At 43.9% G+C, this 67,163-nt stretch overlaps 4 protein-coding genes across 7 annotated transcripts in view; all 4 read left to right on the top strand.

The window, feature by feature from the left end:
• Nucleotides 1-8,149, top strand: part of LOC115137408 (zinc finger and BTB domain-containing protein 18-like) — a 16,802-nt gene extending 8,653 nt beyond the window's left edge. The window contains exons 5-6 of one of the 3 annotated variants that reach the window (XM_065024855.1): nt 7,690-7,800; nt 8,047-8,149. In XM_065024855.1, the coding sequence (XP_064880927.1) occupies nt 7,690-7,800; nt 8,047-8,058 (123 nt within the window). In that variant the 3' untranslated portion in view covers nt 8,059-8,149. Of the gene's footprint in view, nt 1-7,689; nt 7,844-8,046 lie in introns of those variants that run through there. The other 2 variants (XM_065024856.1, XM_065024854.1) reach the window with 2 other exon arrangements.
• Nucleotides 7,867-13,010, top strand: LOC115137418 (zinc finger and SCAN domain-containing protein 22-like). Its single transcript, XM_065024858.1, has 2 exons — nt 7,867-8,174; nt 11,771-13,010. Exons 1-2 carry the CDS (start codon nt 8,106-8,108, stop codon nt 12,635-12,637), a joined length of 936 nt encoding a protein of 311 aa, XP_064880930.1. The 5' UTR covers nt 7,867-8,105; the 3' UTR covers nt 12,638-13,010.
• Nucleotides 13,011-36,246: 23,236 nt separating this feature from the next.
• Nucleotides 36,247-57,105, top strand: LOC115137412 (uncharacterized). The gene is made up of 7 exons (XM_065024106.1): nt 36,247-36,741; nt 38,072-38,148; nt 38,223-38,390; nt 44,979-45,134; nt 47,092-47,203; nt 54,002-54,111; nt 54,770-57,105. The coding sequence occupies exons 1-7, from the start codon at nt 36,459-36,461 to the stop codon at nt 55,709-55,711; spliced, it is 1,848 nt and encodes a 615-aa protein (XP_064880178.1). The 5' UTR covers nt 36,247-36,458; the 3' UTR covers nt 55,712-57,105.
• Nucleotides 57,106-57,188: 83 nt separating this feature from the next.
• Nucleotides 57,189-65,519, top strand: LOC115137393 (zinc finger protein 271-like). 2 transcript variants are annotated; one of them, XM_029673702.2, is made up of 3 exons: nt 57,189-59,811; nt 60,905-61,035; nt 62,533-65,519. In XM_029673702.2, exons 1-3 carry the CDS (start codon nt 59,772-59,774, stop codon nt 63,826-63,828), a joined length of 1,467 nt encoding a protein of 488 aa, XP_029529562.1. In that variant the 5' UTR covers nt 57,189-59,771; the 3' UTR covers nt 63,829-65,519. The 2 variants fall into 2 exon arrangements, with proteins under 2 accessions (XP_029529562.1, XP_029529563.2); XM_029673703.2 differs by lacking the exon at nt 57,189-59,811 and adding an exon at nt 59,853-60,173.
• Nucleotides 65,520-67,163: the final 1,644 nt, after the last annotated feature.

The following is a 67,163-nucleotide window of genomic DNA, read 5'->3' as shown; positions in this document are numbered from 1 at the left end:
AGCCCTTTTCTGTTTCAGCATGACAATGCCCCCGTGCACAAAGCGAGGTTCATACAGAAAGGGTTTGTTGAGATCGGTGTGGAAGATCTTGACTGGCCTGCACAAAGCCCTGACCTAAACCCCATCAAACACCTTTGGGATGAATTGGAATACCGACTGCAAGCCAGGCCTAGTCGCCCAACATCAGTGCCCAACGTCACTAATGCTCTTGTGGCTGAATGGAAGCAAGTCCCCGCAGCAATGTTCCAACATCTAGTGGAAAGCCTTCCCAGAAGAGTGGAGGCTGTTATAGCAGCAAAGGGGACCAACTCCATATTAATGCCCATGATTTTGGAATGCAATGTTCGACGAGCAGGAGTCCGCTTTTGGTCATGTAGTGTACAGTCGTGGCCTAAAGTTTTGAGAATGACACAAATATTAATTTTTACGAAGTCTGCTGCCTCAGTTTGTATGATGGCAATTTGCATATACTCCAGAATATTATGAGGAGTGATCAGATGAACTGCAATTAATTGCAAAGTCCCTCTTTGCCCTGCAAATTAACTGAATTCCCCCGAAACATTTCCACTGCATTTCAGCCCTGCCATAAAAGGACCAGCTGACATCTTGTCAGTGTTTCTCCTGTTAACACAGGTGTGAGTGTTGATGAGGACAAGGCTGCAGATCACTCTGTCATGCTGATTGAGTTCGAATAACAGACTGGAAGCTTCAAAAGGAGGGTGGTGCTTGGAATCATTGTTCTTCCTCTGTCAATCATGGTTACCTGCAAGGAAACATGTGCCGTCATCATTGCTTTGCACAAAAAGGTCTTCACAGGCAAGGATATTGCTGCCAGTAAGATTGCACCTAAATCAACCATCGATCAGATCATCAAGAACTTCAAGGAGAACGGTTCAATTGTTGTGAAGAAGGCTTCAAGGCGCCCAAGAAAGTCCAGCAAGCAGCAGGACCGTCTCCTAAAGTTGATTCAGCTGCGGGATCGGGGCACCGCCAGTACAGAGCTTGCGCAGGAATGGCAGCAGGCAGGTGTGAGTGCATCTGCACGCACAGTGAGGCGAAGACTTTTGGAGGATGGCCTGATGTCAAGAAGGGCAGCAAAAAAGCCACTTCTCTCCAGGGAAAACATCAGGGACAGACTGATGTTCTGCAAAAGGTACAGAGATTGGACTGCTGAGGACTGGGGTAAAGTAATTTTCTCTGATGAATCCCCTTTCCGATTGTTTGGGGCATCTGGAAAAAGCTTGGCTGGAGAAGACAAGGTGAGCGCTACCATCAGTCCTGTGTCATGCCAACAGTAAAGCATCCTGAGACCATTCATGTACAAGGGAGTGGGTTCAACAATTTTGCCTAAGAACACAGCCATGAATAAAGAATGGTACCAACACATCCTCAGAGAGCAACTTCTCCCAACCATCCAGGAACAGTTTGGTGACGAACAATGCCTTTTCCAGCATGATCGAGCACCTTGCCATAAGGCAAAAGTGATAACTAAGTGGCTCGGAGAACAAAACATCGATATTTTGAGTCCATGGCCAGGAAACTCCCCAGACTTTAATCCCTTTGAGAACTTGTGGTCAATCCTCAAGAGGCGGGTGGACAAACAAAACCCCACAAATTCTGACAAACTCCAAGCATTGATTATGCAAGAATGGGCTGCCATCAGTCAGGATGTGGCCCAGAAGTTAATTGACAGCATGCCAGGGCGGATTACAGAGGTCTTGAAAAAGAAGGGTCATGTAAATGTCAATAAAAGCCTTTGACACTTATGAAATGTGTGTAATTATACTTCAGTATTCCATAGTAATATCTGACAAAAATATTTAAAGACACTGAGGCAGCAAACTTTGTGGAAATTAATATTTGTGTCATTCTCAAAACTTTTGGCCACGACTATGTTGATGGTGGTGCTGGAGATGATGAATATAAAGTTGACCATTTTTTAAATGTCCATTTAAGCAAGGCATCTAGCACATAACAGGTAGTAAATGGTGAAATGAAAACAAAAAGATTCACTAGAAGTTGACTGGTTAACCGTCGAGTTAGCTAGAGTCCGGCAGAGGGAAGAACAGTCGATTGACTGACCAGTGTCAATTAAACCACCGTTTATCTCAAATAATAAGCCTGCCAAGGTAAAATGATGTTTAAAAGCATCACTTATCTCATTCTTATCAGTTCCTTGCATTGGACCGGGCTTGATTTCTCGTCTGAAGGAGCTCAGATAGCTCTGAAAATCTAGCCCTTGGTTTTCTATCTTTGACTCTGAATTGTTTTAAAGGGGCGTGTTTATTTTCCAGAGGAATAAATATGGAGGATGCATTTTCTAAAGCCAACTCAGGGTCAGGAATACAGGAGACAGTGGCTAAATCGGAGTAGAACATGTCATGTAAAAACCCTTAAGGAGGAAACCTTTTAAATGCATTTTTTTTATTAAATGAGGATTAGTATTTTGCTGTTTGGTATCTCTAATACATACATACATACTTACTTACTAACTAACTAACTATGGGACAATGATCACTGAGATCATATGCAAATACTCCACTAGACAAATATTTATGGGGGTTATTAGTAAGACATTTACCTGTGTGGGTTTTGAGATCAGTTGAGCCATGCATATAGTGCATTTGTAAAGTATATGGGGAGTTTCTCCCATTCTCCCATTTTTCCCATTCTTCTATGCAGATCCTCTCAAGCGCTGTCAGGTTGGATGGGAAGCGTTGTTGCACAGCTATTTTCAGGTTTCTCCAGAGATGTTCAATGGGGTTGAAGTCCGGGCTCTGGCTGGGCCACTCAAGGACATTCAGAGACTTGTCCCGAAGCCACTTGTGCATTGTCTTGGCTGTGTGCTTAGGGTCGTTGTCCTGTTGGAAGGTGAACCTTCGCCTGAGGTCCTGAGCACTCTGGAGAAGGTTTTCATCAAGGATCTCTCTGTACTTTGCTCTGTTCATCTTTCCCTCTATCCTGACTAGTCTCCCAGTCCCTGCTGCTGAAAAACATTCCCCACAGCATGATGCTGCCACCACCATGCTTCACTTTAGGAATGGTGCCAGGTTTCCTCCAGACATGACGCTTGGCATTCAGGCCAAAGAGTTCAATCTTGGTTTCATCAGGCCAGAGAATCTTGTTTCTCATTGTCTGAGAGTCCTTTATGTGCCTTTTGGCAAACTCCAAGCAGGCTGTCGTGTCTTTTACTGAGGAGTGTTTCCGTCTGGTCACTCTACCCTAAAGGCCTGATTGGTGGAGTGCTGCATAGATGGTTGTCCTTCTGGAAGGTTCTCTCGGATCCACAGAAAAACTCTAGAGCTCTGTCAGAGTGACCATCGGGTTCTTGGTCACCTCCCTGTCCAAGGCCCTTCTCCCCCGATTGCTCAGTTTGACCAAGGGGCCAGCTTTAGGAAGAGTCTTGGTGGTTCCAAACTTCTTCCATTTAATCATGATGGAGGCCACTGTGTTCTTGGGGACATTCAATGCTGAAGACACCTTTTGGTACCCTTCCCCAGATCTGTACCTCGACACAATCTTGTCTCGAGCTCTACGGACAATTCCGGGGCTTGATTTTTGCTCTGACATGCACTGTCAACTGTGGGACCTTAAATAGACAAGTGTGTGCCTTTCCCAATCATATTCAATCAATTAAATTTACCACCGGTGGACTCCAATCAAGTTGTAGAAACATCTCAAGGATGATCAATGTAAACAGGATGCACCTGAGCTATATTTCAAGTCTCATAGCAAAGGGTCTAAATACTTAGGTATGGTTGAAGTCGGAAATTTACATACACCTTAGCCAAATACATTAGCCAAATTCAGTTTTCACAATTCCTGACATTTAATCCTAGTAAAAATTACCTGTCAGGTTAGTTAGGATCACCACGTTATTTTAATAAGGTGAAATGTCAGAATAATAGTAGAGAGTGATTTATTTGAGCTTTTATTTCTTTCATCACATTTCCAGTGGGTCAGAAGTTTACATACACTCAATTAGTATTTGGTAGCATTGTCTTTAAATTGTTTAACTTGGGTCAAACGTTTCGGGTAGCCTTCCACAAGCTTCCCATGATAAGTTGGGTGCATTTTGGCCCATTCCTCCTGAGAAAGCTGGTGTAACTCAGTCAAGTTTGTAGGCCTTCTTGCTCGCACACGCTTTTTCAGTTCTGCCTGCAAATATTCTATAGGATTGAGGTCAGGGCTTTGTGATGGCCACTCCAATACCTTGACTTTGTTGTCCTTAAGCCATTTTGCCACAACTTTGGAAGTATGCTTGGGGTCATTTTCCATTTGGAACACCGATTTGCGACCAAGCTTTAACTTCCTGACTGATGTCTTGAGATGTTTCTTCAATATATCCACATTCCCCCCCCCCTCATGATGCCATCTATTTTGTGATGGCACCAGTCCCTCCTGCAGCAAAGCATGCCCACAACATGATGCTGCCACCCCCGTGCTTCACGGTTGTAAGCCTTCCCCTTTTTCCTCCATGACGACGGTCATTATGGACAAAAAGTCATGTTTTTGTTTCATCAGACCAGAGGACATTTCTCCAAAAAGTATGATCTTTGTCCCCATGTGCTGCTGCAAACCGTAGTCTGGCTTTTTTATGGCGGGTATGGAGCAGTATCTTCTTCCTTGCTGAGCGGCCTTTCAGGTTATGTCGATAAAGGACTTGTTTTACTGTGGATATAGATACTCTTGTACCTGTTTCCTCCAACATCTTCACAAGGTCCTTTGCTGTTCTGGGATTGATCTGCACTTTTCGCACCAAAGTACGTTCATCTCTAGGAGACAGATCGCGTCTCCTTCCTGAGCGGTATGACGGCTGCATGGTCCCATGGTGTTTATTCTTGCGTACTATTGTTTGTACAGATGAACGTGAGACCTTCAGGCATTTGGAATTTGCTCCCAAGGATGAACCAGACTTGTGGAGGTCTAAACATATTTTTCCTGAGGTCTTGACTGATTTCTTTTGATTTTCCCATGATGTCAAGCAAAGAGGCACTGATTTTGAAGGTAGGCATTGAAATGCATCCACAGGTACACCTCCAATTGACTCAAATGATGTCAATTAGCCTATCAGAAGCTTCTAAAGCCATGAAATCATTTTCTGGAATTTTCCAAGCTGTTTAAAGGCACAGTCAACTTAGTGTATGTAAACTTCTGACCCACTGGAATTGTGATACAGTGAATTATAAGTGAAATAATCTGTCTGTAAACAATTGTTGGAAAAATTACTTGTGTCATGCACAAAGAAGATGTCCTAACCGACCTGCCAAAACTGTAGTTTGTTAGCAAGAAATTTGTGAAGTGGTTGAAAAACGGGTTTTAATGACTCCAACCTAAGTGTATGTAAACTTCCGATTTCTAAAAAACGTTTTTTCTTTGTCATTATGGCGTTTTGTGTGTTGATTGCTGAAATCCGTTTTAGAATAAGGCTTTAACGTAGCAACATGTGGAAAAGGTCAAGGGGTCTGAATACTTTCCAAAGACACTGTATTCTTTAATTGATCTGAGGCCGGGGATAAGGGGTCAACACTCAGATATAGCACCAATAGCATCCTCCATGGCAGCAAGGGGTAAATCACAGCAACAAGTACATTTGTATTCCGGGTTATGGACACAATTACAACCAGGAGTTTACCGTTCTTGGGAACAGAAATATTTTTTAAGTATTCACTCCCCTTTGCTTGTTCAATATTTTGTTGAGTTACAGCATGAATTTAAAATGGATTACATCTAGATTTTTTTTGTCACTGGCCTACCCCATGTCAGTGTAATTATGCTTTTCGAAATGTTTACTAATTCATTAAAAGCTGAAATGTCTTGAGTAAATAAATATTCAACCCCTTTTTATGGCAAGCCTAAATAAGTTCAGGAGTAAAAATGTGCTTAACAAGTCACATAATCTGTATCCCACACATACAATTATCTGTAAGGTCCCTCGGTCACGTTGTGAATTTCAGACACAAAGACCAGGGATGTTTTAACTCTTTCTCTGAAAGATGGGCACCTATATGTAGATGGGTAAAAACAGAAGCAGGTATTCAATATTCATTTGAGCATGGTGAAGTTATTCATTTCACTTTGGATAGTGTATCAATGCACCCAGTCACAACAAAGGTACGGGCGTCCTTCCTAACTCAGTTGCCAGAGAGGAAGGAAACCCCTCAGGGATTTCACTATGAGGCCAATGGTGACTTTAAAACAGTTACAGAGTTTAATGTCTGTGTTAGGAGAAAACTCAGGATGGATCAACAACATTGTAGTTACTCCACAATACTAACCTAATTGACAGAGGGAGAATAAAGAGTCCTGTACCTAATAAAAATAGTCCTAAACATGCATCCTGTTTGTAAAAAGGCACTAAAGTAAAACTGTAAAAAAAGTGGCAAAGCAATTCACTTTTTGTCCTGAATACAAAGTGTTATGTTTGGAGCAAATCCAATACAACACATTATTGAGTACCAATCTCATATTTTCAAGCATAGTGGTGGCTGCATCATGTTATGGGTATGCTTGTAATTGGCAAGGACTGGGGATTTTTTTCAGGATAAAATCAAATGGAATGAAGCTAAGCCCAGGCAAAATCCTAGAGGAAAACCTGGTTCAGTCTGCTTTCCACCAGACACTGGGAGATGAATTCACCTTTCAGCAGGACAATAACCTGAAACACAAGGCCAAATGTACACTGGAGTTGCTTAACAAGAAGACACCGAATGTTCCTGAGTGGCCAAGTTACAGTTTTGACTAATCTACTTAAATATATGTCAAGACCTGAAATTGATTGTCTAGCACAACAACCAATTTGACAGAGCCTGTAGAATTTTGAAAAGAATAATGGGCAAATGTTGCACAATCCAGGTGTGAAAAGCTCTATGAGACTTACCCAGAAAGATTCAGAGCTGTGCTCGATGGTGCTTCTACAAAATTTTGACTCGGTGTGAATACTTATGTAAAGTATATATTTCTGTATTTCATTTTCAATAAATTTGCAACGATTTCTAAAACATGTTTTCCCTTTGTCATTATGGGGTGTGTGTATATGGGTGAAAGACAATCTATTTACTCCATTTTTAATGCAGGCTGAAACGCAGTAAATGTGGAATAAGAGTACTTTCTGTAATCTGTCACATTTTAAGTAAATTATTATAATGTATTTAATCTCTTTTTTAGAGACATAGCCATTTAACCATGTTTCTGAGGGAACCAGAATATCAGGACACTAGTTCTGTATACAAATGTCAATTGTGCCCATAGTTCTGTATACAAATGTCAATTGTGCCCATTTTTAAAATCATACTACGCACATTTAGGTGCATTACCCCCTCTACGAGATTTAGAGGGGGTATTCAGTTCATTTACATAATGGCTAACTGGCATAGGATCATCTGCAGCTATTTGTTGGGTGAGCTGAGACTTTGCCAGGTTCTTGGCCATCCACATGAGAGCAGAGCAGACTGCGCATTCGACAGATCTCCTTCAATTTGCTGGATGCAATGGCTGGAGCAGGAACTGGGTGAGCAGTGTTGGCAGAGCTCAGTCCACCCAGATGAAGCTCTCATAGTATCAAATTAACGAACATGTTTTCAAAGTACTCATAGCAATCCTTCACTGACCCATCAGAATATGCTCCATAGCAGGGTGCTCATATGAGATTGCTTCATCCAACTTCGTCTCATGCTGTATCTCTTATAGTCAGTAGACACGGAGGATGTGAAGCCTGATCTGCTGCTGATCAAAGAAGAGACAATAAAGGACGGACCAGAGAGAATTGACCTGCGGAGTGGACTAAAGATGGGGGAGCAAGTTAAGGGAGAAATACATATAGCCTTCATACAGTAATAGATCTTCAATAGGAATAGTGATGCGCCTGCCTATTATTCTTTCTTAATTTTCTTCATTGATAAAATAAAATCAATACAACTCATGTGTACATACTAAAACACACATTATAATGTGTGAACTTGATCAGGTAATTGACTCAAAGAACTCCATTGGTATATGAGTTCTCTGCCATGTTTGTAAAGTCTATTTTGTAACGTCTTCCTGCAGGTGGTTGGCTAGAGGCAAACAGAGGAGACTGTGCGACCATCTTGGATTCCCAGACCCAGATGGGTGCAGCGAAGGGCCCAGGGGACAACATCACTGAGCAGGCCAGGACCAGAGGCGACATATTGGAGGTCAGTGGATGGGATAGCATCCTCAACTCTGGGCTGGGGAACAACATTGTTAATCACAACCAGAAACAGACAGTCAAACACAAAACAGCAACCAAACTTAGTCTCCATGACAACAGACTGGCTGAGACCAGGGTGAGGCTTAGATTTGGTCTGTGGGGACGGGGAGGTGTCTGTATGAGAACAGACACAGACTCGCCTAGCAGTGCGCCGTCCTGCTCCTCTAGTTGTGATTCAGACAGACTGATGGCACCTCAGATTAACCCCCTAACAGGTGCTGCCTTCAGCCTGCCTTTTACAGGATCTATCAACTGGAACATGGATCTATCAACTGGAACATGGACCCTGCGACAACACAGACACTCCCTGGCCTTTGTCCTCCTCACACTCTCCTAATGTTTAACCAGACCTCAGACAATGCCAATTCCTCAGCACTACATGGCTACACAAGCCCATTCACAAATGACAGTAGTAGTAATGCTATCAGCAGATCTGGTGGCAAAGAGAAGCTCTTACAGTGTTCATTCTGTGGGAAAGCTTTCAGTTTCCCCAAACAGGTGTAGATCCACCAGAGGATGCACACGGGAGAGAAATTGTTGGGCTGCCGCCTGTGCTGGGCCTGTTTTTCCGACTCGTCCCACCTGAAGAGACACCAGATGGTCCACACGGTAGAAACCCTACAGCTGCCCCCAGTATGAGAAGAGGTTCTCCCACCAGTTGAAGATGCACCTGATGATCCACACGGGAGAGAGGCTGTTCACCTGTACACACTGCTGGAAGAGGTTCTCAGAGAGGACCTACCTCAGGATACACCACCAGAAAATGCACACGGCCCATGTATAGTTTAATGTAACATAGTACTAGTTAGTTTGGTTGTAGTTAATTCTGTTGGTTTTGGATGTAGAACTGAGAACTGAGGAAATAATGAATAAGATGAGGAAGAGTAGATGATAGTGTGATGGTGTCTGTAAAAATGCTTCATTATTGAAAAGCATTTTCATGTAATGTTGAACTTTTTCCAAAGTATCTCCCAACCCAACCCGGTCATATCCCCTATACTCCCCCAACCCGGTCATATCCCCTATACTCCCTCAACCCGGTCATATCCCCTATACTCCCTCAACCCGGTCATATCCCCTATACTCCCTCAACCCGGTCATATCCCCTATACTCCCTCAACCCGGTCATATCCCCTATACTCCCCCAACCTGGTCATATCCCCTATACTCCCTCAACCCGGTCATATCCCCAATACTCCCCCAACCTGGTCATATCCCCTATACTCCCCAACCCGGTCATATCCCCTATACTCCCTCAACCTGGTCATATCCCCTATACTCCCCCAACCCGGTCATATCCCCTATACTCCCCAACCCGGTCATATCCCCTATACTCCCTCAACCTGGTCATATCCCCTATACTCCCCAACCCAGTCATATCCTCTATACTCCCTCAACCTGGTCATATCCCCTATACTCCCCCAACCAAGTCATATCCCCTATACTCCCTCAACCCAGTCATATCCCCTATACTCCCCCAACCCGATCATATCCCTTATACTCCCTCAACCCAGTCATATCCCCTATACTCCCCCAACCCGGTCATATCCCCTATACTCCCTCAACCTGGTCATATCCCCTATACTCCCCCAACCTGGCCATATCCCCTATACTCCCCAACCTGGTCATATCCCCTATACTCCCCCAACCAAGTCATATCCCCTATACTCCTCAACCCGGTCATATCCCCTATACTCCCTCAACCCGGTCATATCCCCTATACTCCCCCAACCCGGTCATATCCCCCTATACTCCCCCAACCCGGTCATATCCCCTATACTCCCTCAACCCGGTCATATCCACTATACTCCCCAACCTGGTTATATCCCCTATACTCCCTCAACCCGGTCATATCCCCTATACTCCTCAACCCGGTCATATCCCCTATACTCCCCCAACCTGGTCATATCCCCTATACTCCCTCAACCCGGTCATATCCCCAATACTCCCCCAACCTGGTCATATCCCCTATACCCCCCAACCCGGTCATATCCCCTATACTCCCTCAACCTGGTCATATCCCCCTCCCAACCCGGTCATATCCCCTATACTCCCCAACCCGGTCATATCCCCTATACTCCTCAACCTGGTCATATCCCCCTATACTCCCCCAACCCGGTCATATCCCCTATACTCCCCAACCCGGTCATATCCCCTATACTCCCTCAACCTGGTCATATCCCCTATACTCCCCCAACCCAGTCATATCCTCTATACTCCCTCAACCTGGTCATATCCCCTATACCCCCCAACCAAGTCATATCCCCTATACTCCCTCAACCCAGTCATATCCCCTATACTCCCCCAACCCGGTCATATCCCTTATACTCCCTCAACCCAGTCATATCCCCTATACTCCCCCAACCCGGTCATATCCCCTATACTCCCTCAACCTGGTCATATCCCCTATACCCCCAACCTGGCCATATCCCCTATACTCCCCCAACCTGGTCATATCCCCTATACTCCCCCAACCAAGTCATATCCCCTATACTCCCTCAACCCGGTCATATCCCCCTATACTCCCTCAACCCGGTCATATCCCCTATACTTCCCAACCCGGTCATATCCCCTATACTCCCCAACCCGGTCATATCCCCTATACTCCCTCAACCCGGTCATATCCACTATACTCCCCCAACCTGGTTATATCCCCTATACTCCTCAACCCGGTCATATCCCCTATACTCCCTCAACCCGGTCATATCCCCTATACTCCCCAACCTGGTCATATCCCCTATACTCCCTCAACCCGGTCATATCCCCAATACTCCCCCAACCTGGTCATATCCCCTATACTCCCCAACCCGGTCATATCCCCTATACTCCCTCAACCTGGTCATATCCCCTATACTCCCCCAACCCGGTCATATCCCCCTATACTCCCCCAACCCGGTCATATCCCCTATACTCCTCAACCTGGTCATATCCCCTATACTCCCCAACCCAGTCATATCCTCTATACCCCTCAACCTGGTCATATCCCTATACTCCCCAACCAAGTCATATCCCCTATACCAACCCAGTCATATCCCCTATACTCCCCCAACCCGGTCATATCCCTTATACTCCCTCAACCCAGTCATATCCCTATACTCCCCCAACCCGGTCATATCCCCTATACTCCCTCAACCTGGTCATATCCCCTATACTCCCCCAACCTGGCCATATCCCCTATACTCCCCAACCTGGTCATATCCCCTATACTCCCCCAACCAAGTCATATCCCCTATACTCCCTCAACTCGGTCATATCCCCTATACTCCCTCAACCCGGTCATATCCCCTATACTCCCCAACCCGGTCATATCCCCTATACTCCCCCAACCCGGTCATATCCCCTATACTCCCTCAACCCGGTCATATCCACTATACTCCCCCAACCTGGTTATATCCCCTATACTCCCTCAACCTGGTTATATCCCCCATACCTTCATTGACTGTGGTTAATATTTTAGAATATCTTGTTATGTTTGTGTGTGTACAGCAAAACGTTTCTTATATAAACTTTTATGATTTTCTCTTCCATTTGTGTTTACAGTCTGCAGTCCACGAGGACTTGTTAATATCTAGTGTTGCTGGTGGGAGAGACTGGACCTCTGAGGTGGCTGGTCACAAACCCTGGCCCCGGATCAGGATCATGGATCAGGAGCCGTCGCTCTTTCTTCCTGAGTCGGATCCAGGACCCAACCGTGAGGGACAGAGACTCCACCACCACACAGAACACAACCAGCGGACAGGTGGACTGAACAACCTCAGACATGGTGGTCATCAGAGAGGCTCTAGTCTGCAGCCCAGACCCTTCTCTTCACAGTCTCAGTGCAGGGATGGAGCAGGGCCTGGGGCTGATAGAGATAGACCCTCCTGTTCCTATGATACAAACACCACAGTATCCATGATGAAAAGAGCAAGACACCCTGGGCTTCAGCCTTCCGAGAGAGTGGAGGGAGACTCCCCTGATGGGAATCTAACAGGAAGTTTGTCTTCTCTTTCAGGGTCTCGTCTAATGCCTAGTGACTGGGTTCATAAAAGGCCTGGGCCTGGGTCTAGCCTTCCTCAGCTACTTCATGGTTACCCTACCAACACAGCACACAATCCCAACAACACCCAAACAATGACTAGAGGAGGGAGCTCAAAGACTAACCACCTGAGTGTGGTGGGTCCTGCTTCTACCTCGCCTGGTGTCATTGGGTCACAGCGTGGGAGGCAGAGCATTAGGGGGGATGCCGACAAGCCATACGCCTGCCCCACATGTGGGAAGCGCTTCGCTCAGTCAAATTATGTGAAGATGCATCAGACCGTTCACACCAAGGAGAAGCCCTTCAAGTGCAAACTATGTTACAAGAGCTTCTCCTTCCTGACTAACCTTACCAGACATAAGAGTGTCCACAATGGGGAGAAATTGTAGCACTGTGGCTTGAGTTTTATATAGGGGATATCTGGGAACCATTCTTTAGCTGACATTATATTTATCATGTGAAGTGTCTTGGGGTACGATATATATATATTTTTAAGTACTCTAAGTCCCTCAGTTGAGCATCTGGGTACACTCACATTCTCAAATATACAGACTTGTTGTTTTGGGTGCTGGCATAGCCAAAACACTGTCATGTTATTGAAGAGCAACATTATATTTCCCCTCTCAATTTGGTTTTGCCTATATTCTATTCATAACAAATATAATGTCCCTCGCAACATTATTTAGCATAATCAGGTGGTACCTGTTCCTTTATGTACTATAATTAAGTGATCAAATCTGTTAATAAATTAGAATAAATCTTGTTGATTTTGTATCTGCTTGTTGACCATTTAGATTTCAAATTAGCCTTAGTTTCCTTGGCTTATAGTGCTCTGAGCTTGAAAGATACTGATTGTGAAAAGGAAATTTGATGTGTAATGTAGTAAGCAGTACTGTACTTTAACGCCCCCAAATAGCAGTCTATTTTTAAATCATGTTGTTTATTTCATGAAAATAACTCCAAATATATAATTTATTTCCCTGAACCTCTCTTTGCCATTGAAATGCTCAGGGGAAAATACATTTTTATTAAATTACTGTTGCTGCATCCCTGTTGTTTTAAATAAAACTTTCCATACATGTTTGCCCATGGAAGAAGAGGACAGAAAGTTACTTTTTTGAGCTGAATGACAAGAAATTGTTAATGTACAATCGCTGCAGAACAAACTGTATGAGCTCAGTTCAAGACTATTCTATCAACGGGACCTGAACAACTGTAATATCCTATGTTTCTCTGAGTCCTGGCTGAACAAGGACATGGATAATATGCATCTGGCTGGTTTTCCTATGCATCAGCAGGACAGAACGGCAGTATTGAGTAAGCTCAAGGGGGGTGTTGTGTCTCTTTGTTAACAACAGCTGGTACGTAATCTTTAATATTAATGAAGTCTCAAGGTTCTGCTTGCCTGAGTTAGAATACCTCATAAACTGTAGACCATACTATTTACCATGCTGGCATTAAGACCGGACTCAATGACCTGTGTAGGGCCATAAGTGAAGAAGGAAATACTCATCCAGAGGCGGCGCTCCTAGTGGTCAGTGTTTTTAATGCAGGAAAACTGAAATCCGTTTTACCTCATTTCTACCAGTATGTAACTAGAGGGAACTAGAGGCAAAAACACTAGATCACTTTTTCTCCACAACACAGGCACGCATCCAAAGATCTCCCTCGTCCTCCATTTGGCAAATCTGACCATAACTCTATCCTCCAGATTCCTGCTTACAAGCAAAAACTCAAACAGGAAGTACCAATGGCACGCTCAATACGAGTCACTTGTACTTCCTGTGGATGATAAACTATAGGACTGTTTTGCTAGTACAGACTGGGATATGTTCTGGGACTCATCTTATGGGTTTGAGGAGTTAACCACATCAATCATAAGTGCATTGATGACATTGTGACCTTACGTACATATCTCAACCAGAAGCTATGGATTACAGGCAACATCCGCACGGATGTGGCAGGGCTTGCAAACTATCACAGATTACAAAGGGAAACCCAGCCACAAGCTATCCAGTGAGTCAAGCCTTCCAGATGAGCTAAATGCCTTCTTTGCTCGCTTCGAGGAAAGCAACGATGAACCATACGTGAGAGCACCAGCTATTCCAGATGACTGTGTGATAACGCTCTCTGTAGCTGACGTGAGTAAGACCTTTAAACAGGTTAACATTCACATGGCCGGCAGGGCCATACGGATTACCAGGACGCGTAGTCAGCATACGCTGACCAGCTGGCAAGTGTCCGACATATTCAACCTCTTCCTGGCCCAGTCTGTAATACCTACATATTTCAAGCAGACCACTTTAGTTCCTGTTCCCAAGAATGCCAAGATAACTTGTCTAAATGACTATAGCCCCATAGCACACACCTGTAGCTGTGAAATGCTTTGAAAGGTTGGCCATGGCTCACATCAACACCATCATCGCAGACACCCTGGACCCACTCCAATTCGCATACAGCCCCAACAGATGACGCAATCTCTATTGCACTCCACACTGCCTTTTCCCACTTAGACAATAGGCACACCTACATGAGAATGCTGTCCATTAACTACAGCTCAGCGTTCAACACCATAGTGTCCTCCAAGCTCATCACTAAGCTAAGGACCATGGGATTGAACACTTCCCTCTGCAACTGGATCCTGGACTTCCTGACAGGATGGCCCCAGGTGATGAGGGTAGGCAACAACACATCCACCACGCTGACCCTCAACATGGGGGCCCCTCAGGCATGATTGCCAGGTCGAGCAAACATTTCAAGCCCAGTGACCACTCAAAATCCAGTCAAAGGGCCTGAAAATGTGCCAATTTTTATTTCCCACAGCAAGAGTTGCCCCATTTATACGATAAACAATTTTTCCATTGTTTTCAAGCTAATTAAGAAGGAATATACGTAACTTGTAACTACATTAGAAGCTAAATTAGTTTTTCATCAAAATAATAATTATTGTGAACAAGACATAAACTAATTAAACTTGCCAGATCATTTTCCATCAATGGATGTCGATTTAACTCGTTTGACTGCTATGATTAAGCAATAAAGCATGAGAGGGTATGGTATATGGCCAATATACCACAGCTAAGGGCTGTTCTTAAGCATGACAACATGGAGTGCCTGCATACAGCCGTTAGCCGTGGTATATTGACAACAAACCCCCAGGGTGCCTAATTGTTATTATAAACTGGTTACCACAGACGTTACCAATCACACTGCATTCTGCCCTATCCCATCTGGACAAGAGGAATACCTATGTAAGAACGCTGACTACAGCTCAGCATTCAACACCATAGGACCCTCCAAAACTCATCATTAAGCTTGAGACCCTGGGTCTCGACCCAGCCTTGTGCAACTGGGTCCTGGACTTTCTGACGGCTGCCCCCAGGTGGTGAAGGTAGGAAACAACATCTCCACTCCGCTGATCCTCAACACTGGGGCCCCACAAGGGTGCGTTCTCAGCCCCCTCCTGTACTCGCTGTTCACCCACGACTGTGTGGCCATGCACGCCAACAACTCAATCATCAAGTTTGCAGACTACACAACAGTTGTAGGCTTGATTACCAACAACGACGAGACAGCCTACAGGGAGGAGGTGAGGGCCCTCGGAGTGTGGTGTCAGGAAAATAACCTCTCACTCAATGTCAACAAAACAAAAGAGATGATCGTGGACTTCAGCAAACAGCAAAGGGAGCACCCCCCTATCCACATCAACGGGACAGCAGTGGAGAAGGTGGAAAGTTTTAAGTTCCTCTGTGTACTTATCACAGACAAACTGAAATGGTCCACGCACACAGACAGTGTGATGAAGAAGGTGCAACAGCGCCTCTTCAAGCTCAGGAGGCTGAAAAAATTGGGCTTGTCACCGAAAACCCTCACAAACCTTTACAGGTGCACAATTGAGAGCATTCTGTCGGGCTGTATCACCGCCTGGTACGGCAACTGCACCGCCCACAACCGCAGTGTCTCCAGAGGGTGGTGCGGTCTGCACGACGCATCACCGGGGGAAAACTACCTTCCCTCCAGGACACCTGCAACACCCGATGTCACAGGAAGGCAAAAAGATCATCAAGGACAACCACCACCCGAGCCACTGCCTGTTCACCCCGCTTCCATCCAGAAGGCGAGGTCAGTACAGGTGCATCAAAGCTGGGACAGAGATAGAAGCTGTTTTTCAATCTCAAGGCCATCAGATTGTTAAACAGCCTCCACTAGCACAGAGAGGCGTCTGCCTACCTACGGACTTCATATATCATTGGCCACTTTAATAAATGGAACACTCGTCACTTTAATAATGCCACTTTATTAAGAATGTTTTCATATTTCGCATTACTCATCTCATATGTATATACTGTATCCTTCACAATCCATTCTTTATCTATTGCATCTTAGCTGCTCTGTCACTGCTCATGCATATGTTTTATACTTACAGTTGAAGTTGGAAGTTTACATACACCTTAGCCAAATACATTTAAACTAAGTTTTTCACAATTCCTGACATTTAATCCTAGTAAAGATTCCCTGTCTTCGGTCAGTTGGGATCACCCCTTTATTTTAAGAATGTGAAATGTCAGAATAATAGTAGAGAGAATGTTTTCCTTCAGCTTTTATTTCTTTCATCACATTCCCAGTGGGTCAGAAGTTTACATATACTCAAATAGTATTTGGTAGCATTGCCTTTAAATTGTTTAACTTTGGTCAAACGTTTTGGGTAGCCTTCCGCAAGCTTCCCACAATAAGTTGGGTGAATTTTGGCCCATTCCTCCTGACAGAGCTGGTGTAACTGAATCAGGTTTGTAGGCCTCCTTGCTCGCACACGTTTCTTCAGTTCTGCCCACAAATGTACTATGGGATTGAGGTCAGGGCTTTGTGATGGCTACTCCAATACCTGGACTTTGTTGTCCTTAAGCCATTTTGCTACAACTTTGGAAGTATGCTTGTGGTCATTGTCCATTTGGAAGACCCATTTGCGACCAAGCTTTAACTTGCTGATTGATGTCTTGAGATGTTGCTTCAATATATCCACATCATTTTCTTTTATGAAGTGCACCAGTCCCTCCTGCAGCAAAGCACCCCCACAACATGATGCAGCCCGTGATTCACGGTTGGGATGTTGTTCTTTGGCTTGCAAGCCCCCCTTTTTCCTCCAAACATATCAATGGTCATTATGGCAAAACAGTTCTATTTTTGTTTCATCTGACCAAGGAGGACATTTCTCCAAAAAGTATGATCTTTGTCCCCATGTGCAGTTGCAAACTGTAGTCTGGCTTTTTTATAGCAGTTTTGGAGCAGTGGCTTCTTCCTTGCTGAGCGCCCTTTCAGGTTATGTTGATATATGACTCTTTTTTACTGTGGACATAGATACTTTTGTACCCGTTTCCTCCAGCATCTTCACAAGGTTCTTTGCTGTTGTTCTGGGATTGAGTTGCACTTTTCGCACCAACGTGCGTTCATCTCTAGGAGACAGAACGCGTCTCCTTCCTGAGCGGTATGACGGCTGCGTGGTCCCATGGTGTTTATACTTGACATCAAATGATGTCAATTAGCCTATCAGAAGCTTCTAAAACCATGAAATCATTTTCTGGAATTTTCCAAGCTCTTTAAAGTCACAGTCAACCTAGTGTATGTAAACTGCTGACACTCTGGAATTGTGATACAGTGAATTATAAGTGAAATAATCTGTCTGTAAACAATTGTTGGAAAAATTACTTGTGTCATGCACAAAGTAGATGTCCTAACCAACTTGCCAAAGTATAGTTTGTTAACAAGAAATTTGTGGAGTAGTTGAAAAACGAGTTTTAATGACTCCAACCTAAGTGTATGTAAACTTCTGACTTCGACTGTATATATTCTTATCTCATTCCTTTACTAGATTTTGTTGTGGAATTTGTTCAATATTAGGTTTTGTTGTGGAATTGTTAGATATTACCTGTTAGATACTGTTGCACTGTCGGATCTAGAAGCATAAGCATTTCGCCCCGCTAACCATGTGTATGTGACCACAATTTTTTTATTTGAAGTCACGGTGTGATTTGTTACATTTTTTATTATTATTTTTTTAACCTTTATTTAACCAGATAGGCCAGTTGAGAACAAGTTCTCAGTTACAATTGTGACCTGGCCAAGATAAAGCAAAGCAGTGCGACGAAAACAACACAAACCAACCTACAGTCAATAACACAATAGAAAAATCTGTGTACAGTGTGTGCAAATGTAGAAGAGTAGGGAGATAAGGCAATAAATAGGCCATAGGGGCGAAATGATTACAATTTAGCATTAACACTGGAGTGACAGATGTGCAGATGATGATGCAAGTAGAGATACTGGGGTGCAAAAGAGCAAGAAGATAAGTAACACTATGGGGATGAGGTAGTCGGGTGTGCTATTTACAGAATGGCTGTGTACAGGTACAGTGATCGGTAAGCTGCTCTGACAGCTGATGCTTAAAGTTAGAGAGGGAGATCTAAGACTCCAGCTTCAGTGATTTTTGCAATTCGTTCCAGTCATTGGCAGCAGAGAACTGGAAGGAAAGGCGGCCAAAGTAAGGGTTGGAGTTGGGGATGACCAGTGAAATACACCAGCTGGAGCGCGTGCTACGGGTGGGTGTTGCTATGGTGACCAGAGATAGCTGAGATAAGGCGGGGCTTTACCTAGTTTACCTAGTCGTTGGAATGAGACCAAGGAGCAGCGTGGTGAGCGTACATTTTATTTTATTTTGTTAAAATGTCACCAACAAAACCAGAAATAACAAAAACGACCATGAAGCTTACAAGGGCTATAGTACCCCTAACAAAGACAACTTCCCACAATGACAGAAAGGAAAAAGGCTGCGTAAGTATGATTCCCAATCAGAGACAACGATAGACAGCTGTCCCTGATTGAGAACCAAACCCAGCCAACACATAGAAATACAAAAACATAGAAAAACAGAACATAGAATGCCCACCCAAATCACACCCTGACCAACGAAATAGAGACATAAAAAGGCTCTCTAAGGTCAGGGCGTGACAATATGGGGTTTTGGTGACAAAACGGATGGCACTGTGATAGACTACATCCAATTTGCTGAGTAGAGTGTTGGAGGCTATTTTGTAAATGACATCGCCAAAGTCAAGGATCGGTAGGATAGTCAGTTTTACGAGGGTATGTTTGGCAGCATGAGTAAAGGAGGCTTTGTTGCGAAATAGGAAGCCAGTTCTAGATTTAATTTAGGATTGGAGATGCTTAATGTGAGTTTGGAAGGAGAGTTTACAGTCTAACCAGACACCTAGGTATTTGTAGTTGTCCACATATTCTAAGTCAGAACCTTCCAGAGTAGTAATGCTAGTCGAGAGGGTGCGGGCAGCAATCGGTTGAAGAGCATGCACTTAGTTTTACTAGCATTTAAAAGCAGTTGGAGGCCACGGAAGGAGTGTTGTATGGCGCTGAAGCTCGTTTGGAGCTTTGTTAGCACAGTGTCCAAAGAAGGGCCAGATGTATACAGAATGGTGTAGTCTACGTATAGTTGGATCAGAAAATCGACATCATTGATATATACAGAGAAAATAGTCAGCCCGAGAATTGAACCCTGTGGCACCCCCATAGAGACTGCCAGAGGTCCGGACAACAAGCCCTACGATTTGACACACTGAACTCTATCTGAGAAGTAGTTGGTGAACCAGGCGAGGCAGTCATTTGAGAAGCCAATGCTATTGAGTCTGCCGACAAGGATGCAGTGATTGACAAAGTCGAAGGCCTTGGCCAGGTCAATGAAGAAGGCTGCACAGTACTGTCCTCTATCGATGGCGGTTATGACATAGTTTAGGACCTTGAGCGTGGTTGAAGTACACCCATGACCAGCTCGGAAACCAGATTGCATAGTGGAGAAGGTATGGTGGGATTCGAAATGGTCGGTGATCTGTTTGTTAACTTGGCTTTCAAAGATTTTAGAAAGGCAGGGCAGGATGAATATAGGTCTATAACAGTTTGGGTCTAGAGTGTCTCCCCCTTTGAAGAGGGGGATGACCGTGGCAGCTTTCCAATTTTTGTGGATCTCAGACGATACAAAAGAGAGGTTGAACAGGCTAGTAATAGGGGTTGCAACAATTTCATCAGATAATTTTAGAAAGAGAGATTCCAGATTGTCTAGCCCAGCTGATTTGCAGGGATCCAGATTGTGCCACTCTTTCAGAACATCAGCTATCTGGATTTGGGTGAAGGAGAAGCGGGGAGGGGGGGCTTGGGCAAGTTGCTGCGGGGGGTGCTGAGATGTTGGCCGGGGTAGGGGTAGCCAGGTGGAAAGCATGGCCAGCCGTAGAAAAATGCTTATTAAAATGATTGATTATCGTAGATTTATTTGTGGTGACAGTATTTCCTATCCTCAGTGCAGTGGGAAGCTGGGAGGAGGTGCTCTTATTCTCCATGGACTTTACAGTGTCCCAAAACCTTTTGGAATTAGTGCTAGCCTTAGCTTTCCAAAATGACTGAGTATGTTGGTTTCTGACTTCCCTGGAAAGTTGCATATTGCGGGGGTTATTCGATGCTAATGAAGAACGCCACAGGATGTTTTCGTTCTAGTCAAGGGCAGTCAAGTCTGGGGTGAACCTAGGGCTATATCTGTTCTTAGTTCTACATTTTTTGAACAGGGCATGCTTATTTAAGATAGTGAGGAAAGCACTTTTGAAGAGCAAGCAAGCATCCTCTACTGACGGGATGAGATCAACATCCTTTCAGGATACCCGTGCCAGGTCGATTAGAAAGGCCTGCTCGCTGAAGTGTTTTAGGGATTATTTGACAGTGATGAGGGGTGGTCGTTTGACCGTGGACCCATTACGCACGCAGGCAATGAGGCAGTGATTTCTGCGATCCTGGTTGAAGACAGCAGAGGTATATTTAGAGGGCAAGTTGGTCAGGATGATATCTATGAGGGTGCCCATGGTTATTGATTTAGGGTTGTACCTGGTAGGTTCCTTGATAATTTGTGTGAGATTGAGGGCATCTAGCTTAGATTGTTGGACGGCCAGGGTGTTAAACATGTCCCAGTTTAGGTCACCTAACATTACGAACTCTGAAGATAGATCGGGGGCAATCAATTCACATATGGTGTCCAGGGCACAGCTGGGGGCTGAAGGGGGTCTATAACAAGCAGCAACGGTGAGAGACTTTTTAAAAGTAGAAGCTCGAATTGTTTGGGCACAGACCTGGATAGTATGACAGAACTCTGCAGTCTATCTCTGCAGTAGATTGCCACTCCGCCCCCTTTGGCAGTTCTATCTTGTCGGAAAATGTTATAGTTAGGGACGTAAATTTCAGGATTTTTGGTGGCCTTCCTAAGCCAGGATTCAGACATGGCTAGGACATCCGGGTTGCCGGAGTGTGCTAAAGCAGTGAATAAAGCAAACTTAGGGAGGAGGCTTCTAATGTTAACATTCATGAAACCAAGGCTTTTACTGTTACAGAAGTCAACAAATGAGAGCTCAATGGGAATGGGAGTGATGCTGGGGACTGCAGGGCCTGGGTTAACCTCTACATCACCAAATGTAAACAAAGGAGGAGTATAATAAGGGTACGGCTAAAGGCTATAAAAACTGGTCGTCTAGTGTGTTCGGGAACAGACAGTAAAAGGAGCAGATTTTTGGGCGCAGAAGAATAGATTCAAGGCATAATTTACAGACAAGGGAATGCTAGGATGTGAGTACAGTGGAGGAAAACCCAGGCATTGTGTGACGATGAGAGAGGTTTTGTCTCTAGAGGCACCATTTGAGCCAGGTGAGGTCACCGTATGTGTCGTATGTGGAACAAAAGGGCTAGCTAAGGCATATTGAGCAGGGCTGGAAGCTCTACAGTGAAATAAGACAATAATCACTAACCAAAACAGCAATAGACAAGGCATATTGACATTAGGGAGAGGCATGTGTAGCCAAGTGATCATAGGGTCCAGTGAGTAGCTAGGCGAGCTGGAGACACAGCGATTCAGACTGCTAGCGGGCCGGGGCTAGCGGGCTACCAGAAGGGCCTCCGGGGGACGTCGCAACGGAAGAGCCTGTTGAAACCCCCTCGGACCGTTACATCGGCAGTCCAGTCGTGATGGATCGGCGAGGCTCCGAGTCGGCAGTAAAGGGTCCAGGCCAATTGGCAAAAGAGGTATTGTAGCCCAGGAATTGGCTGATGGACCTCTTCGGCTAGCCGGGAGATGGGCCTAGCTCGAGGCTAGCTCAAGGCTAACTGGTGCTTGCTTCTGGACAGAGATGTTAGCCAGGAGTAGCCAATCGGATAGCAGCTAGCTAGCTGCGATGATCTGGTTTAAAGGTTCAGAGCTTGCGGTAGGAATCCGGAGATGTGGTAGGGAAAAAGCAGTCTGATATGCTCTGGGTTGATATTGCCCTGTGCATACTGGCAGGAATTGACCGGGCTGAGGCTGGCTGATGTCCGAGTTAATGATGATGACCGCTAGTAGCTAGTTAGCTGGCTAGCTTCTGATGGGGGTTCCAGTTCTAAAGTATAAAAAATAGCAGAACCGTACCACATTGGATGAGGCGGGTTGCAGGAGAGTATGTTCAGTCCGTTATTGGAAATTGAGATATTTATTTTTTAATATATACTGAATAGATACGAAGAAAACGATATATACACGGGACAGGACGGGACGAGACAAGACAAAACAGACGTCCGACTGCTACGCCATCTTGGAATTATAATATATATATATATATACACCACAGCTTTCACCCAATCAGTATTCAGGGATCGAACCCGGTTTCTAATTTTAAATAAATCCCTTTTGTGCATGTGCATAACTATAGATGAATCCAACAGGAGAGTTTGAGTGACGAAAGTTAGACAGAGGAACTCGAAATCCCTGAGCAAGAAACACGGACAAACTTTAAAAAATAAATGTTAGGCTAATTTCTGGCAATTATGCCGTTATGTGCCAGATGTTAAGACTTCATACCGTTATACATTGCCCATTTGCCAGATTGACTTGTCATTTCAAATCTGGATTTATGATTGTATTTCAATGTTGCCATGGTTCGCCTAGAAAGATGCAGGTAGCCTATAGCCTCTGATAGGCCTACATCTTCAGAATGTCTAAATTAGCCTATGCAAAACGTAGGCAAGATGTAAACTGAACGATTTAGCAGCTTGCTTAGTTCAAATTAACAGACTAATTTATTTAAAATGAATAGTTTGGCAATTTCGAGGTAAGAAGTGCTTGTGTTTCCCAATAGCCTGCTGGAATAGGCTACTGAGGATGGGGTCGTAATTTCAATCACTGAAAAAAATATTAGTAATATGTAGCCTATACGAAAGGAATATGCTTTTCAGCAAGAGCCAGTGTTAATTTTAATTTTTTTACCTGTAGCCTAAGCTGACTGACTGCTACCGTCAATCTAATGCGTTCTAACAACTGATCGGCAATTGCGATAGAACATTGATGACTTACAATTTAATTAACTAAACATGACCATTAATAATTGCATAATAACACAGGGCTACAACAACAATACACTGAAGTTATAGTCTATTTATTAAATCAGTTTGCCAGCTCCAGGTAGGATACACAAGTGGCACAAATTGATTTGCAATGACTCCAGTGACAGTCATTTCAACATATTTATTGTATCAAATGGCAGGCTACAGTAGCCTACAATGGCATATAAATTAATAGTCTACTTGATGGCCAATAGATGCAAATGTATAATTCTCCACATTTAATGTCAGTTTCATTGAGGACTTTTCCCCATAACAGAAGAACGCAAGGGAGTTCCATCTTCCATTTCTAATTTCCACTGGTGCATAATGACAAAGTTAAATAGCCTACCTACTGGTAAAACCTTGTCACAACGTGCTCCTGCTGCTTTGTCTCCACTCAGTCACATGACTCAGCGAACAGTGGACTAAACTGCATGCTGTAGTGCTCTCTCAACACAGACATACCCCTACAACCCTCAACACCACCCATTTGCTCAGTAACAGGCTGCCTCACTGCCTGATAGTCAGCAGCAGGTCACAATGAAATATTTGTAAAAAAATATGACGTGGTGCAATTTAGACCTTGCACAAAAATCCGCAACACGCAATCAATAAATTTTCACCCTCGACATCGTTTTCAAAGTAACCCAATTTGGCAGGGAAAACACAAACATAGTGTGCAATTTGAGATACTAAACTACAAAAATCAAATCCTCGTCTGATAAAGAAGAAACACTTGTCAGAACAGAAATTACAAGATTGTTATAATACTGTAATTGCATCAGATGTGTAACAGGGTTGGTTATGTTTCCACTTGCCTCTAAAGAAATGTGTATTTAATGTTCAAGCATTCTTATTGGTTGGTTCAATTCTTATGACAATAAGTCGTGTTGTTATTGGCCCCGCTTGCAGATAGGGGGAGATCGTGAACGTTATATTGGAGGTTATATTGTCATCAAGGCTTTATATAGGAAGGGAGAGGAGAGCGTGTTTGAAAAGTTTTATAGCCCATCATGTCCCTTCATAGGGGCGGGCCACTGATTGAACAGAGCCCTACCTTATGAAAACCCAAATCTCACATTCTAGAAGCTAAAATCACATTTCATCCCATCACCAATACTTTCATATTCAAACATTTAAATTGAACAACAATTCCATGTGAATCCGATAACTCTGATGTGTAGACTTTCCACTGTAGAGTTTGTCATCTTATCATTGATGAGAATGTCTCAGATGACAACCGAACTGACATCATTTTCATTAAGTACCACCGCATATGTTCAATTCGTCGGATTACCAGAATATACAGTGCCTTGCGAAAGTATTCGGCCCCCTTGAACTTTGCGACCTTTTGCCACATTTCAGGCTTCAAACATAAAGATATAAAACTGTATTTTTTTGTGAAGAATCAACAACAAGTGGGACACAATCATGAAGTGGAACTTTTTTAACAAATCAAAAACTGAAAAATTGGGCGTGCAAAATTATTCAGCCCCTTTACTTTCAGTGCAGCAAACTCTCTCCAGAAGTTCAGTGAGGATCTCTGAATGATCCAATGTTGACCTAAATGACTAATGATGATAAATACAATCCACCTGTGTGTAATCAAGTCTCCGTATAAATGCACCTGCACTGTGATGGTCTCAGAGGTCCGTTAAAAGCGCAGAGAGCATCATGAAGAACAAGGCACACACCAGGCAGGTCCGACATACTGTTGTGAAGAAGTTTAAAGCCGGATTTGGATACAAAAAGATTTCCCAAGCTTTAAACATCCCAAGGAGCACTGTGCAAGCGATAATATTGAAATGGAAGGAGTATCAGACCACTGCAAATCTACCAAGACCTGGCCGTCCCTCTAAACTTTCAGCTCATACAAGGAGAAGACTGATCAGAGATGCAGCCAAGAGGCCCATGATCACTCTGGATGAACTGCAGAGATCTACAGCTGAGGTGGGAGACTCTGTCCATAGGACAACAATCAGTCGTATATTGCACAAATCTGGCCTTTATGGAAGAGTGGCAAGAAGAAAGCCATTTCTTAAAGATATCCATAAAAAGTGTTGTTTAAAGTTTGCCACAAGCCACCTGGGAGACACACCAAACATGTGGAAGAAGGTGCTCTGGTGAGATGAAACCAAAATTGAACTTTTTGGCAACAATGCAAAACGTTATGTTTGGCGTAAAAGCAACACAGCTCATCACCAAGAACACACCATCCCCACTGTCAAACATGGTGGTGGCAGCATCATGGTTTGGGCCTGCTTTTCTTCAGCAGGGACAGGGAAGATGGTTAAAATTGATGGGAAGATGGATGGAGCCAAATACAGGACCATTCTGGAAGAAAACCTGATGGAGTCTGCAAAAGACCTGAGACTGGGACGGAGATTTGTCTTCCAACAAGACAATGATCCAAAACATAAAGCAAAATCTACAATGGAATGGTTCAAAAATAAACATATCCAGGTGTTAGAATGGCCAAGTCAAAGTCCAGACCTGAATCCAATCGAGAATCTGTGGAAAGAACTGAAAACTGCTGTTCACAAATGCTCTCCATCCAACCTCACTGAGCTCGAGCTGTTTTGCAAGGAGGAATGGGAAAAAATTTCAGTCTCTCGATGTGCAAAACTGATAGAGACATACCCCAAGCGACTTACAGCTGTAATCGCAGCAAAAGGTGGCGCTACAAAGTATTAACTTAAGGGGGCTGAATAATTTTGCACGCCCAATTTTTCAGTTTTTGATTTGTTAAAAAAAGTTAGAAATATCCAATAAATGTCGTTCCACTTCATGATTGTGTCCCACTTGTTGTTGATTCTTCACAAAAAAATACAGTTTTATATCTTTATGTTTGAAGCCTAAAATGTGGCAAAAGGTCGCAAAGTTCAAGGGGGCCGAATACTTTCGCAAGGCACTGTAGTTCATTTCCCCCCACATACTGATGTTCCCAGAATCTCTATGTTAACCAAGGGTATTGAAAATGTAACATCAGTAGGGTAGAGAGAGGAAAAAGGGGGGAAGAGGTATTTATGACTGTCATAAACCTACCCCCAGGCCAACATCATGACACTAGCATGCGCCGATGTAATGCTCACATATGCTCACTGCTAACACAGTTGTTTTCATGCTACAGATTTTACCATGGACAGCCATCAACATCATTAAGCCCTACACAACTAACACTCTGTTTCCTATTTAACTACAGGTATTTACACATGTTATATTTTGTATTGTATTTTTTCATTTTGTTTATGCCCAGTATGAAAATGTGATGCAAGGGATTTTACAATCGACAGTCATCGACATCATTAAGCCCTGCACAACTAACTTGCTGTTTCCTATTTAATTACAGATAATAAATAATGCTCAACTGGGACAACTGGCTGGGTGTGATTTCTTTGAACAAAACAACGCAAGGAGAGTACGATTGATTTCTGTTACAGATGCATGCCAGCAAACCCACAACACATTATTGCACTATAACGGTGACAAACGGTGCCCACACACTGTTAGGGCCTACATAAAGCTGTCCCAACAGCAGAGTCCCAACAGCAGTCCCAACACCTTACCAATGCTACACCTGGCTTTCAGCTGAGTCGTATCTGGCCTTTTAATAAAACATAGCTGATATGGCTGACTTGCTTAACCAAATGTGGTTTCTATTGACAATTGAGATGTACAAACTATGGAAATAGGGGGACGAAGAACAGATAATAGGCAAGCATTTACATTACATTTACATTTAAGTCATTTAGCAGACGCTCTTATCCAGAGCGACTTACAAATTGGTGCTTTCACCTTATGACATCCAGTGGAACAGCCACTTTACAATAGTGCATCTAAGTCTTTTAAGGGGGGGGAGGGGGGTGAGAAGGATTACTTTATCCTATCCTAGGTATTCCTTAAAGAGCTGGGGTTTCAGGTGTCTCCGGAAGGTGGTGATTGACTCCGCTGTCCTGGCGTCGTGAGGGAGTTTGTTCCACCATTGGGGGGCCAGAGCAGCGAACAGTTTTGACTGGGCTGAGCGGGAACTGTACTTCCTCAGTGGTAGGGAGGCGAGCAGGCCAGAGGTGGATGAACGCAGTGCCCTTGTTTGGGTGTAGGGCCTGATCAGAGCCTGGAGGTACTGAGGTGCCGTTCCCCTCACAGCTCCGTAGGCAAGCACCATGGTCTTGTAGCGGATGCGAGCTTCAACTGGAAGCCAGTGGAGAGAGCGGAGGAGCGGGGTGACGTGAGAGAACTTGGGAAGGTTGAACACCAGACGGGCTGCGGCGTTCTGGATGAGTTGCAGGGGTTTAATGGCACAGGCAGGGAGCCCAGCCAACAGCGAGTTGCAGTAATCCAGACGGGAGATGACAAGTGCCTGGATTAGGACCTGCGCCGCTTCCTGTGTGAGGCAGGGTCGTACTCTGCGGATGTTGTAGAGCATGAACCTACAGGAACGGGCCACCGCCTTGATGTTAGTTGAGAACGACAGGGTGTTGTCCAGGATCACGCCAAGGTTCTTAGCGCTCTGGGAGGAGGACACGATGGAGTTGTCAACCGTGATGGCGAGATCATGGAACGGGCAGTCCTTCCCCGGGAGGAAGAGCAGCTCCGTCTTGCCGAGGTTCAGCTTGAGCTGGTGATCCGTCATCCACACTGATATGTCTGCCAGACATGCAGAGATGCGATTCGCCACCTGGTCATCAGAGGGGGGGAAAGGAGAAGATTAATTGTGTGTCGTCTGCATAGCAATGATAGGAGAGACCATGTGAGGTTATGACAGAGCCAAGTGACTTGGTGTATAGCGAGAATAGGAGAGGGCCTAGAACAGAGCCCTGGGGGACACCAGTGGTGAGAGCGCGTGGTGAGGAGACAGATTCTCGCCACGCCACCTGGTAGGAGCGACCTGTCAGGTAGGACGCAATCCAAGCATGGGCCGCGCCGGAGATGCCCAACTCGGAGAGGGTGGAGAGGAGGATCTGATGGTTCACAGTATCGAAGGCAGCCGATAGGTCTAGAAGGATGAGAGCAGAGGAGAGAGAGTTAGCTTTAGCAGTGCGGAGTGCCTCCATGATACAGAGAAGAGCAGTCTCAGTTGAATGACTAGTCTTGAAACCTGACTGATTTGGATCAAGAAGGTCATTCTGAGAGAGATAGCGGGAGAGCTGGCCAAGGACGGCACGTTCAAGAGTTTTGGAGAGAAAAGAAAGAAGGGATACTGGTCTGTAGTTGTTGACATCGGAGGGATCGAGTGTAGGTTTTTTCAGAAGGGGTGCAACTCTCGCTCTCTTGAAGACGGGAGGGACGTAGCCAGCGGTCAGGGATGAGTTGATGAGCGAGGTGAGGTAAGGGAGAAGGTCACCGGAAATGGTCTGGAGAAGAGAGGAGGGGATAGGGTCAAGCGGGCAGGTTGTTGGGCGGCCGGCCGTCACAAGACGCGAGATGTCATCTGGAGAGAGAGGGGAGAAAGAGGTCAGAGCACAGGGTAGGGCAGTGTGAGCAGAACCAGCGGTGTCGTTTGACTTAGCAAACGAGGATCGGATGTCGTCGACCTTCTTTTCAAATTGGTTGACGAAGTCATCTGCAGAGAGGGAGGAGGGGGAGGGGGAGGAGGATTCAGGAGGGAGGAGAAGGTGGCAAAGAGCTTCCTAGGGTTAGAGGCAGATGCTTGGAATTTAGAGTGGTAGAAAGTGGCTTTAGCAGCAGAGACAGAGGAGGAAAATGTAGAGAGGAGGGAGTGAAAGGATGCCAGGTCAGCAGGGAGGCGAGTTTTCCTCCATTTCCGCTCGGCTGCCCGGAGCCCTGTTCTGTGAGCTCGCAATGAGTCGTCGAGCCACGGAGCGGGAGGGGAGGACCGAGCCGGCCTGGAGGATAGGGGACATAGAGAGTCAAAGGATGCAGAAAGGGAGGAGAGGAGGGTTGAGGAGGCAGAATCAGGAGATAGGTTGGAGAAGGTTTGAGCAGAGGGAAGAGATGATAGGATGGAAGAGGAGAGAGTAGCGGGGGAGAGAGAGCGAAGGTTGGGACGGCGCGATACCATCCGAGTAGGGGCAGTGTGGGAAGTGTTGGATGAGAGCGAGAGGGAAAAGGATACAAGGTAGTGGTCGGAGACTTGGAGGGGAGTTGCAATGAGGTTAGTGGAAGAACAGCATCTAGTAAAGATGAGGTCGAGCGTATTGCCTGCCTTGTGAGTAGGGGGAAGGTGAGAGGGTGAGGTCAAAAGAGGAGAGGAGTGGAAAGAAGGAGGCAGAGAGGAATGAGTCAAAGGTAGACGTGGGGAGGTTAAAGTCGCCCAGAACTGTGAGAGGTGAGCCGTCCTCAGGAAAGGAGCTTATCAAGGCATCAAGCTCATTGATGAACTCTCCGAGGGAACCTGGAGGGCGATAAATGATAAGGATGTTAAGCTTGAAAGGGCTGGTAACTGTGACAGCATGGAATTCAAAGGAGGCGATAGACAGATGGGTAAGGGGAGAAAGAGAGAATGACCACTTGGGAGAGATGAGGATCCCGGTGCCACCACCCCGCTGACCAGAAGCTCTCGGGTGTGCGAGAACACGTGGGCGGACGAAGAGAGAGCAGTAGGAGTAGCGTTGTTGTCTGTGGTGATCCATGTTTCCGTCAGTGCCAAGAAGTCGAGGGACTGGAGGAGGCATAGGCTGAGATGAACTCTGCCTTGTTGGCCGCAGATCGGCAGTTCCAGAGGCTACCGGAGACCTGGAACTCCACGTGGGTCGTGCGCGCTGGGACCACCAGATTAGGGTGGCGCGGCCACGCGGTGTGGAGCGTTTGTATGGTCTGTGCAGAGAGGAGAGAACAGGGATAGACAGACACATAGTTGACAGGCTAGAGAAGAGGCTACGCTAATGCAAAGGAGATTGGAATGACAAGTGGACTACACGTCTCGAATGTTCAGAAAGTTAAGCTTACGTAGCAAGAATCTAATTGACTAAAATGATTAAAATGATACAGTACTGCTGAGGTAGGCTAGCTGGCAGTGGCTGCGTTGTTGACTTTGTAGGCTAGCTGGCAGTGGCTGCGTTGTTGACACTACACTAATCAAGTCGTTCCGTTGAGTGTAAAGTTTCTACAATGCTGCTATTCGGGGCTAGCTGGCAAGCTAGCAGTGTTGATTACGTTACGTTGCGTTAAAAGAACGACAATAGCTGGCTAGCTAACCTAGAAAATCGCTCTAGACTACACAATTATCTTTGAAACAAAGACGGCTATGTAGCTAGCTATGTAGCTAGCTACGATCAAACAAATCACACCGTTGGGACTGTAATGAAATGAAATGAAAATGTGATACTACCTGTGGAGCGAAGCGGAATGCGACCGGAATGCGAAAGTTCTATTCAGTAGACGTTGGCTAGCTGTTGGCTAGCTAGGAGTGACTCCTACGTTAAGGACGACAAATAGCTGGCTAGCTAACCTCGGTAAATTAAGATAATCACTCTAAGACTACACACTCTAAACTACACAATTATCTTGGATACGAAGACAGCAAAGACAACTATGTAGCTAGCTAACACTACACTAATCAAGTCGTTCAGTTGAGTGTGATAGTTACTACAGTGCTACGGTAGACGGTGAACGTTTGCTAGCTGGCTAGCTGCTGGGCAGATAGGAGGACGACGAAATACGATAATTACGCAATTATCACTCTAAGACTACACACTCTAAACTACACAATTATCTTGGATACGAAGACAGCAAAGACAACTATGTAGCTAGCTAACACTACACTAATCAAGTCGTTCAGTTGAGTGTGATAGTTACTACAGTGCTACGGTAGACGGTGAACGTTTGCTAGCTGGCTAGCTGCTGGGCAGATAGGAGGATGACGAAATACGATAATTACGCAATTATCTTTGATACAAAGACGGCTATGTAGCTAGCTAAGAAGAAATTGCTAAGATTAGACAAATCAAACCGTTGTACTATAATGAAATGTAATGAAATGTAATGAAAAGTTATACAACCTGCAGACCGAAGCAGACCGAAGCGCGGATGCGACCGCTCGCTCCAACCCTACCAACTAAGCCGTAATTTCGATTAAGACATTAATGAACGAGCAACAACAGATGTAGTCAATATAACTATTTGTTCAGCACTTCTGAAATTCAGAATATGGGCAGTTCTTACTGTATTATCCCTGTACACCAAGTCAGAACCGTAGGATAAATAAAGAGGGCATATAAGCAGACAATGAAACCTCTTACACTATTCAATGAAAACATTTATGTGCAACCCCAAGTCAGAACAGTAGGCAAAATTAGGGGGGGGGGATTATTATGGTGATGCACATGGGCCACTAACAGCTTACTACACAACACACACTTAGTATTACTTCTTAGCTACAGTATACATATCTCCCTGGCATATTACACAATTTATGCAGCAGCATACAAGACATGTTTGGACTCATCTTGATGTAATGTGCTCACTTGAACAGGAAAGTGGCGCGGCGGTCCTTCGTGGGCAAATTTTGTCATCAAACTTCGTCATCAGTCTGGCATTCTCTGGATTTATGGTGCTTTCAGGACAACTGGGAACTTGGAAAAAAATAAGGTTGAATCGTGATGATGTCAGTGATCTTCAGGTTGGAGCTCTAGAAAGATGCCAGAGTTCCCGAGTTGCAATTCCGAGTTGGATGACCATTCAAAATGTATTTTCCCCAGTCAGAGCTCGTTTTCTTGAACTCACTGAAGTCTGAGATTTCCGAGTTTCCAGTTGTTTTGAGTGCAGCAGAAGCCATGCTGGATTGACGACATGGCCAGTGCTGAATGTTTATTATTTTAAGCTTGGAAAAGAGACCCTTAAACCCAAACTTGGGACCCCACAACCACTCCACTGAATAGCAGGATTGCAGTTAGCTACTGACTCATTCCAAACCACTCATTGTTGAATGTGATTTCCAACTTGTTGAGTAATGTTTATGTCCAATGGCCGATGAGCACCGATATGTTTTATCTGTAATTTCTCTTCATATGATAAGGATTAAAAAGGATTTTCCAGTAGATTGATGTCAAAAAATCCACTGGGGTTGATATGCATGATCCATTTTTGCTGCAGCTCTTTGCAAAATAATTACCCATATCTTTAACCTGACTACTATATCTGGTACTATACCCAAAGTTTGGAAGGCAGCTCTTGTACTCCCCGTTCATTAATGTGGTGACCCTTATGACCTAGATAACTATTGCCCTATCTCTAAACTTTCTTGTCTAGCAAAAACATTAGAAGCTAGGATCTTTCTTATCTATGAATTGTATTCTGAATGTTCATCAGTCCGGCTTTAGACCAGGTCATAGCACTATCTCTGCTGCATCCCTTGTTATAAATTATGTCGTTAACTGTATGGATAAAAGGCAATATTGTGCTGCCGTCTTTATAGAGTTGTCAAAGGCCTTCGATACTGTTGATCACTCACTACTAATTCAGAGGCTTTCCTCAATTGGCCTAGAACAGGCTGCATAAGGCTGGTTTAAAAACTACTTAACGGATGGAACTCAAAGTGATGGTGATGGTGTTAAATAAAGTTTTCTGGACATAACGAAAGGTGTCCCGCAGGGGTCGTTCTGGGTCCAGTACTTTTACTGTAGACAGTGCCTTTGGAAAGTATTCAGACCCCTTGAATTTTCCACATTGTGTTACGTTACAGCCTTATTCTAAAATGTATTAAATATGTTTTTTTTTCATCAGCAATCTACACACAATACCCCAAAATGCAAAGTGAAAACAGGTTTTCAGACCTTTTTGCAAATGTAGAAAAACAGAAATATCTTATTTACACAAGTATTCAGACCCTTTGCTATGAGTCTCGAAATTGAGCTCAGGTGCATCCTGTTTACATTGATCATCCTTGAGATGTCTCTACAACTTGATTGGAGTCCACCTGTGGTCAATTGAATTGGTTGGACATGATTTGGAAAGGCACACACCTGTCCATATAAGGTCCCACATTTGACAGTGCATGTCAGAGCAAAAACCAAGCCATGAGGGTACCAAAGCATTTTTGCAGCATCCCCAAGAACACAGTGGCCTCCATCATTCTTAAATGGAAGATGTTTGGAACCACCAAAACTCTTCCTAGAGCTGGCCGCCCGTCCAAACTGAGAAATTGGGGGAGAAAGGCAGGGAGGTGACCAAAAACCCGATGGTCACTCTGACAGAACTCTAGAGTTCCTCTGTGGAGATTTCCAGAAGAACAACCATCTCTGCAACACTCCACCAATCAGGCCTTTATGGTAGAGTGGCCAGACGGAAGCCACTCCTCAGTAAAAGGCACATGACAGCCCAATTGGAGTTTACCAAAAGGCACCTAAAGATTCTCAGATCATGAGAAGCAAGATTCTCTGGTCTGATGAAACCAAGATGGAACTCTTAGGCCTGAATGCCAAGTGTTACGTCTGGCGGAAACCTGGTACCATCCCTACGGTAAAGCATGGTGGTGGCAACATCATGCTCTGGGGATGTTTTTCAGGGGGAGGGATAAGGAGACTAGTCAGGATTGAGGCAAAGATGAACGGAGCAAAGTACAGAGAGATCCTTGATGAAAACCTGCTCCTTAGCACTCAGGACCTCAGATTGGGGCAAAGGTTCACTTTCCAACAGGACAATGACCCTAAGCACAGAGCCAAGACAACGGAGTGGCTTCGTGACATGTCTCTGAATGTCCTTGAGTGTCCCAGCCAGAGCCCGGTCTCTGGAGAGACCTGAAAATAGCTCTGCAGCAACACTCCCCATCCAACCTTACAGAGCTTGAGAGGATCTGCAGAGAGGAATGGGAGAAACTCCCCAAATACAGGTATGCCAAGAAGATACCCAAGAAGACTCGAGGGTGTAATTGCTGCCGACGGTGCTTCAAAAAAGTACTGAGTAAAAGGTCTGAATACTTATGTAAATGTGATATTTCCATTTAAAAATTTTAATACATTTGCAAACATTTTGCTTTGTCATTCTGGGGTAGTGTGTAGATTGTTAATCAATTTTAGAATAATGCTGAAACGTAACAAAATGTGGAAAAATTCAAGGGATCTGTATACTTTCGAATGCACTATTAACTATATTTGGTTGTCTGTAAAATAACTTTACCTGCACCTGTATATGGACGATACTGTTGTGTATTCTATTGCCCCCCCCCCCCCCCCCTGTAGACCAGGCACTATCTGAACTACAAGCTGCTTTCATTATAGAAAACCTTTGACCTTAAATTAGTATTGAAATAATTGGCTTTATAGTTATGTGGTGACCTCACGTGCCCCGCTTACCATCAAAACAGTGGAGGCTGCTGAGGTGAGGACGGCTCACAATAATGGCTGGACTGAATGATTGGAATGGCATAAAACACATGGAAACCATGTGTTTGATGTATTTGATACCATTCCACCCATTCCGCTCCAGACATTACCACAGCCCATGTGTATGTCTTATTTTATTTGTTTGTACTTTTATTTTCTTGTGTAATTTGTTGTGCAATTGTAAGATGCAGGGTTCCCTTGCAAAATAAACGTTCTCCCTGTTAAAATAAATGTAATTTAAAAAAGTACAGTGCACATACTCTTTTCATTTAGCCACACCATTTGAGTTATGACACCTACCAATAACAGGAGTGATTACTGCGGCAGCAGTAAAAGTAGAAGTTGATCAACTGAAGGGGAAGATTCCCGGTGTTTGTGATGCTCGTCGTTTGGTGCGATGCAGACAGGGTGAGAGTGGGGAAACAGAAGAGTCTGTTCTTTTGAGTTTTGATGTTGAGTATTTTCCCATCAAAGATGTTTGGGTATATAAGTTATCCTGTATGAGCTTTTGTGCCAAATACATTACGTTGTTACAGGTGTCAAGCTTATGGGCATGTGGCAGTAATGTTTAGGAGGGAGGTTCCTAGGTGTGAGAAGTGTGCAGAAGGGCATGAGACAAAGAAATGTGTAGCATTGGGGAAAGTAGTGGTATGTGTTAATTGTAGGGGTGCCCATGGGACTGGGGATCAGAAATGTCCTGTGCGAGAGAGGCAGGTTGAGGTGGTTTCCAGGGTTAGAGTAGTGCAGACGTGTCATATGCTGAGGCAGTGAAGAAAGTAGAGGAAGATGGGTCAAGGAGGACGGATCCTGAGAGGAGTGGTGTGAGTAGTAGATCTGTACCAGTAGAGGGATAGGCCAACAAGTGATATGTTTCAGTAAGATTGGATTTTCGGCATTTACAGCAATGGTTATCAACTGTGCTGCAGGGATGGAATGTAAGTCTCAGAAAATTGAGGTTGTGGTGGCAGCTGCAGAGGTATTTAGGTTTGCGAGACTTGACATCAGAAGAGTTACAGGGTGTGTTGAGTGGTGATGTCCCATTCTTTAAGGTTGTTAGCATGAGGTAGGACTAAATAGATTTAAATATTGGAGTAGAGTGGTGGTCTTTTTTTGTGAGTGTAGTGTTAGATGGTAGGGTATTTGTTTATTTCGTTTTCAAGCAAAGTATAAGGTAGTTGTACTCCAGTCTAATAGATGGCGGTAATGCAACATATATTGGATGCCAACCGCGTTAAACCTCCTCGAAGAAGAACAACATCCTTTCTCTTCAGTGTAAACGGAAGTAAACAATGTCAACGACCAAGAAACATTTCCACTTCAGCGTTTTTAATTTGGTTATTTAGACGTTTATCAACACAAATGAACTCAGAATATAGACCATTTAACAGCAGAGCACCACATTCTTACCCCATGTAGTCTTTAATTCGCGTTGTAGACAGGACTTTATTGATAGATGTTATCTAGGTAACGCTAGCTGCTAACAATGGCTAACTGTATGGTTTTTCACACTCAAATAGCCTCCATCATGGAGGTGCTTGCGAATGCAGCCGTTGCAGATATTTGTAAACTCGTAGACGACGACTATGCAGTGTTTCGTTTGGAAATTTCTCAAAGCCAGAATGATAACAGGGCATTGCGGAGGAAACTACAGCTACTGGAACTGAAGATGGCACGGGAGCGCGCAGAGAGGACAATGCGAGATCGCGTCCTCGCCAGTCGTCCCAGTAGTGTCAAGATCCTTGACCGATACAGAGGAATGGCAAGAGGTACAATTTCGCCCCATTCCCCTCTGCACATGTGTTCAGATTTGGGTCTTGGTTAGTTTTTGGATAGTATGAAATAATTTCCCTGATTACTTAGCTAGCTAGCTATGTTGTGCAGACACAATATCGTACAGGTATTCTGACCAGGTGAGCGCTACTTTTGGATGTAGATTGCAGAATGAGAGCAGGTCACACAGTCGTCAGTCAGGGCCCCGAAGAATCATTCATAGGTTGTTGTAACCAGAGCCACACATTTTTGGTTTGTCATACACGTACAATGTTTTGATTATTACTTGAAAAGTCACTAAGATTATATTTGGTTGTGGTCTTTTTTTTCTGCGAAATACCTATTTTGGATGCAGCTGTTAGCTAGAATGCTAACGCTCATTGACATACAGTGCATTTGGAAAGTATTCAGACCCCTTGACGTTTTCCAAATTTTGTTACTTTACAGCCTTACTCTAAAATGTATTACATCATTTTTCACTCAATCTGCACACAATACTCCATAATGACAAAGCAAAAAGTATTCAGACCCTTTGCCATGAGACTCTAAATTAAGCTCTGGTGCATCCTGTTTCCATTGATCATCCTTGAAATGTTTCGACAACTTGATTGGAGTCCAACAGTGGTAAATTCAATTGATTGGACATGATATGGAAAGGCCCCACAGTTGACAGCAACAGTGGCCTTCATCATTCTTAAATGGAAGAAGTTTGGAAACACCAAGACTTCCTAGAGCTGTCTTCTCGGTAAAACTGAGCAATCGTGGGAGAAAGGCCTTGGTCAGGGAGTTGACCAAGAACCCGAAGGTCACTCTGACAGAGCTCCGGAGTTCCTCTGTGGAGATTGGAGAACGTTCCAGAAGGACAACCAACTCTGCAGCACTCCACCAAATCAGGCCTTTATGGTAGAGTGGCCAGACAGAAGCCACTCCTCAGTACAAGGCACATGACAGCCCGCTTGGGGTTTGCCAAAAGGCACCTAAAGATTCTCTGGTCTGATGAAACCAAGATTGAACTCCTTGGCCTAAATGCCAAGCACCACATCTGGAGGAAACCTGGCACCATCCCTACAGTGAAGCATGGTGGTGGCAGCGTCATGCTGTGGGGATGTTTTCAGCGGCAAGGACTTAGAGACTAGTCAGGATCGAGGGAAAGATGTACGGAGCAAAGTACAGAGAGCTCCTTGATGAAAACCTGCTCCAGAGTGCTCAGGACCTCAGATTGGGGCAAAGGTTCACCTTCCAACAGGACAACAACCCTAAGCACACAGCCAAGACAATGCAAGAGTGGCTTCAGGACAAGTCTCTAAATGTCTTTGAGTGGCCCAGCCAGAGCGCGGTCTCTGGAGAGACCTGAAAATAGCTGTGCAGCGACGCTTCCCATCCAAGCTGCCATAGGGGAGCTTGTGAGACTTCCCTATGACATTGTTTTCCAATTCTACTCATGTACCGGTAATAACCTCCCCTCTTCTTGTGTCAGGATGCAGAGGCTGCAGGTCCTGGGGTCAAACTGGAGAGGTCTGAAGGAGAGGAGGACACACGGCACAGCAGTGACATCCAGACTGGACAGGCTGGAGTGCCCCCTGAAGCCACGGAGGACCATACCACCGCCTCAGCGCAGCCCAGGACCCGAAGCAGCATCACGGAGGTCAGTGGAACGGCAAACGCCGTTCTCAAGTCAGAGACAGACACCAAGACTTTAACTGTAACACACAGGCTCTTACACCCAGGATCTGACCACAGATCAGACCCAGAGAAACTGGGGTTGGGGACACTGGGCTGTCCTCCTGCTCCTGGTTCAGAGTATTTACCGGTATTTCAACAGAGCCAGAGGACAGTTTATTCCCTTGGAGATGGTGATGCATTAGACACTGGTGGTGATGGCCTGTCTTGTTCTTACACTACAGAGATGGACCCTAGCAACATGTCCTTGGGTTTAGATACACAGACTGATCTGTCTAGAGGGGACTGGAACCAGTACAGTAGTAGTCTATACTCTGATGGGTGCCTAGATAAGAAAGGGGAGGTTATGGTTGTAAATGAATTGACTGTGAAATTGGAGGGTAACACTCCTCCCACATGGAATGCAGATAGTCACCTAGGAGACGGACACTCACAGGGCAGAGATTTCTTAGATTATAGGGAAATCATAGAGACAAATCCAAATGTTGCGATCCACTCCCCTTTACACGTGTTCAGGGATCGTGACCCAGTGTCCACGTCGATGGGGCCTTCTGATTCACAAGGCCGCGCCCTTTTCGATCAGGTATTGAACTCAAACGACAGTGTTAGACCCCAGGCTCAGGGAGGGGGATCAGAATCTGTCAATGGTAAAGAGAAGCGGTTCCTCTGCGTGTTCTGTAACAAAGGCTTCAGCTGCCCCCAGAAGGTAGAGATCCACCAGAGGGTCCACACAGGGGTGAAACCCTTCAGCTGTACCCAGTGTCACATGTGCTTTGCTGAGGCTGGCACCCTGAAGAGGCATCAAAGAGTCCACACAGGGGAGAAACCATTCAGCTGTACCCAGTGTGAGAAGAGGTTCTCCCGTCAGCACCAGCTGAAGATGCACCTGAAGGTCCACACCGGAGAGAGGCCATTTGCCTGTATGCACTGCGGGAAGAGGTTCTCAGAGAGGAGATACCTCAGGATACACCAGCAGAAAAACCATTCCACTCTATAACCTAGAAAGTTACCATTCCACTCAATAGCGTCTGATGTTAACATCAAACCCTGCATTGAAGGTGGACTCAGTGAAATGACAGATGCACAAAGTAAACAGCAGTAGTTGGTCAATTTCCGCAACAACAAAGAGCATTGAAGTGCAAGGCCCAGACATTGTGGGATATTTAAGGCATATATATATAAGCCTGACATTCAGAGGTTTAGCTACAACCTTCTAAAGTCGAAGAGTCAAAGAAATTTGACTTTGCTTGGGAAGTAATCTTATACCATATGTGACTCTCGCTATCAATTCACTTTCTGTAAAATATAATATGTATAATAAAATTGAATGTTCATATAAATTATTATTATAATTATATTTGGTAGCAGAATAACTTTTGGGGAAATCTGGTCTATCATTTATTTTCCTTATCCATTATTTTTTATTATTATTATTATCATTAAATAGCCTACCTAAAAGATGTAATGAGTCTTTGTTAAACTATGTAGAACTGCAGGAAATTAGCTTCAAAACAAAATTCCTAGGTCCCTAAAATTTAACAAAATCAAGCTGGGGGGCTATAGAATGATCACAAATACCTGTTTCATCACTTATATTTAACTACTTATTTTTTTCCAAATACACTTTTAATGAGAAAATGAATGCAGTTTATCAAGTCCATTCAGATTTGTAGTTGAGATGTGTGTATATGTGGTTTTTATATGGTCTAGTTAAAACTTGTTTGTTTAATAAACAAAACATTTGACTTTTCATTCTAAGACTTTCATTGAGACTCCCTTTAATATACATAACTTCTGATCATATAAATCACACAACAGCACTTTATAACCAATATAAACGAAATATACCTACACATACACACACTAACAAACACCTATTTATTATGGAACATTATGCCAGACAAAATTGAACGGGCCTATTTATATAATGAATTCGTAGGGCAGAAATGATAAAATATTAAAGTACTGGACCTCTAAGTAAAGGCTTCAGTCATGCCAAAGCAATACATAAATCCAATATGGTTCGCTCCTTGTTCAAGAAGGACCTTATTCCCTTTATTCAGATTATAACCTCACTTTCGGTTGTTTGAAAATTAAACAATCTTCAAAATATCACTCTTTTTAAAACAAGCCATAGAAAGCTGGTTGCCATTTCAGTTTAATCCACCAGAGAAAAGACAGAACAAATATTACAACACATATTATGGTTAAACTCAAATATACTAATTGATATAAAAAAAACACACAAAAAAACAGTAATCTTTGTAAATTATATCATAAATAGGACTGGTAGAGTTATTTCACACATGCAGTTTACAAAAATATGGAAATGTCTGCTCTATCCAAAATTACAACCAACTGCAGCATTACTGCAAAAATGAATGAGGCAAGTGAAAGGGGTACAAGGTAACGAATTTGTCTGTCAGACCTGCATTAAAGACCAAAATTGGTTAAAGAAAATTGTGATAAATAAAAGTATACCAGTTTCATTTTAGGACCAAATGCACCATACAGGTTGCAAAATAGTTGAAGAGATTTTCGATGTACCGATTCCATGGTACGTGGTTTTTGTGACAACTACACTTGATTCAAAACTTTGAGTCTTTCAATTTTTTATTATTATGCAAGATTCTTGCAACCAATATAATGTTCTGCACAGTGTGTATATCTATATATCTTTCTTTCTACAGTGCATTCAGAAAGTATTCAGACCCCTTGACTTTTTCAACATTTTGTTATGTTACAGCCTTATTCTAAAACGGTGTAAATATTTTTTTCTCCTCACCATTCTACCCTCAATACCCCAATACCCCAAAGCAAAAACTGTTTTTTTTAAAGTTCATCAAATTTATAATAATTTTAAAAAAAACGGAAATATTACATTTACATAAGTATTCAGACCCTTTACTCAGTACTTTGTTGAAGCACCTTTTGCAGCGATTACAGCCTCGTCTTCTTGGGTATGACTAAAAGTTTGGCACACCTTTATTTGGGGAGTTCCTCCCATTCTTCTTTGTAGATCCTCTCATGCTCTGTCAGGTTGGATGGGGAGCGTCGCTGCACAGCTATTTTCAGGTCTCTCCAGAGATGGGGTTCAAGTCAGGGCTCTGGCTGGGCCACTCAAGGACATTCGTAGACTTGTCCGGAAGCCACTCCTGCATTGTCCTGTTGGAAGGTGAACCTTCGCCCCCAGTCTGAGGTCCTGAGCGCTCTGGAGCAAGTCTTCATGAAATATCTCTGTACTTTCCTCCGATCATCTTTCCCTCTATCCTGACTAGTCTCTGCCGCTGAAAAACGTCCCCAGCATGATGCTGCCACCACCATGCTTCACTGTAGGGATGGTGCAAGGTTTCCTCCAGACGTGACGCTTGTCATTCAGGCCAAGGAGTTCAATCTTGGTTTCATCAGGCCAGAGAATCTTGTTTCTCATGGTCTGAAAGTCCTTTAGGTGCCTTTTTGCAAACTCCAAGCGGGCTGTCATGTGCCTTTTACTGCGGAGTGGCTTCCGTCTGGCCAATCTACCATAAAGGCCTGATTGGTGGAGTGCTGCAGAAATTGTTGTCCTTCTGGAAGGTTCTCCCATCTCCACAGATGAACTCTGGAGCTCTCTGAGTGACCATCGAGTTCTCGGTCACCTCCCTGACCAAGGTCCTTCTCCCCCAATTGCTCAGTTCGGCCGGGCGGCCAGTTCAAGGAAGAGTCTCGGTGGTTCCAAACTTATTCCATTTTAGAATGATGGAGGCCACTGTGTTCTTGGGGACCTTCAATGCAGGTACCCTTCCCCAAATCTGTGCCTCAATATAATCCTGTCTCGGAGCTCTACAGATAATTCCTTTGACCTCACCTCATGGCTTGGTTTTTGCTCTGACATGCACTGTCAACTGTGGGACCTTATAAACAGGTGTGTGCCTTTCCAAATCATGTCCAATCAATTGAATTTACCACAGGTGGATTCCAAAAAATAAGGTATATCAGTTTATATATTTTTTTTATAAATGTGCAAACATTTCTAAAAACATGTTTTCGCTTTATCATTATGGAGTATTGTGTGTAGAGTGCTGAGGAAAAATATTAATTTAATCAATTTTAAAATAAGGCTGTAACATAACAAAATTGGGAAAAGGGGAAAGAGTCTGAATACTTTACGAATGCACTGTATATATGGGGGATACAACCATCCCAGCTCTACAGATTTTGCTGCGAAAGGACAGAGTCATTAGATCACTTGTTTTGGTACTGTCCATATGTGGCTTGTTTTTGGTTGCAGGTTCAGGAATGGCTGAAGAATTGCTACATTTACCTGGCGCTAACTCTGCAAATAGCACTGCTGGGTGATTTTGAAAAGTCATAGTCAATCGATCAATAATATAATAATACTCTTAGCAAAAATGGTCATCTTTAATTTACAATTGTAGAAACAATGAGAATAGAAAGGTTCAGAACATTGGTCAAACAGCACATTTGAAAAATACAGTGGGGAGAACAAGTATTTGATACACTGCCGATTTTGCAGGTTTTCCTACTTACAAAGCATGTAGAGGTCTGTAATTTTATCATAGGTACACTTCAACTGTGAGAGACGGAATCTAAAACAAAAATCCAGAAAATCACATTGTATGATTTTTAAGTAATTCATTTGCATTTTATTTATTGCATGACATAAGTATTTGATCACCTACCAACCAGTAAGAATTCCGTCTCTCACAGACCTGTTCGTTTTTCTTTAAGAAGCCCTCCTGTTCTCCACTCATTACCTGTATTAACTGCACCTGTTTGAACTCGTTACCTGTATAAAAGACACTTGTCCACACACTCAATCAAACAGACTCCAACCTCTCCATAATGGCCAAGTCCAGAGAGCAGTGTAAGGACATCAGGGATAAAATTGTAGACCTGCACAAGGCTGGGATGGGCTACAGGACAATAGGCAAGCAGTGAGAAGTGAGAAGGCAACAACTGTTGGCGCAATTATTAGAAAATGGAAGAAGTTCAAGATAACGGTCAATCACCCTCGGTCTGGGGCTCCATGCAAGATTTCACCTCGTGGGGCATCAATGATCATGAGGAAGGTGAGGGATCAGCCCAGAACTACACGTCAGGACCTGGTCAATGACCTGAAGAGAGCTGGGACCACAGTCTCAAAGAAATCCATTAGTAACACAGTACGCCGTCATGTATTAAAATCCTGCAGCGCACGCAAGGTCCCCCTGCTCAAGCCAGTGCATGTCCAGGCCCGTCTGAAGTTTGCCAATGACCATCTGGATGATTCAGAGGAGGAATGGGAGAAGGTCATGTGGTCTGATGAGACAAAAATAGAGCTTATTGGTCTAAACTCCACTCGCTGTGTTTGGAGGAAGAAGAAGAATGAGTACAACCCCAAGAACACCATCCCAACCGTGAAGCATGGAGGTGGAAACATCATTCTTTGGGGATGCTTTTCTGCAAAGGGGACAGGATGACTGCACCGTATTGAGGGGAGGATGGATGGGGCCATGTATCGCGATATCTTGGCCAACAACCTCTTTCCCTCAGTAAGAGCATTGAAGATGGGTCGTGGCTGGGTCTTCCAGCATGACAACGACCTGAAACACACAGCCAGGGCAACTAAGGAGTGGCTCCGTAAGAAGCATTTCAAGGTCCTGGAGTGGCCTAGCCAGGCTACAGACCTGAACCCAATAGAAAATCTTTGGAGGGAGCTGAAAGTCCGTATTGCCCAGCGACAGCCCTGAAACCTGAAGGAACTGGAGAAGGTCTGTATGGAGGAGTGGGCCAAAATCCCTGCTGCAGTGTGTGCAAACCTGGTCAGGAACTACAGGAAATATATGATCTCTGTAATTGCAAACAAAGGTTTCTGTACCAAATATTAAGTTCTGCTTTTCTGATGTATCAAATACTTATGTCATGCAATAAAATGCAAATTAATTACTTAAAAATCATACAATGTGATTTCTGGATTTTTGTTTTAGATTCCGTCTCTCACAGTTGAAGTGTACCTATGATAAGAATTACAGACCTCTACATGCTTTGTAAGTAGGAAACACTGCTGATTTTGCAGGTTATCAAATACTTGTTCTCCCCACTGTATATGACAATTAGAAATCAAAACGGGATGGTCTTCAGGGATAGATGGGAGGGGTTGAGGGTAGCTGAAGGGTGGGCCCAAAATAAATAGAAATAATGTAAAATATACTATGTCCGTAAAATGTATATAGTATGTATAAGCTGGAAGTTGTCCATTCGTTTACTGAAATTAGGCGAGGGGTGGTTGATGGTCTGATGATGACTTTTGACTTATCAGTCTCACTGAGGTGAGCCGACTGTAAACTACTGTCTGATTGGTATTAGCTGACTCTTATTTACCCACAACATCATAATTTATGTCCACCATGATGGGTGTAACAGCAATGAAGTTAACTACAGTACAGGTCTCATGTAGTGGAGATGGGTAAACACTCCATGTTTAAAGTGTGTTTTATCTCTGCGTTTTTAGTGTGTACTGTACGTATCTGATGGAGTCTATGTCTATGTAATCTGTATCACCTCTCTCTTCCAGGAGGAGGAGGTGCTACTGGTGAAGGAGGAGGGGTGTGAGGAGGGTCTGGGGAACCCTAAGGGGACCATGGTCATGGAGGACAACCAGACTACACCTCCTCTTGAACCAACAGAGGAACCAGCTGAGCAGCACAGGACCACACACAGTCTCACTGAGGTGAGCCGACTGTAAACTACTGTCTGATTGGTATTAGGTCAGGGCCCTTATCCACAAAGCCTCTCAGAGTAGGAGTGCTGATTTAGGATCAGTTTTGCCTGCCTTGTTTCCTGTTATTAGTTGATTTTGTTAGTGCATCCCTATATCTAATTTATCAGCTGTTGTCAAAGCCAAAAAGACTATCAAATCAAATTTTATTTGTCACGTGCGCTGAATACAACAGGTGTAGATCTTTTCAGGGAAGTCAGGAACCAATATACACAGTCAGTTAGGAAAGCTAAGGCTAGCTTTTTGAAACAGAAATTTTGATTCCTGTAGCACTAATTCCAAAAAGTTTTGGGACGCTGTAAAGTCCATGGAGAATAAGAGCACCTCCTCCCAGCTTCCCACTGCACTGAGGCTAGGAAACACTGTCACCACCGATAAATCTATGATAATCGATCATTTCAATAAGCATTTTTCTACGGCTGACCATGCTTTCCACCTGGCTACCCCTACCCCGGCCAACAGCTCTGCACCCCCCCCAGAAACTTGCCCAAGTCCCCCCCTGCTTCTCCTTCACCCAAATCCAGACAACTGATGTTCTGACAGAGCTGCAAAATTTGGATCCCTACAAATCAGCTGGGCTAGACAATCTGGACCCTCTCTTTCTAAAATTACCCACCGAAATTGTTGCAACCCCTATTACTAGCCTGTTCAACCTCTCTTTAGTATCATCTGAGATCACCAAAGATTGGAAAGCTGCCGCGGTCATCCCCCTCTTCAAAGGGGGAGACACTCCAGACCCAAACTGTTATAGACCTATATCCATCCTGCCCTGCCTTCCTAAATCTTTGAATGCCAAGTTAACAAACAGATCAAAAACCATTTTGAATCCCACCATACTCCTTTTTTGTTGGCTGGCCCTCGCTACATTTGTCGCCAAACCCACTGGCTCCAGGTCATCTATAAGTCTATGCTAGGTAAAGCTCCGCCTTATCTCAGCTCACTGGTCACCATAGCAACACCCACCTGTAGCACACACTCCAGCAGGTATATTTCACTGGTCATCCTCAAAGCCAACACCTACTTTGACCACCATTCCTTCCAGTTCTATTGCTGCCAATGACTGGAACGAATTGCAAAAATCACTGAAGCTGGAGACTTATATCTCCGTCAGAGCAGCTTACCGATCACTGTACCTGTACACACCCCATCTGTAAATAGCACACCCAACTACCTCATCCCCATATTGTTTTTTTTCTTTCTCTTTTGCACCCCAGTATCTCTACTTGCACATCATCATCTGCACATCTATCACTCCAGTGTTAATGCTAAATTGTAATTATTTCCATTCTATGGCCTATTGATTGCCTTACCTCCCTAATCTTACTACATTTGCACACACTGTACATAGATTTTTCTATTGTGTTATTGACTGTATGTTTGTTTAACCCATGTGTAACTCTGTGTTATTGTTTTTGTTGCACTGCTTTGCTTTATCTTGGCCAGGTCGCTGTTGTAAATGAGAACTTGTTCTCAACTGGCCTATCTGATTAAATAAAGGTGAAATAATTTAAAAAAATAGAAATACAGTTAAATGCTTACTTACAAACCCTTAATCAACAATGCTTTAAGAGGTTTTAAGAAAAATACGTTTAAGTAAAAAATAGAAAATAAAAGTTACAAATAATTAAACAGCAGCAGTAAAATAACAATAGCGTTATGACATCCAGGCATTTCAAGTATACTCAATTTTCAAAACGTCGCACACTAATCTTTTCTTTTTCAAATACTCAAACAGCTTACTATTTAGGATGCAAATATGGTTATTCAGACACAGCCCATGTCTTTCAAGGATCCAACCACGAATGAGTGTCAAAGAATAAAATCTTAGTATCAAATCAACTAAAACGTTTGAATAGTACTCATAGCGAATGTCTTAATCCAACATCCTCTCACTCTGTATCTCTTACAGTCAGTAGACATGGAGGAAGGGAAGCCTGATCTGCTGCTGGTCAAAGAGGAGACAATAGAGGACGGACCAGAGAGCATTGATCTGCTGAGTGGACTAAAGATGGGGGAGCAAGGTAAGGGAGAAATACATATAACCTACATACAGTAATATCAGGATGTAGGAATGGACAGAAACCTAACAATTTCAAAGACCAATGTATCTAAAAGGGGGGAGGCACCAAATTCACTGGGGTGGAATTGGTGTGGAGCGTTCATGGGTGGCATTTGACAATTTCTTTGAATTCCTCATGTCTAAATTATTGTTAGAAAAAGTTTGGTCCAAATCAGAGGTTAGATGCTATATTTATTGAACAATATATGAATCCTATAAACTAGAATGGACAAGTTGGGTGCAATCAATTAGCTTCATTTCTCAGAGATGAAATTATATTTCAAGCGAATAATGTTGCAGGAATGCTAATCTTATCTATTTCGAACAACAAAAACAATTTCAGAACAATCTGAGATGGTGGGTGTCAAAATCCTCTTGTGCTTCTTGAGGTGGAATGACCCTAAAGCATCCATACCAGGAGTCCACCCTCACATTCAGATAATCAAATGAACTCATGAGTCTGGACAATTGGCTCACAGTGTAAGACGCCTAGTTCCTAACGCTTATCCCCACTTGCGACTTAAGTTCAAATCCCCAATGGGGTCATAATTTTTCTTTTGATATGTGGACATTCATTGTGGTATTGTGTTGAGAAGAAAAGTGCAGTCGTCACCTCAAATGAAGATTAAGAATTGAATTTCATAAGGAGCTAAGCCTAAGACTTTCTTCTGTCGTCTTCACAAACATACTGCTAGGACCTACAAATATCTTAGTATATGAGGCTGCATGGTTGTGTACACTTGCCTACATGTAGGATAGGACTACATTTTATATGCGTTTTTAGAATCATTATCTAGCTTACCTTGTCTCACGTGTAAACAAAGTGTAAATTGACTGATCTGGCTAGGTTCACCAAGTGTCCAGCCTTGCCTTCTCCTAGCTTTACAACTTGAAGTCACTCAGACCAAGACGCAGGCTGTAGAATAGGCCTAATACATAAATATTTGTTGCTACAATGAATATACATTTGAAGTCAGAAGTTTACATGCACCTTACCAAATACATTTAAACTCAGTTTCACAGTTCCTGACATTTAATCCTAGTAAAAATTCCCTGTCTTAGGTCAGGTAGGAACACCACTTTATTTAAAGAATGTGAAATGTCAGAATAATAGTAGAGAGAATGATTTATTTCAGCTTTTATTTCTTTCATGACATTCCCAGTGTGTCAGTAGTTTACATACACTCAATTAGTATTTGGTAGCATTGCCTTTAAATAGTTTAACTTGGGTCAAACGTTTTGGGTAGCCTTCTACAAGCTTCCCACAATAAGTTGGGTGAATTTTGGCGTATTCCTCCTGACAGAGCTGGTGTAACTGAGTCAGGTTTATAGGTCTCCTTGCTCGCATACGATTTTTCAGTTCTGCCAAGAAATTTTCTATATGTTTGAGGTCAAGATTTTGTGATGGCCACCCCAATACCTTGACTTTATTGTCCTTAAGCCATTTTGCCACAACTTTGGAAGTATGCTTGGGGTCATTGTCCATTTGGAAGACCCATTTGCGACCAAGCTTTAGCTTCCTGACTGATGTCTTGAGATGTTGCTTCAATATATCCACATAATTTCCCCCCCTCATAATGCCATCTATTTTGTGAAGTGCACCAGTTCCTCCTGCAGCAAAGCACCCTCACAACATGATGCTGCCAACCCCGTGCTTCATGGTTGGGATGTTGTTCTTCGGCTTGCAAGCCTGCCCCTTTTTCCTCCAAACATAATGATGGTCATTATGACCAAACAGTTCTATTTTTGTTTCATCAGACCAGGGGACATTTATCCAAAAAGTACGATCTTTCTCCCCATGTGCAGTTGCAATCCGTAGTCTGGCTTTTATATGGCGGTTTTTGAGCAGTGGCTTACATTTACATTTACATTTAAGTCATTTAGCAGACGCTCTTATCCAGAGCGACTTACAAATTGGTGCTTTCACCTTATGACATCCAGTGGAACAGCCACTTTACAATAGTGCATCTAGGTCTTTTAAGGGGGGGGTGAGAAGGATTACTTTATCCTATCCTAGGTATTCCTTAAAGAGGTGGGGTTTCAGGTGTCTCCGGAAGGTGGTGATTGACTCCGCTGTCCTGGCGTCGTGAGGGAGTTTGTTCCACCATTGGGGGGCCAGAGCAGCGAACAGTTTTGACTGGGCTGAGCGGGAACTGTACTTCCTCAGTGGTAGGGAGGCGAGCAGGCCAGAGGTGGATGAACGCAGTGCCCTTGTTTGGGTGTAGGGCCTGATCAGAGCCTGGAGGTACTGAGGTGCCGTTCCCCTCACAGCTCCGTAGGCAAGCACCATGTCTTGTAGCGGATGCGAGCTTCAACTGGAAGCCAGTGGAGAGAGCGGAGGAGCGGGGTGACGTGAGAGAACTTGGGAAGGTTGAACACCAGACGGGCTGCGGCGTTCTGGATGAGTTGTAGGGGTTTAATGGCACAGGCAGGGAGCCCAGCCAACAGCGAGTTGCAGTAATCCAGACGGGAGATGACAAGTGCCTGGATTAGGACCTGCGCCGCTTCCTGTGTGAGGCAGGGTCGTACTCTGCGGATGTTGTAGAGCATGAACCTACAGGAACGGGCCACCGCCTTGATGTTATTTGAGAACGACAGGGTGTTGTCCAGGATCACGCCAAGGTTCTTAGCGCTCTGGGACGAGGACACAATGGAGTTGTCAACCGTGATGGCGAGATCATGGAACGGGCAGTCCTTCCCGGGAGGAAGAGCAGCTCCGTCTTGCCGAGGTTCAGCGTGAGGTGATGATCCGTCATCCACACTGATATGTCTGCCAGACATGCAGAGATGCGATTCGCCACCTGGTCGTCAGAAGGGGGAAAGGAGAAGATTAATTGTGTGTCGTCTGCATAGCAATGATAGGAGAGACCATGTGAGGTTATGACAGAGCCAAGTGACTTGGTGTGTATAGCGAGAATAGGAGAGGGCCTAGAACAGAGCCCTGGGGACACCAGTGGTGAGAGCACGTGGTGAGGAGACGGATTCTCGCCACGCCACCTGGTAGGAGCGACCTGTCAGGTAGGACGCAATCCAAGCGTGGGCCGCGCCGAGATGCCCAACTCGGAGAGGGTGGAGAGGAGGATCTAATGGTTCACAGTATCGAAGGCAGCCGATAGGTCTAGAAGGATGAGAGCAGAGGAGAGAGAGTTAGCTTTAGCAGTGCAGAGCGCCTCCGTGATACAGAGAAGAGCAGTCTCAGTTGAATGACTAGTCTTGAAACCTGACTGATTTGGATCAAGAAGGTCATTCTGAGAGAGATAGCGGGAGAGCTGGCCAAGGACGGCACGTTCAAGAGTTTTGGAGAGAAAAGAAAGAAGGGATACTGGTCTGTAGTTGTTGACATCGGAGGGATCGAGTGTAGGTTTTTTCAGAAGGGGTGCAACTCTCGCTCTCTTGAAGACGGGAGGGACGTAGCCAGCGGTCAGGGATGAGTTGATGAGCGAGGTGAGGTAAGGGAGAAGGTCACCGGAGATGGTCTGGAGAAGAGAGGAGGGGATAGGGTCAAGCGGGCAGGTTGTTGGGCGGCCGGCCGTCACAAGACGCGAGATGTCATCTGGAGAGAGAGGGAGAAAGAGGTCAGAGCACAGGGTAGGGCAGTGTGAGCAGAACCAGCGGTGTCGTTTGACTTAGCAAACGAGGATCGGATGTCGTCGACCTTCTTTTCAAAATGGTTGACGAAGTCATCTGCAGAGAGGGAGGAGGGGGGAGGATTCAAGAGGGAGGAGAAGGTGGCAAAGAGCTTCCTAGGGTTAGAGGCAGATGCTTGGAATTTAGAGTGGTAGAAAGTGGCTTTAGCAGCAGAGACAGAGGAGGAAAATGTAGAGAGGAGGGAGTGAAAGGATGCCAGGTCCGCAGGGAGGCGAGTTTTCCTCCATTTCCGCTCGGCTGCCCGGAGCCCTGTTCTGTGAGCTCGCAATGAGTCGTCGAGCCACGGAGCGGGAGGGAGGACCGAGCCGGCCTGGAGGATAGGGGACATAGAGAGTCAAAGGATGCAGAAAGGGAGGAGAGGAGGGTTGAGGAGGCAGAATCAGGAGATAGGTTGGAGAAGGTTTGAGCAGAGGGAAGAGATGATAGGATGGAAGAGGAGAGAGTAGCGGGGGAGAGAGAGCGAAGGTTGGGACGGCGCGATACCATCCGAGTAGGGGCAGTGTTGGATGAGAGCGAGAGGGAAAAGGATACAAGGTAGTGGTCGGAGACTTGGAGGAGTTGCAATGAGGTTAGTGGAGGAACAGCATCTAGTAAAGATGAGGTCGAGCGTATTGCCTGCCTTGTGAGTAGGGGGAAGGTGAGAGGGTGAGGTCAAAGAGGAGAGGAGTGGAAAGAAGGAGGCAGAGAGGAATGAGTCAAAGGTAGACGTGGGGAGGTTAAAGTCGCCCAGAACTGTGAGAGGTGAGCCGTCCTCAGGAAAGGAGCTTATCAAGGCATCAAGCTCATTGATGAACTCTCCGAGGGAACCTGGAGGGCGATAAATGATAAGGATGTTAAGCTTGAAAGGGCTGGTAACTGTGACAGCATGGAATTCAAAGGAGGCGATAGACAGATGGGTAAGGGGAGAAAGAGAGAATGACCACTTGGGAGAGATGAGGATCCCGGTGCCACCACCCCGCTGACCAGAAGCTATCGGGGTGTGCGAGAGCACGTGGGCGGATGAAAAGAGAGCAGTAGGAGTAGCGGTGTTGTCTGTGGTGATCCATGTTTCCGTCAGAGCCAAGAAGTCGAGGGACTGGAGGGAGGCATAGGCTGAGATGAACTCTGCCTTGTTGGCCGCAGATCGGCAGTTCCAGAGGCTACCGGAGACCTGGAACTCCACGTGGGTCCTGCGCGCTGGGACCACCAGATTAGGGTGGCCGCGGCCATGCGGTGTGGAGCGTTTGTATGGTCTGTGCAGAGAGGAGAGAACAGGGATAGACAGACACATAGTTGACAGGCTAGAGAAGAGGCTACGCTAATGCAGAGGAGATTGGAATGACAAGTGGACTACACGTCTCGAATGTTCAGAAAGTTAAGCTTACGTAGCAAGAATCTAATTGACTAAAATGATTAAAATGATACAGTACTGCTGAGGTAGGCTAGCTGCGTTGTTGACACTACCCTAATCAAGTCGTTCCGTTGAGTGTGAAGTTTCTACAATGCTGCTTTTCGGGGCAAGCTGGCTAGCTAGCAGTGTTGGTTACGTTACGTTGCGTTAGGAGAACGACAATAGCTGGCTAGCTAACCTAGAAAATCGCTCTAGACTACACAATTATCTTTGAAACAAAGACGGCTATGTAGCTAGCTATGTAGCTAGCTACGATCAAACAAATCACACCGTTGGGACTGTAATGAAATGAAATGAAAATATGATACTACCTGTGGAGCGAAGCGGAATGCGACCGAATGCGAAAGTTCTATTCAGTAGACGTTGGCTGGCTATTGGCTAGCTAGGAGTGTCTCCTACGTTAAGGACGACAAAATAGCTGGCTAGCTAACCTCGGTAAATTAGGATAATCACTCTAAGACTACACACTCTAACTACACAATTATCTTGGATACGAAGACAGCAAAGACAACTATGTAGCTAGCTAACACTACACTAATCAAGTCGTTCAGTTGAGTGTGATAGTTACTACAGTGCTACGGTAGACGGTGAACGTGTTGGGCAGATAGGAGACGACGAAATACGATAATTACGCAATTATCTTTGATACAACGACGACTATGTAGCTAGCTAAGAAGAAATTGCTAAGATTAGACAAATCAGACCGTTGTACTATAATGAAATGTAATGAAATGTAATGAAAAAGTTATACAACCTGCAGACCGAAGCGCGGATGCGACCGGCTTCTTCCTTGCTGAGCGGCCTTTCAGGTTATGTTAATATAGGACTCGTTTTACTGTGGATATAGACACTTTTGTAGCTGTTTCCTCCAGCATCTTCACAAGGTCCTTTGCTGCTGTTCTGGGATTGATTTGCACTTTTCGCACCAAAGTACGTTCATCTCTAGGGGACAGAACGCGTCTCCTTCCTGAGCAGTATGACGGCTGCGTGGTCCCATGGTGTTTATACTTGCGAACTATTGTTTGTACAGATGAACGTGGTACCTTCAGGCATTTGGAAATTGCTCTCAAGGAGGAACCAGACTTGTGGAGGTCTACAATGTTTTTCCCCTGAGGTCTAGGGGATTTATTTTGATTTTCCCATGATGTCAAGCAAAGAGGCGCTGAGGTTGAAGTTAGGCCTTGAAATACATCCATAGGTACACCTCCAATTGACTCAAATTATGTAAATTAGCCTATCAGGAGATTCTAAAGCCATGACATCATTTTCTGGAGTTTTCCAAGCTGTTTAAAGGCACAGTCAACATAGTGTACTTCTGACCCACTGAAATTGTGATACAGTGAATTATATGTGAAATAATCTGTCTGTAAACAATTGTTGGTGCATGACTTGTGTCATGCACAAGGTAGATGTCCTAACAAACTTGCTAAAACTATAGTTTGACCCAATTGACCTAAGCAGGGCCAAATTGACCTGTTGCACAAATGCGAATGGATGTCGGCTCTACCGCTTGAGGTCTCTGAGTTGAATTTGTTATTTTGTTACCGGATATAAATTATATGCTCAGCTGGCCGTCCACAGCATCGTGGCTTATTTGGCCAGGTTGCCCTTTGAGAAAAGCTAGCTGCTAGCCATTTTAGACTGATGGTTTAAAGCAAGTCTAAGCAAAAGTTCATAAGTATGGTCCCCTTATGTAGAGTTGTCTCTGCCATGTTTCTAAAGGTTGTTGGCTGGAGGCTAACAGAGGAGACTGGGCGGCCATATTGGATTCCCAGACCCAGATGGGTGCAGCCAAGGCCTCGGGGGACGACACCAGAGGCAACATATTGGAGGTCAGTGGATGGGAATCCATTTATTTTTTACCAGCTGAAGATGCACCTGAAGGTTCACACGGGAGAGAGGCTGTTGTATGTAGTTGGAAACTGGATGAGGTGAACTAAGGAAAGAATGAGTATGATGAGGCAGAGTAGATGATATGGGGATGGTGTCTGTAAAAATGCTCCACTGATGAAGAGTGACAACCTTATCATGGTGTTTGATGCTGGTGTTTTATGAGGAAAATTCATTTTATCAAAGCGAGGGTACCAGATTTACAGAAAAGGTCAAGTGTTACCATAGTGAGAAATTATTCTACTTGTCACATTGCTTTGTGCAATAAAAGTACTGTACTTCATGTTCTGTGAGTGTATGACCATTTTGTTCAAATTATATACAAAATCGACTCTGTGCTGACTGACTTTCAAAAAAGAAATTCAGGCACAGACTTTCCCTTATCTTAGTCAAACCAAACATTAATTATTGAATCAACACATAAGGACATTTATTATAGTAAACTCCAATGGCTCCATATTGTTAGGTGCTTGAATCACAGTGTTAGAGATGGGCTTGACTGTGGTAAACAGTTTATAATATGATGTCATGTTTCTGTGTGTACAGCAAAGAGTTTCTTATATAAGGTTTTATGATTGTCTTTACAATTGTTGTTTGCAGTGTGCAGTCCATGAGGACCTGATGAAATCTGGTGTTGCTGGCGGGAGAGACTGGACCTCTGAAGCAGCTGGTCACAAACCCTGGCCCCGGATCAGAACCCTGGATCAGGAGCCGTCACTCTTCCTTCCTGAGTCAGAACCAGAACCGAACCATGTGGGACAGAGACTCCAGCACCACGCAGAACACAACCAGTGGACAGGTGGACTGAACAACCTCAGTCCTGGTGGTCATCAGAGAGACAGAGGCTCCAGTCAGGGATCCAGTCCACAGCCCAGACCCTTCTCTTCACAGTCTCAGTGCAGGGATGGAGCAGGACCTGGGCCTGATAGAGATAGACCCTCCTGTTCCTATGATACAAACACCACAGTATCCATGATGAACAGAGCAGGTCACCCTGCACTTCAGCCTTCACAGAGAGTGGTGGGAGACTCTCATGGTGGTAGTCTATCAGGAAGTCTGTCTTCTCCTTCAGGGTCTTGTCTAATGACTAGTGACTGGATTCATAGAAAGCCTGGACCTGGGTCTAGCCTTCCTCAGTTACCTCATGGTTACCCCACCAATACAGACAGGGCCAGGATGGGTGGTCACCACGAGAGGTACCTAGCCTATAACACAGCACACAATCCCAACAACACCCAAACAATGGCTAGAGGTCAAGGAGGGAGCTCAAAGACTAACCACCTGACGGTGGTGGCACCTGCTTCTACCTCCTCTGGTGTCATTGGGTCACAACGTGGGAGGCCGAGCATTAGGACGGACGCTGAAAAGCCGTATGCCTGCCCCACGTGTGGGAAGCGCTTCGCTAAGACAAAATATATCAAGCAGCACCAGACCGTTCACACCAAGGAGAGGCCCTTCAAGTGCAAACTATGTTACAAGAGCTTCTCCTTCCAGAGTAACCTTATCAAACATAGGAGTGTCCACAATGGGGAGAAATCGTAGCACTGTGGCTTGAGATGTACACAGGGGAGATCTGGGAACAATTCTTTAGCTGACATATTATAGTCATCTTGTGAAGTGTCTCAGAGAGAGGTTTTTTTGGAATACTAAGTCCCTCAGTTGAGCATCTGGGTACGCTCACATTCTCACATGATACAGACTTGTTGTTTGGTGTGCTGGCACAGTAAATCCATTTTGAATTCACTCACTTTTTGAAAGCATCCGTTATGATTTAAACAAAACTTTCCATACATGTTTGCCCATGGAAGAAGTTGTCAGAAAGTGACGCGTGAACTCCAATGTTGCAGCTTGGACCCTATTTCACATTATCTGAAGTTTGTGTTGTGCCCCGCCATCAGTTGAGACACAACATGCTCTTGAATACAGAGTGGGTGTCATTTCAATCATAGAAATATGACTCATAGAACGGACCTATTCCTTCAGACCACTGCAATTGACATTTTTATTGAATTGACATTTTTACTTCTAATTACTACCACAACAATGACTTTCGGTCCACCCACAGTTTAATGTCAATTTAAAGGGTCATGTCATGTCTATTCTATTATCTTTATTTCAATAGGTTTCATATGGAGGATTGGCAGTATAATTTGAAACAACAGATATTCACATACAAGTCAACATTATCGGATGTGTGGACCTCCAACCATCTTTGTGGTACCATTTTAAAGTTGACATTTTTGTACATTTATCATCCAAAACATGACACCCACCCTGTATTCAAGAGCAAGTTGTGTCTCAACTGATGGTGGGCACAACACAAAAACCTTAGATTATGTCAAGTAGGCTAAGATACAACGTGTGAATATGAAAAAAATCTCATTACAGATTTAGATAATTGACTTAATAAAAAGTTTAAAAAAATACTTAATTAAAAACAAATATATAAAATAAATCTCCAGAAATCATAAAATAGTTTGACAACCCTGTTTTGTAAGCTTTTAAATATAAATCTCAACCGTTTATCTTTTCCAGTGATAAAGACATGGATGTCTCATGGTATGGTGGGGTATGCAAAATGGGTCATCTTTGAGCACCTTTATCTCCTGAATGTTTTGGTATTCAGGTCCAAAAAGTTACTTTTCGAGCACTTATACCATGGGTTTTGTTCAAATCAAAAGGGGTGCCATCAAAAAGTGGTTGAATTCAAATGGATTTACCCATAGCCAAAACACTGTCATTAAAGTGTAACACTATATTTCCCCTCTGAATTTGGTTTTGGCGATGTTCTATTCATAACAAATATAATGTCCCTCTTGTTATAACACCCCCTCCCCCCAACATTATTTGGCAATCAGGTGATTGATACCTGTTCCTTTATGTAGAAAAAAAAATAGATGATCAAATCTGTTAATAAATGAGAAATCATTTTGTGAGCGGGTTACACCGGTGAAAAAGAAAGGAAATGAGAAGTAAAGTTGTAGTGGAAAATAGGAAACTCTCAGACTCGTTTTTAGTTGGAGTGAGGGTTTTGGACGAATGTAGCCTGGGAGATCCTTTTGAAGTCTCGATAAATGTCATGCATGCGGCGTTGGGTGAAGTGGCGTCAGTAAGGTTCACAAGAAGTGGGCTTATATAGATATTTTTTTGTGTCAACGGAGCAGAAGAAGCGTGCATTGGGCCTCAAGAAGATATGAGTGGAATATTTTGTGTATGGATCTTCAAATCAGAGCGCCTATCAAGGGGGTTATCTCTGGGGTTGTGTGTAATGGAAGTGAAATGGCTAGCTTAGTTAGCGGTGGTGCGCGCTAAATAGCGTTTCAATCGGTGACGTCACTTGCTCGGAGACCTTGAAGTAGTTGTTCCCCTTGCTCTGCAAGGGCCGCGGCTTTTGTGGAGCGATGGGTAACGATGCTTCGTGGGTGACTGTTGTTGATGTGTGCAGAGGGTCCCTGGTTCGCGCCCGGGTATGGGCGAGGGGACGGTTTAAAGTTATACTGTTACATGCGCATAAAGTATGTGCAGATGTAATACCAGAGGAAGTAGATGGAGTGGTTGGTGCCCTTTGACTGACCCGTATGGTGGATTGAGTGAAGAAATTAACTTCATCCACACTTTTGTTTACAGCCAAGGCATTGGGGCGGCAGGGTAGCCTAGTGGTTGGAGTGTTGGACTAGCAACCGAAAGGTTGCAAGCTCAAATCACCGAGCTGACAGAAGCTGTCGTTTTGCCCCCGAACAGGCAGTTAACCCACCGTTCCTAGGCCGTCATTGTAAATAAGAATTTGTTCTTAACCGACTTGCCTAGTTAAATAAAGGTAAAATAAAAATTGCAATAAATCCAGGTAAAGGATGTTCTGCCCTCACAGGCCCCCGAGCCTGTTTAGTAGGGGTGTGACTTGAATTGTAATGTGACTGACAGAGTGTGATGGGTTTTTTCAGGGGTGGACTGGGACAAGAATTCGGGCCTGGCATTTTATCCACACCAGCCCACACCACAGTGCGCGCCGCCTACTCATTTTCCACTGGTGTCACTATCTTTTACAGTTGGTGACACCAGCCCATGATATGGTCGAACCCAAATGTCCAAATCATGAGTTACCATCTAATCAAGTCAGTCATAGTGCAAAAAAAACACATTTCACCGTTTTATTTCCAAAATCGGGTCACCTTAATTGACAATATAGCAAATATAGTCAATTTGTCAACCCAAAATTCATGACAATCACTGGATTAGGTTGCACATCAAAATATAATATATTCAAACATAAGTCCAAGCAGGAATGTATGAGTTCATGATATTTTGATATGCATCCTAATCCAGCCATTGTCATGAGTTTTGACTTTGAATTTGTGTTTGCGTGACCTCAGCTCAGCCTATCAGAAAACTGGGCCGGCAATTCTAATAGGTCCATCCATTGCCCACTGATCAGCCAAAGGCTCATTAGCAAAAATCATTAATAAAGGCCCATGGGACACCGGCCATGTCATCTTACTCTTTTTGTATATAGAAAAATAAAACAAGTTGTGTGTGTAAATTTCGACCAGCCCACCCAACAAAAAAATTATCTAGCCCATCTGGCATTTGACAGATGGCCAAGCTGCCTCTGGGTTTTTGAATGATTTTAGTTTTTTCCCCCATTCCTACGATATTCCTGCAAAAAATGTATAGTTTACCACCCATACAGTAGGTGGCGGCATGCACCTCAAACGATTGTTTGCCGACGACCACAATACCATAGAAGAAGGATACTTAGATATTCTTGCCTGTTTCATGTTACGGTGCTAGAAGGGATCCAGCTTTTTGTAGCAGGTTAGGAGAATTTACGAAGCAGGTTAGGAAAAGGGTTGGGGTTAGCTAAAATGAACAAAAAATATATTTTGATCTTCATTTGACAAAACTGGATCTCATCTAGATACCAACCATTCATAGGGTTGTTACTAGACGAAGTACAGCTACGGACGATATTTACCATTGAACTACTGCGAGAGTTTGGATGTACGTTTTGAAGCCTGATAAATCGGCTTCTTATACGTCAGTGGTCGGATATCACTTTTGCTATGGCAATAGCAGCTAGAGGCAGGAGAGCAATGCGCAGATAACGGGTGGTCAATATGGAGTTTATTTGAAAATACCACATTTAGGCTGTATTGGCATTTGGCAGGACAACTTGGCTTGGTTATATTGTATCTGTGCGCTGATACATTGTAGTTCATTTCCGCAGACCTTATTTTCGGCCCCTATCCTTTCCCCATTCAGTTTTTCCATAGAGACGGCTGAAAGAACCAGAGGTAGCTTATTTTCGGATTTTAGGACTACACATTTTTTAAATTAACAACAAATCAATTACATAAAGCACACGAGCATACATAGATTACAAACAATGGACAATCGAGCTAGGGGTAGGTTTTAGGACTACAAATCGAAGCGATATCCGACTCCGATTCGTCATCAGTCCAAACTCTCGCGGTAGTTCAATGGTACATCTCGTCCGTAGCTGTACTCCATCTAGTCACAACCGTTTCACAGCGGTACCGAGAACAGTTTCCACGTAATCTTTTTTATTGTTTAGACATTTATTAACACCAAGGAACTGAATCATATGACTCATTTAACGGCACAGCATCACGTTCTCACACCAGGTAGTATTTCATTCGTATTGGAGACTAGCGTTACACCCCCCAAAAAAAAAGAACTAGCGTTACCTAGATACATCTAACAATGGCTAACTGTGTGGGTTTTCACACTCAAATAGCCTCCATCATGGAGGTACTAGCGAATGCAGCAGTGGCAGAGATCTGTAAACTCGTAGACGACGACTATGCAGTGTTTCGTTTGGAAATAACTCAAAGCCAGAAAGAAAACAGGGGATTGCGGAGGAAACTACAGCTACAGGAACTGAAGGTGGCACGGGAGCGCGCAGAGAGGACAATACGAGAGCGCGTCCTCGCCAGTCGTCCCAGTAGTGTCAAGATGCTTGACGGATACAGAGGAATGGCAAGAGGTACATTTTGCAGAAGGCCAAGGCTGCGCGGCATGTCGCCGTTAATATAACATTGTATTGGTCACATACATATTTAGATGTTATTGCAGGTGTAGCAAAGTGCTTGAAAATAGCTCATGTTATGTCGCCCCGTTCCCCTCTGCACATGTGTTCAGGTGTGTTACCCAGAATTGGGTCTTAGTCCGTTTTTGGATAGTATGATTACTTCGCTATCTTACGCAAAGACAATATCATATTCTATCCGGATTCTTGATTTGCTGCATTTCCTATTATTTATTCAACGAAAACAATGTGATACATGGAACATAATACATCAATCAATAAATAGTGTAGTTATGAGAATTGTTACCTTACCTTCCTTTAAAAAAACATGTAACCTTTAATTAACTATGCAAGTCAGTTAAGAACAAATTCTTACAATGACGGCTAAACCCTGACAACGCTGGGCCACCGCCCTATGGGACTCCCAATCACAGCCGGATGTGATTCAGCCTGGATTCGAACCATGGACTGTAGTGACGCCTCTTGCACTGAGATGCAGTGCCTTAGACCGCTGCGCCACTCGGGTGACAATTGTAGACAGTGTCAACATAGCCACGGGAATTAGGGGTACTGCAGCTCCCCTGAAATCAAAATGTAAAAACACAAAAATATTAACCCCCCCCAAAAAAAACATTCCCACCAAATTAGTGTAACCTAACCACTTATTTTCCCCCCAATCACACACTCAGGTGATGGACATCTCACTGGAGGCCATAGGAACTTTCTGAAGCCAGCGGGACACAATACATGGAAAGATGACCAACCAATCACTGTTGATGAGGGGAGTGGAACCTCAACCCAGCACGTTATTGTGATAGAGGTTAGTGTAATGCATAAAATGTATTATTTGTCAATCAAATTTGGCCCTTTTTATTTCAGAAAGGCTCCCCTCAGCTATTCACTTGCTTACATGTACATTCTAATTTATCTGCCATAGGGGAGCTTGTGAGACTCCTACAACATTAAGTATGGTTTACATGCACACAGTAATGCGATTATTAGCGCTGGTGGAGTTTGGATCAACTGAATGTATGCATCTTAGAAGTAGTTTTCACATACAAACTTTACATGTCCCAATTCAGAATCAAATATCTTTCCCAAAAAATAACATGATAGAAGATTTATTTTGATTGGCGATTTTGTACATTTATCAGAGTGCCAACAGGATTTCGCAACATTTTATTGTAATTTCTGTGGCCAAAAATGCTTGATTTGGCAGCAGCATTTCTGAAATTTCATATAAAGGCATGTGCTCAGTTTTAGGACAATTTTAAGCAGAATACATAATACAAAATACAATTAGAAACATCTAAAGTGCTCAATTTAGTTTATTTTCCTCAACAAACAGCTATGTCATAATCCACTTACACACACACACCCCTTCTCTCCATCAGGCTTGGGGCTTGCTGTCAACACGAGATGCACCTCCCCATCTCTCTCTCTCTCTCTCTCAAAAAACCCCAAATTGATTCAAAGCTGATCAATCGCTTTCAATTTGAGGATCGATATTTCTTTCTAATAAGTTGTCTTCAAAATACTTGATTGTGATTTTCTTTTCTGAAAGGGTCGTATGGTAGATAAAGAACAGATAACGTGGTTGATATGTACAATTTTATTTATTTTTTTAATCCAGAAAGATTGTTCTTTCGTGATCCGTATTAAGTTTTACAGAGTTTAAAACGGCAAAGCTGACAAATAGCACTCAGCTCTTTGAGCAGCGCTCTCCATAGACAGACTGGTGGAGAGCAGAGTGCCGACCACCCTACTAAAGCCAAGGTTAGCGGAGTAAAAGTTTGCGTGAAACGCCACTCACCTTGATTCTTTCAACACTTACCACAGTCTTCCCTGCTACCACTTCAGTCATTGTGGTCTGCCGCTGCTGTGGGAACTGTTGTGACATTCTCTTATGCTTTGCTGATTCGAAGTTACTGTTGATTGTTGACTTTCTCTAGTTTCTAAAAACATTTGGAAATTGTTTTGCACGTTCATTAGCTGTTATTTTTGGTTGGAAAATTCATTGTACTGCCTGTCAGCCATCAACAATCACCCATCATCTTCGCATGTGAATAGGCTGACAGGCCAGGGGGAAATAACTTTGTTGAAGTGTTGTCAGATTGGGTGTTACAATCTGTGTATGCTTACTTTGATTTTGACCTTACTCTGCCCATCTTAAATCGGTGTAAGGTGTTTACATAACTATTGCATAATCTGCTTACTGCCATTATCAGTTTAATATATAATTTTTACTATGCATGTAAACATACTCTTAATGTATTCAATTCAATTCATGTACCAATAATAACCTCTCCTGTGTCAGTCTGTAGATACAGAGGCTGCAGGTCCTGAAGGATCGTCTCTGGTCAAGCAGGAGAAGACTGAAGGTGAGGAGGACCAACAGCACAGCAGAGACATCCAGACTGGAGCGGCTGTAGCCACAGAGGACCCCACCAATGCCCCAGCACAGCCCAGGACTCGACGCAGCATCATGGAGGTCAGTGGAACGCTGAACTCCGTCCTCAATTCCGAGACAGATACCAAGACTTTAGCTGTAACACACAGGCTTTTACACACAGGATCTGACCACAGATCAGACCCAAAGAGACTTGGGCTGTGGAAACTTGGCAGTCCTCCTGCTCCCGGCTCAGACTATGTACCGGTATTTCACCAGAACGAGAGGACTGTTCATTCCCGCGAGGATGGTGATGGTGATGCGTTACACACTGGCGGTGATGATCCGTCTTGTTCTTACGCTACAGAGATGGACCCTGGCAACATTCCCTTGGGTTTAGAGACACAGACTGATCTGTCTAGAGGGGACTGGAACCAGTACAGTAGTAGTATATACTCTGAAGGGTGCCAAGATAAGAAAGTGGAGGGTCTGGTTGTAGAGGAAGTGACTGTGAAAGTGGAGGGCGACATTTCTCCCACATGGAATGCAGATAGTCACTTAGGAGACGGACACTCACAGGGAAGATATTTCTTAGATTACAGGGAAAGCTTAGAGAAAAATCCAAATGTCGCAACCCACTCGCCTTCATACGCATTCGGGGACCGTGACCCAGTGTCCACGTCGATGGGGCCTTCCGATTCACACAGCCGCATCCTTTTCGATCAGGTATTGCACTCAAACGACAGTGCTAGAGCCCAGGCTCGGGGAGGGGGAGAAACATCAGACAATAGTAAAGAGAAACGGTTCCTCTGCATGTTCTGTAACAAAGGCTTCAGCAGCCCTCAGAGTGTGGAGATCCACCAGAGGGTCCACAGAGGGGTTAAACCCTTCAGCTGTACCCAGTGTCACATGCGCTTCAGCCAATCTAGTGACCTGAAGAGGCACCAGAGGGTCCACAGAGGGGTGAAACCCTTCAGCTGTACCCAGTGTCTAATGCGCTTCACCCAGTCTAGTGACCTGAAGAGGCATCAAAGGGTCCATACAGGGGAGAAACCCTTCAGCTGCCCCCAGTGTGACATGCGCTTCACCCAGGCTGGCAGCCTGAAGAGGCACCTGAAGGTCCACACAGGAGAAAGGCCGTTCGCCTGTCCGCACTGCGGGAAGAGGTTCTCAGAGAGGAGATACCTCAGGATACATCAGCAGAAAAACCATTCCACTCTATAAACTAGAAACCATTCCATGTTATAGCGTATTACGTTTAGATCAAACCCTGCGTTGTTGTCAGCAGAAAAGATCCACAGATGCATTTGGAGTAGTGAAAGTAACACATTTCAGTGTTGAATATTCCTGTTTTGAATATTTAATCTGACAACTTGAATGAAACATTTGTGAGGATGGTAGTGGCCTATATTGCCACTCCTATTTGCTATCTCTTCAGTATAAGCCTACAAGCCACTCAGGCGTGGAGGGAAGCAAAAGTCATTCCGCTACCCAAGAATAGCAAAGCACCCTTTACAAACTCAAACAGCCAACCAATCAACCTGCTACCAACCCTTAGTAAACTTCTTGAAAAAAAATTGTGTTTTACCAGATACAATGCTATTTCACAATAAACATATTAACAACTGACTTTCAGCCTGCTTATAGCGAAGAGCACATCATACACAATGATGATTGGCTGGAAGAAATTGATAATAAGAAGCTTATGGGAGATGTTTTGTTAGACTTCAGTGCAGCTTTTGACATTATCGATCATAATTTGCTGCTGGAAAAATGCATGTTATGTCTTTACGTGCCCATTTTTACCACATTCTTGCCAGCATACGCCTTTTATACCTCCTATGCGCATGCCAGAATGCAGGTGACGAGTAGCAGTAGTGGTGTGCAGATGCTGGTGGGCGTTTATTTGAATAAATCCATTAAATATACACTTTCAAAAATATATACTTTATTTTTTTTTTGTCAGGCAGGTCCTAAGAAACATAAGACTAATAATGTATTTTCAAAGGGATAGAATAGGCCTAGCATAGAGTTTAATGATGTTACGTACAAATGAATTAAGCCAATAGTTCATTATTTTGTTCATTAAACCCACGACACACACCTACCCCATTCAGTCAACACGCTTGTATTTTATAGTAAGAATAAATACATAAAATACAAATTATATTTTTCCTACACAACTACTGTCATATAAAAAAGTGGTATTCTGAAATAGAAGCACGTGCTTTTTTGATCCACATTTCATCTATTTCCTACCCTCACTCCGCTTTGTTAGGGAGCAGAAAATAAGAGTCGAGTTCATATTTCACAATCTCCGCAGGCTTTTGGAGTTGCCTTTACGCGATCGAGCAAAATAGTAGGTCTACGCTTGCTACATTATAGCATTCAATATGTTTCTGATTTGCTCAGCCAGAAACCAATTAACCAAATAGCCTGAGACAAATCTGTGAAGTCGGGATTAGGCGTAGGCTACTAAGCAACTGCGAGTGAAGGGCAAAATAATCCACTTGTTAAACTGCATTGGCCTATATTACATGCTGACACAATGTTCTAACAAATGAGCCAACATGATCATGAGCAGCACTCACCTCAACTTAGCTAACATTTCCCCAGGTGACATCAGTAAGGGACCATAACTTTCACCTGGTCAGTCTATGCCATAGACAGAGCAGGTGTTCCTAAAGTTTTGTACACTATGTATAAGCCACTTAAACCTAAAAAGTCTGTCATATATTGTATTTGTACTGTGTAGGCTATATGATGTTCGCAAATGCCTGTTTCATTACTTTACTTCAACTACTTTGTTTGTCCCCAAGACGCTTTCAATTAGAAAATGAATGCAGTTCATGTGTATGTGTGGTTTTCATATGATTTATTTAAAACTTGTTTAATAAACACAATGTGACTTTTCATTCTAAGACTTTCATTGAGAATCTCTTTAGTATACATCACATCTGATCTCAACATATTCTGCATACACCTGACAGTGCTTTATAAACAATATACACTTACTAAATATACCTACACATACCCACACACTAACAAGCACCTACTGTACACATCAAAATAGTTTGTCAGGTTTGTCTTATGATGACTTTACTATTTTTACCCACATCATATTTATGTCCACGATGAGTTTAACAACAATGAAGTCACCCTGTATCTACAGTTTATGATGCAAACATATTGGGGATGGGTAAACACACAGGGGCCATACTTGCAAACATTAGAAAAAGTTCAAGGTAAAGTTTAAGTATCAGCAAATTAAAATCCTTGACGTAGTGGCATGTGATCAAAGCCTACATGTTAGCTGTTGCCACTACATGAGCTTACAGATTTAGCCCTATAATAACCTCACCAGATGGCTGTGATTATTTCCTGTAACAAATGATGTATCAGCCAAATAAAAATGGTCAATGTAGTTGGACGTGTTCCAACACGTGTTCATGGAATAGTCCTTAACAGAAGTATAACAGCATGTACTGATAATCAGAGCAACCACATCACCTGTATCTAACTGATTGGCCAAATTGCTTTCTGTGTTGAGTGCCTAGATCCAGATAATTGTCACAGATTGTGCCAAGGGTTCGAATCTCACGTTAGTCTCCCCCCTCCCCCTTTGAAATGTAGTATTATATTTTTGTTAGTGTGTTGAAAGGATGTAGCCTACAGCCAACTGTTTGATGATGAAGATTAATAATTAATTTATTAAGGAGCTACCTCTTTCTTCAGCCTTGCAGACAAACACTGCTATGACCTAATAATCATATTGCATAGGCTATATTATATTGCCGTGTACACCAAATCATCTACTTCGTCACATATGTGTTATTTGACTTGAGGATAAGCATTACAATGTACTAAGAGTAGGATTACAGGTTGTACTCTCACTATCATCCTACAGATGGCAGTATTGCAGTTTATTTTAAATACGTTTATCGGAAGTCCGTACTCGAACCCAAGCTAAGCCTAACGTGTGTAAAATATTCCAAATCGACAATCTTAATGGAGGAAGATATTTATTATTATCAGATGGGGAATTGTTTTTATTTGACAGTCATCTAACTCTGAGCGGGTCGAAAGTTTCAAGTTCCTTGGTGTCCACATCACCAACGAACTATCATGGTCCAAACATACCAAGACAGTCGTGAAGAGGGCACGACAACACCTTTCTCACCTCAGGAGGCTGAAAAGATTTGTCATGGTTTCCCAGATCCTCAAAAAGTTATACAGCTGCACCATCGAGAACATCCAGTACATCACTGGGGCCAAACTTCCTGCCATCCAGGACCTATATAATAGGTGGTTTCAGAGGAAAGCCCCCCAAAATTGTCCCAAGTCATAGACTGTTTTCTCTGCTACCGCACGGTAAGCGGTGCCGGAGTCTAGGACCAAAAGGCTCCTTAACAGCTTCTACCCCCAAGCCATAAGACTGCTGAACAATTCATCAAATAGCCACCGGACTATTTACATTGACACCCCTTCATTTGTTTTGTACACTGCTGCTACTCGCTGTTTATTATTTATGCATAGCCACTTCACCCCTACCTACTTGT

Source organism: Oncorhynchus nerka, linkage group LG11, assembly GCF_034236695.1.
Source record: "Oncorhynchus nerka isolate Pitt River linkage group LG11, Oner_Uvic_2.0, whole genome shotgun sequence".
NCBI classification, from domain to species: domain Eukaryota; kingdom Metazoa; phylum Chordata; class Actinopteri; order Salmoniformes; family Salmonidae; genus Oncorhynchus; species Oncorhynchus nerka.
The sequence above is the reverse complement of the archived record's forward strand: the minus strand, read 5'-3'. Positions and strand labels throughout refer to the sequence as shown.

Coding starts and splice junctions, on each gene's coding strand:
- LOC115137412 (XM_065024106.1), top strand. CDS start 36,459: ATGGCTAACTGTATGGTTTTTCACACTCAAATAGCCTCCATCATGGAG. Junction 36,742..38,071: donor ATACAGAGGAATGGCAAGAG/GTACAATTTCGC, acceptor TGAGTGGCCCAG/CCAGAGCGCGGTCTCTGGAG. Junction 47,204..54,001: donor ACTAAAGATGGGGGAGCAAG/GTAAGGGAGAAA, acceptor ATGTTTCTAAAG/GTTGTTGGCTGGAGGCTAAC.
- LOC115137418 (XM_065024858.1), top strand. CDS start 8,106: ATGGGTGCAGCGAAGGGCCCAGGGGACAACATCACTGAGCAGGCCAGG. Junction 8,175..11,770: donor CCAGAGGCGACATATTGGAG/GTCAGTGGATGG, acceptor TTGTGTTTACAG/TCTGCAGTCCACGAGGACTT.
- LOC115137393 (XM_029673703.2), top strand. CDS start 59,891: ATGGCTAACTGTGTGGGTTTTCACACTCAAATAGCCTCCATCATGGAG. Junction 60,174..60,904: donor ATACAGAGGAATGGCAAGAG/GTACATTTTGCA, acceptor TCACACACTCAG/GTGATGGACATCTCACTGGA. Junction 61,036..62,532: donor AGCACGTTATTGTGATAGAG/GTTAGTGTAATG, acceptor CTCCTGTGTCAG/TCTGTAGATACAGAGGCTGC.